This window comes from Lissotriton helveticus, chromosome 3_2 (assembly GCF_964261635.1).
Source record: "Lissotriton helveticus chromosome 3_2, aLisHel1.1, whole genome shotgun sequence".
NCBI lineage: Eukaryota > Metazoa > Chordata > Amphibia > Caudata > Salamandridae > Lissotriton > Lissotriton helveticus.
The window spans coordinates 458,046,535-458,118,623 of NC_136062.1; positions in this window are offsets into that span (position 1 = coordinate 458,046,535).

Here is a 72,089-nt window from a genome sequence, read left to right on the forward strand (position 1 = left end):
TGTCGTAGAGAAAAACTCGAACTCCGTCCTGGGAACATCTGATTGTCGCTCTGAAGTGTTTCAATAAATCAAGTCCCATAATGGCGTCGGGGCTATTCGAGGAAAGCAAAAACGTGGTGTCAGTGGTGTTATTTTCTACATCAAAGAGGATCGGGGCAGACAAAGGGTTAGTGGAGGGCGTTCCATCGAAACCTGTCGATGTTATAAGTGAGCCAGACAAGGGTGCCCCCGGAATCAGTCGTTTAGATAACGCACTACGTGTTGCGCCAGTGTCTACCAGAAATGGAGACTTGGTACCCAGGACCTTAGCAGTGACGTAAGGGCCTTGCTGGTCAACATAGAGCTCGACTGGATCCCTCCCTTGCCCTTGGCAGTCCTATGCAAAGTTGTGGGCGTCATCGTAGTCAGATTGCTGGTATTGGTTCTGTCGGGGTCGATCAAATGTATTGGGTCTGCCTGATCTGTCGTTAGTCGTGTCGTTTGGAAGCCCTCGCTGTTGTCCCTTATTTCTTGGTCCATTTACTATGTCTTTGGGGTCTTTGTTTCTGATTATTTCCAGAAGAACTGGGCACTGGGATTTCCAATGGCCAGTTCCTTTGCAAAAGGCGCACTGGTCCTGTCTAAGGTCTGTACGTCCGGGATGGGGAGTCGAAGTGCGGTCCTGGGGAAATGTAGCCCTAGGGGCGTTCGTCTGGTAGTTTCCCCGGTATTGGTCTCGCCCTATAGTCACCCCTTGCAGTTGGGCCATCATCACCCTCTCTTTCAAGTCCTTCTTCTTTTTCTCTGTTGCCCTATCGTTTTCATTTTTCTGATGTTCATAATATTGGGCCATCTGGAGGATAGCCGTAGGTTTGGAGGCTGCCCAACTACTCTCGCTAGCTTGCAGTTTCTGGGAGACCTCCGACAACAGACCCTTGACATAATTCTGGACAAACAGATGGTGTCCGGTTGCAGTGGTCATGTCCTGGCCGCTGTAATCGGAGAACACCGTTTCAAACCGGGAGAAGTATTCCGATACATCCTCCTGGGGTTTCTGGCGACAGGCCGTTACTATCGACCAATCCACTTTCTTTTCTGGAATCAGGGTTTTTAATTTCAGTACAATTTTATCTGGAAGGTCTAGAATGGGTTTTAAAGGCTTTTGCCCAGGTCCTCGTTGTTTATCGAAGGTATCGAGTTGTGACCAGGTATGTCCGAACAGCTCAAGGTGGTCGACTTTCCGGATTTGCTTCCACACATCAGCTGTTAGACATAACCCGAAAAACAAGTCGATGTCAGCCAAGGTCATGATTGTTGAACCTAGGGCTGTACCTAATTCAGTATAGAAGGCAGTGGGGTTTTTACGCAGGTCAGGCAGAGATTTCCGGAATGTCAGAATCTCTTGCCGGTCCCATGGCTGGTAGACCCAGTTGTACACTACCCTTCCCTTTGCATCTTGGTTGTTTGCATCATCGTGAGTCCCTGTTCCTCGGGGAGGAACCCAGTAAGGGGCAGCCTCTCGTATCGGCATCATGGTGTTAGATTGCTCAGTTTGTGGTCCGGTCGCCACGGATGTCGGGGATTTAGTTCCTGATTCTCGTTCAGTGAGGTGGCGGAAAACCTCAAGCGTACGCGTGAGGAGGTCCGTCACATCATTCTCGCCCTCATCCCCGATATCGACCTTCCGGTACAGAGTCGTTAGGCTCTCGGGACCTTGGTCTCGATATCGGTCCTCATATGCGTTCAAGACATGGTAACACAGTCGTGCAGTAAAGTGTCGTCTGTGACTCCCTGTATATGATTTAAACATATCCGTGATGTACTCTTCACCTTCCTTCCTTTCTACCAGTGTCCTTGCTATCTTGTCGATCCCTGTTAGCTCATCTTTGCTTAGTCTGTTCGTTCTCGCGGAACCGGTCCTTCGGGTCTCAGGGTCACCTAACGTTGTCGTTTGTGGAGTATTTGGTGCAAGAGGTTCGGCCGGTACAGAGGCCATGGGGGCCGAAGCTGTGGCACTACCTTCGTTTGTACCAGGGGGTGGTGAGTGTTGTGCTAAGGGTTGGGAGGGGGCATATGGAGGGGGCATGTAGATGATCGGAGGACCTAACAGCAGATCATCGTTGGCTCGTTGTTTCGAGGGTAGATCAGGGTAAAGCGTGGAGGGCGTTCTAACCGGACACTGGCTTGAGGTTTCCCTTTCTAACTTCTGTTTGGCTTTCTCCCTTTCCTTTATCTCTTCTTCTAATTTCTGAGCAGCTAGGTGGGCTGCTTTTCGCAGCTCTTTTTCCAACCTACTCTCAATTTTCCTTCTACGTTGTTCGGTTTCTTTGCGCCACATGCCGAAACTATCGAGCATAGTGGGTGTTGTCTTGTTTTTACCAAGGGCTGTTTCTAGCGCATTTATTTTGTCATTATCAAAGGATCCTATCAGTGGCCACTGACTTTCTTGATCCTTTTTCGTATATTTATGCCATAGTTTGTTATAGGCTATAGCGATCAATCCATGCTTCATGAACATGTCCTTATTAGGGGTGCCTTCCAGTGGAGCCGGATGGTTCATCTCTAATAGGCGGTCCGGGCTAAACAGGCTACTAATCAGTGGGGAGAAGACAGACATGACGGCTCGCAATGAGGGACAAAAAGTCAGCACTGCCTATCTTATCACTGTGTGCAAAGACTAGACAGAATATTGCTATTCTACGTTGTTTGCAGGCAGTGAATACCTCATGGACCAATATCAAATAGTCAATGTTCGGTAATAAATAATTCAGTGGGGAGAATAAGTAGGCCCGCAAAGGTCTGCGTTACCTTACCCTTTCGCTATCTGTAAAAAGAGGAGGGGGGAGCCTTTCCTGTTTGCAGACAGAGAATCTCCAGAAAAACAGTCCGCGAACAATAGTTCAGTTTCAAATAATTAATCAGTGGGGGAGAAAGACAGGCGCGGCGGTTGCATTACCTATCCTCCACTGCTTGCAAAGAGAGAGCCTGTTGTTTTCTCCGTTTGCAGACAGCGGATCTCCAAATAAATTAACGATGAGTAATACTAGTATTTTCTAAACAATTCAAATAATCATTTTGCCATTCGTCGTGTTTACACGACCTTACCCGGACCGCATGGACAGTTTCTTGTCTTCCGAATCCAGCGCCCGATCGTCCTCTTTTCCTCGTAATCTTCGCGGCACTCCTGATGGTTCCCAGTCAGGACCGTAGATCACTCGAGAGAGGTCTGTTCGGAACCAGTGAAGTTCGGATGATCGGCTGTCAGACGAGGGTCTATCGGACAGGTGCACTTCCCGATCGTTGCAGTCGTTCACTCTGTCGTCAGGACCTCTCCCACTGGATCCATGAGTCGCTGATGGGCCCCACGTTTGGGACGCCAATTGTAAAACGGTCAGGGACAACTGGTGAACAAGATCCTTAAGTATTGCCCGGCGATGTCGCCACTTGAACCCACAGAATATTAACCAATGAAGAGGCAGGCGCTGGAGACGGGAAGGCAGGAAACAAGGTTTATTCTCTCCGGAGGAGAACACGTCAGTTAGACAGCAGGTATCGTCATGAGGTGCTCTAACTGCATCTCTGAGGCCTGGCCTCTTATATACAGGTTTATAACTTTATTACATATAACACATTCTTGGAAATGCTTTGATGTACGGAAAGACTTTCTCGGAATCCCCGCTCCAAGCCCGTTCCCACACACATTTACAGTTGAAGTCCCCACCCCGGTCACAACAGGTGCTGATTATCGCGCAGCAGGATATTCCGCCGATTCGCGGAATGTGGGGGTTCGATCGGATCTCATAGGGTGGTGGCTTTGATCAACTCGGGGGGGTCCTTTGACGAGGGAAGCTTTCTGCTGTACGGGGAGGGGCAACAAGCAGTATCGGCAGAGCTAGGTGTTAGCCTGGGAACGAGGAAGACAAGCGGACACAGGAAAGGGGGTCTTTGTATCAAAGGATCTGGGACTATGAAAGGAACGAAGGGAGGGGTCGTGCTGGGAACAGGATGGGGCTTTGAGGCAGAGCTGTGCTGGAGAGGGGTTTATGACCCAAGGCATGTGAGAGCGGGGGGTTGTTAGCGCGCGGGCTGTGCGAGGGCGAAGGGCTAAGCTGGGGGCCAGCGGCGTGCAGAGGGTGGTTCTGATCGAGGCACCTAAGATGGCGGATGCGTACGACAAAAAGTGTGGCATCCGAAAAAGGCAAGATGGCGCAGATAATGTTTACCAAAATCGTACTAGTTTTCCACAGTCCGTGCTGCGAAGCGTTTTCATCTCACAATCGAAAGACAATAAGATGACAGTGAATGTTTCTTATACGATTTTAAGGACGTATCACGAAGACAAACCCACACAATACCAATCATTGACCATATTTGGCAGGAAGGCCTTAAATTAATGGAACATCCTAATTCTGTACCTGCAGTTTTGCCCAGATTGGACAAGAAGTACAAGGCTCCTCCGTCTTCCCCTGCCTGTTTGATTTCACAACCAAAGGCCGATTCTTTTATAACTCAAGCAGCACAGAAAAGATCCCGCAATCCTGCTACACCACTCACGTCTCCTCCTGATCAGGAAGGCCGCAAATTGGACTCTATAGGTAAAAAATGTACAACCATGGCGGCTACCACTGTGAGAGCGGCTAATACCTTAGCTAGTTTGGGCCGTTACGACCGCCAGATGTGGTCCGAGATTGCCGCACTGCTTCCTCAAATACCCGAGGCCGTCCGTGCAGAAGCGCAGGTCATTATTCAGGAGGGAGAGATAATTTCATCTGAAATTATTGATTGCGCGCTCGACATCTCCTCCACGGGTTTCCGTCAATTTGCTGGGGCTGCAGTCTTGAGGCGTCAAGGCTGGTTGAACTCTACCACCTTCCATCCAGAGGCACAAGCAAAGGTCCTTGACTTGCCGTACGACGGGGAATCTTTGTTTGGCAAACACGTAGATGATGACCTGGAGTCGATAAAGAAGGACACCGACACGGCAAAGTGCTTAGCTACCCTCCAGTACAAGAAACGGCCCTTTCGGGGGGCGCGAGGTAGAGGCGGAAGTTCCTCTACTTTTCGAGGATCAGGTCAATATCGTTCTTACAACACCTACAAAGATAACCGACAGAGGGGTTCCTACCAATCCCAAAATCGTCAGTCCACCACGAGACCATACCAACGGAAAACAACTTATAGAGGTGGCTCAAACAATAAAAAACAGTGACAGTCTCAGTTCCTTTCTCCTGCCGCCTGTGAATCTTGGAGGTCGCATCTCAAAATACTTTTGCAAATGGTCCGAAATCACCTCCGACCGAGGCATGGTGGCCTGCTGGGCCCAGCTGACCACAATGTCTGGGACTACTTCTAAATAAAGCAGCTTTAAAAAAAAAAATCAAGGGCGGGTAGTGGTCTTTGGGATCAGTACCTGCACTTAAAAAGTATTATTAGAGACAGTCACAAATCTGAAGGGGTCCCCTGGGGACACCTGCCAAATTACGACTGAATTACCACCCTTGCAAGTGTTTTGCAACCGCAAACCACGTTTTGATTCCTGATTGCAACTCGCAATTCCTAAATAGTGAGTCGCAAATAAATTGCCACTCGCTATTAAGGAATTGTACATTGCCCTGATTCATTTTGTATGCGCATACGCGTGGCAAACCTGTTTACGCATGCAATTTAAGGTTGTACATCTGACCCCCCAACTCCAGCCAATCAGAGCGTAGACCATAAAATCTCCTTCACTGCAGGGCCACCATAACTCAGATTTCTTACTGCACGTCCTGTGTTAAGGAGCCTCCCTGAGATCTGCTCAGTCACAGTATTTCTACTGTTGCCCTTTTGAACTTCAGATAGCTGTTCATCACTGCACTTCATATTTCCTCTGAGGTACTAGTCAAGAGTGTGAGTACCTATTTTTCTTCATAACGTCAGAGTCTAAAAAAGGGTTGTTTAGGCTCTGTAAGGATTGTGGAAAGTCCAGATTTTATTCTGAGGAACCCCACAAAGAGTGTCTCTACTGTCTATACCCAGAGCACAAGCCTAGAGAATGCAAGTTCTGATGTACTTTTTTTTCAAAAGCCCTTAAGGACTATGAGGGTAGGCTGGTTCTCGGACTGCAAATGAAAAAATCAGCAAAGGACTCTGACTCTGAGGTGAAAACCCATATCTCCTCCAAGAAGAGAATAGAAGAGGGATCTTCTTCATTGCTTTAAGACAATATAAAGTCCAGGTCTCAAAGGACGGAGAGGGTTGAGGAGAAAAGAGTTAAAAAAAGACCAGCCCGGTCCCTCCTCATCGTCCCACCAGAAGTCGTGTTCTGCCCCTCCTTCGAAGCCTCTCTCTCCTTCCAGGGATTCTTCAGGTGACAGAAAACGCTCAATTAACTAAACACTCACTCAAACTGCTGCTCACTTACCCATACAGCCACCTACACACCCAGTCACTCACTCATACAGCCATTCAGACACCCAAACAGAGACTAACACAGCCACTCACCCATATAGCCACTGACATGCTCACTCACAAAACATAGTCACTCACACACCTACTCACACACCTACACAGCTATTCACATACCTACTTGTACACCCACAATACCACTCTCACACCCATACTACCACTCAGATACCCACTCTCACACCCAAACAACTACTGACACAACCACTCACACACCTAGTTAGAAATCCAAACATTCGCTCATACAGGCTCATGCATTGTCTTCAATGAAGGATGCCGCTGATGCCCTTGGTGTTGATATTTATGAGAGTTTACATTCTCCTTTCAAATCTAAATCAGTCTTTCTGCACATTTTGCCTAGAGATTCTATGAACATTTGTACTGAATTGGTTATTTCTGATTTTAAAAAACTATCAGTCAAATACAGCGAAACATTCTTATCTGATAATGATGCTCAAGTAGTCAGATATTTCAAAGTCATACATGAAGTGAAAGTCAGAAAAGACGTAGTTATCCGCCGATTGGACAAAGGAGAAAATATTGCCGTGTGGCCTCTACATTTGTATACAACAGAAGCAAAATGTCAACTAAGAGATCCTAATTGCTATTATAAAGTAACTCAAACCAATATGAAGGAAGTGAAGGATCAATAGGTCAATGAGCTATCCAGGTGGAGGGGGGACAGGCCTAATTTCACAAGACAAATATTTGTTTTTGAGGGTAGATTAAACGGTGACGCCTATCCTATATTTTCAGCTCTCCATCCATCATCTTTTTGTGTTTGGTTTGTCAACCTAAGTTGGTAGAGTATCACCAGACGTGGCTCCCTTGCTCACTTTACCAATGTATTCAAGCTAGCCTAGTTGATGAGGGGTGTGACCCTGAAACCGGTCCTGGGATGCTTGTTTCCGGTCGAGGGTATATCTAGTTTGGCAGTTTGGGCTGGACTGTTCCCATGAGTAACAGGGTCAAGACTGATTTGCATTTGGCTTGGTTTGAAATGGGTTTCAAAGTGAGCCAAAGAACAAAGATGGATTAAGCCAGATCTGTGACTGGGGGTGAGTGTCTCAACAGTTTCAGCACTCTGTCTATCATCTCCTTGTGTTTACTCAACTTTTAACCAACATATTTATCATATCCCACTTGGGACAGTGACATAGTGAACGCCAATCGACAGCAAGGTGATAGATAATCAAAAACTGGACTGAACATGAATATTATAGGAAATTTGAATGTCTAGTAAATTATTGTTTTTACAGTTGTATATATTGTCAACATTTTGGCATTGTATTTAATCGCTTTATTTCATTTTTTCACTGATGGAACGTAAAAAGAAAAAGAAATAATGAATTGAGATATGTGTGTATACTATGTCTATGCCGCTGTGTACACAACATGCATCTGTGTTTATGTACGACCCACAAAATGGCATCCAAGTTGTGTGAACAAGGCAGTGGAGATTGCCGAAATGCGTTATAGCCTTTATAACAATAAATTGCTTAACAAGAGACTTCAGCAGTTTCCGTGCCTGTCTGCAGGCTGAAGCAGGAGTAGGAGACATATTTAGTTACATATATCTTTATTGATATTTATGTCTGTATAGATATGTGTATATATATATATATATATATATATATATATATATATATATATATATATATATATATATATAAATATGTATCTATCTATCAATCTCTTTCTCTGTATCTCTCTCTCTCTCTCTCTATATATATATATATATATATATATATATATATATTTATATATAAATATTCAAGAAAGAAGTGACTCAAACAGATATATTCGCCAAAGAACAAAAATATATTTCCACTACAACGTTTCAGCTTCCGCCTTCCTCAGGTAGTTTCAAGATGGTAAGCTCAGTGGCTGCACAGATGACACAGCTGAGTTTTCAAAAAGCATCATGAGTGAAGATTCCATTTGCAATGTGGAATCAATGGAAAACTTCTGGATGTACCGTTTAAAATCATTGCATCCAGATGGACTGAACATTACTGACAATACATCCTGATTACTGCATATCTCAAGAACTCTCAGGACTGCATTGATTCCACATCCTCATAATTGTACAAGGAGGTACCACACTAAACTGCAAATTTATCTGCATAAATGCATATAGGGTCAATATTATAAACTCATTGTAAGATGCAGGAAAATGAGAAAATAGAAACCCAAATCCTGCTTCTAATATCGAGCACATTAGAAAATCAACATATTTGAGAACTCAGGATTCTAATAGGAAAAGAACCACAACACAGAAGGTCATCTAAAAAAAAGACAAAATAATATGAACATGCCAAAATGTCTATGTCCAAATTTTGAGAAGTGTCAAAATGAGATACATACTAACAAGTGAAATAGATAGAATCATGTAATTATGAAAGGAAGGTGAAATATCAAGGCAAAATTCAGGAATAAATAAGCATAGAACACTCCACCCAAAAAGTTCTCTTCCAAAAGTTGCTAAATTCATAAATTTATAAATGTATAAAAATACATGTAAATCCTCTGTTGTGTTTAAACCGTTAGGGAATATGCTATTTAGTTCTAGAATCATAGGTGATTCAAGTCATCTAAGCATTTTGTCTCTATCCCCTCCTCTGCGTGGCTTGGGAACTGAGGCGATGACATAGTAGCTAAGGCACTGTAAGTTGTTGTTATGTATGCCTTTAAAGTGCCTAGCCACCGGATATGTGCCATCGTTATTAACAATCGCCCGGAGGTGCTGGAGAATCCTAACATGCACCTGTAGCCTAGTACTGCCAACATATCTAAGGCCACAGGTGCATGTCAGGACATAGACCGCAAATTCGGTTTTACAGGTAAATGAGCCCTTGATGTTAATCATATTTGGGCTAAACGGTGTGGAATATTGGGTGGTGTTAATCCCAAATTTACATGCCCTACAGCTGGAGCAACGTTTAAATCCCGGCTGGGATTTTAACCATTCTTCTTTTCTTTCAAGCTCAGGAAAATCACGACTTATTTGAGTTCTTAAGGAAGGTCCCTTCCGATAAGTAATAGTGGAGCCATCTGGCAGTCTCGGTGACAGGACTAGATCAGTTTTTAAAATAGGCAATCTTTGTTTCATTATGGACCTGATCGTTTTTTCCTGTTTACTGAAGCTGGTGATAAATCTAGGAGCTTGGTCATCCATATCTGAAACAGCTTCTGAAGGAGTGCTCTCAACGGACAGAAGCAAAGATTCACGAGTTCTAGCATTGGTCTTTGAGACTGCTTGTTTTAGTATGGATTCCTTTTAGTCCCTACATCTAAACCTGTCCAGAGCCTCCTTTGTACAGATTGCCAAATCTGCGTCTGTACTACAAATCCGTTTGAGCCTAAGAAGCTCTCCAAAAGGAATATTGTCAATGATATGTCTAGGGTGAGCACTGCTGGTATGTAAAATGTTGTTGCCAGCAGTGCTCTTTCTATGCAGTTTAGTGCTTAATAGCCCATTATGCACAAATATTTTGACATCAAGAAATTCTGCTTCAGAATCGCTAATGGTGGATGTAAACTTGAGATTCTCCTGGTTAGCATTAATAGACATAAGGAAGGTATTGGCACTGTCAAAATCACCCCTCCAAAGATAAAAACATCGTCTATATAACGCATCCAATGTACCACATGTTTGTCAAAGGTGGCCCCATGTGTGCGTTTGAGGACCTGCTCCTCCCACCAGCCTACGTGAAGACACACATAGCTGGGGGAGAAGCAGGCCCCCATCGCAACACCACGTTTCTGGAGATAAACATCATTGCCAAATAGAAAAAAGTTGTTATTAGGACACCATGTTGTTAATTCAATTATCATTTTGGTATGGTTATAGCAATTGATAGACCTTTTGTTAAGAAAGTGTTCCAATGCCTTTAGACCTGTTGTGTGCACAATGCTCGTATAGAGCGATTCAATGTCTAAAGTAATAAATAAAAGATCATCAGTCCATGGAACACCCTTAATTTTTCTGATAAAGTCTCCGGTGTCTTTAATATATGTTGGCAAATCTTTGACTATGTCTTGCAGAAAGTAATCAATGTATTCAGTGACATGTTCTGCAACTCCAGCAATCGCCGAGATGATGGGTCTGCCGGGAACTGGGACAAACTTTTTGGGGACTTTTGGGAGGAGATAAAGTTTGGGCAACACAGGAAAGTCCACATACAAAAATTCAAACTCCTGTTTGGAAATCATCCCCTCTCTTTTCCACTTGTGCAATATCCTCTTTAGAGAGTCTTTGGCCTCATTGTATTGTTTTATAGTTGTTTTGGTGTAGCATGAGGAATCATTAAGTTGTTTCATTGCCTCTTCAATATAAGCATCCTGAGGCCAAACTACCACATTACCTTCTTTATCCGCAGTGGTAACTATGATTTTATGGTCCTTGCTCAATTTGGCGATCAAAGATGAATATTCTTGTTTGTGCCTGCTTTTATATCTTTTCCTGTGTTTGATCCTATGATTTAATTGTTTCAAATCTTCCACCACTACATCTTGAAAGACATCAATGGAGTCTTTAGGCATGCTGGGAATGAACCTCGATTTGGGTTTAAAGGGACTGATGTTCGCGCCCACTTGTTCGATGGATGCCATTCTCAGTTCCTCTTGAGTTGAAGCTGAGTTGACATCCACTGGATCATCCAACGCAAGTTGGTGTAATGTTAAGAACGTTTTGGTGTCTCTGGCCGGTATTGTTACATTTTTAGAAGCATCTGTTATGTCTTTAGACAACTCATTTTCTTTAAGACCATCTTTGATACTGAAGAACTTTCTCAGTTTCAGTATCCTTATATAACAGTAAATGTCAACTCGGGTTCTGGTATAGTTGAAATCCGAGACCGGGCAGTAGGTAAGACCGAGGCTTAGCAGTTGTTTTTCGGCCTCAGTTAGAGTGGTCGTCGACAGATTGATGATGTCATTATTGTTTATCGTTTTTTGAGCCAATATTGCTTTTTTGTTTTTTTGGGCGATTTTTCGCTTTTTTCGGCGCTCACCTCTCCTTTTGTTACGTCTTGACTTTTTTTCTGCTGCCGAGTCCGTGGTCTGAGTGTCTGTAGTCGGTCCGACACTAAAAAATCCACCTCTTCTCCCAAGTCGATAATTCTGGAACTTAGGTTCATTGCTGCAGAGCTACCATCATCCGACGATAGGCCACTCGTCAATGATTCGTTATCACTATTTTCTGTGTTAGAATCCAAGGCAGCTGAAGTCGAAGCCCCCAATTGGTTGACTGGTTTTGCCTGTTGCATCTGTTGAGTTTGTTGTGCAATTTGGCACTCTCAAATTTGCGAGCGAAAGTATAGATCCACCCCTGCGTATAATCCTCCTTGTCGCGGATGAATTTGTATATTTTCCGCACTTTTATTTTTTCTTCTTGTTTTGCCAGTCTTTCTTCGATCTCTTTGCGTGTTGTAGTGATAATATCATTGGGTTCAAATTGGGCCAACAGTTCATTAATTTCATCGATTTCCTTCATAAGTATATCCCTATCGATGGCCGCATATTTCACTAAGAGCTGAACCAATTTCGCTGAAGCTTCCAAATTAAGGTGACCCCATTCCCTCAACATATATATATATATATAAAGGCTGGTAACCGGTTGATGCTGGAGTGTGTCTCGAGTGAGCTACCATATGTTGGAAATATATACATATATATATATATAAATATATATATATATATATATGTGTATATAAACACCAAACGCTGTCTCCTGCACCTCCGTCAAGCACAAAGACAACGCAAATTCAATGCTTCTGGCTCACGATTTTATTTTGGAACTGCTAAATCTGACGCGTTTCGGGCGTCCGCCCTTGTTCACAGATTAGTCAATTAAAAGCTTGCCATTTTCTTAAATACATTTTACCACACCTCATGTGATCATAGACATAGAAGGCATACTGAAAACAACCTTGTTTGCACTTTCTTCTTATTTTAAAGAAAACTTTACACAAACATTTCAAATGTCCGCCGACAAATGACAATCAGTAGGATTTTAAGCCACATTAATCAATAAAATGAACGGTTTCAAATATTACTGCATAAATGCAAGTTCTTTTAAGAAAATCTCCAAGGCTCATAAATTCTGTATCCACATGCTAATACAAATCAACAATATACAGTTTTAAAATTATACACTCCTGCAGGCAAATAACACCATTTCATATTTGAGTAAAGAGCCTATAAAAATAATGAACCTATATTTTCTTCTCATAAATATTTGTGCAAAATACGCAATAAATATGTGCAAAATAAATATTTTCTTTGCCTTATTGTTGAGTATGTGCAAATCGCGCAATAGAGTGCAGTGCAAATTTATTACATCTTGTGCAAAATATCGCAAACATTTGTAAACTGTCATACTCTCACAAGTGCAAATAATGCTTTTCAAGAAAATATCTTTTTCTAAATAAGTTCATTAAACAGCCCATAATTACTGTTATGTCGAAATGGTTCATCTGCCCTGCTGACTATCTGCATAAATGCAGTATTACGAAATAATGAAATCAAACTGTATTGCACACGGTGTTAAATAGAGCCGAAAACAAATGTCAAAAAGTAGGAAAAAACTCAAAAAATTGGATACACCAAATGATAGATGTGGCTAATCTAAACCATTCCTACTCAGTGTTATCTATGTCCAAATATTGAGCTAAAACGAATTCCTCAAAGAAAACTTATTAATGTGGTTATACAAAATTCATTACAAAAAAAAAAAGTGAGAAAGTTCAAATTTGATGTCTAAACTCGGCAGGAATGTGCGGTACCAAGCACAATAGCAATCATCTATCTGGTACCAACATTCCATGACGTCATATAAATACAGACAAGACATTCTAAACAGTTGCATCATAATAATGATCAACTAATAAATGAAGAATATGTTAAATAAAGCACAAAGGTTGTGCTAAAGGAAACAAGTATAGTGTTGGTACAAAGCAGATTTGTACCAACATTCCAACACATCATATAAATTCACGCAAGACATTCTATACAATTGCGTCATAATAAAGATCAGCCAATAAATGAAGAATATGTAAAATAAAGCACAAAGTTCATGCTAAAGGAAACAAGCATAGAAAATGTAACATTTACAATGTACAACACCCACGTCACGTGGGCTTAATTAATAAAAGAGCGGGGCTGGGGCAGTGTTCTTTTGATGGACCATGCGAAGCAGAGATACCAGTAATACTGTGTGGGAAGTCCAATTATTGACACGCATAAGCCAGCGCCGGTGTAGCAGCACCACCTGCGTCTATCCGCTAGTGTGAGCCACCGAGGAGTACCTCCCCCTGGTCCCTACACAACAGCACGCTCTTCATTCATCATTAATCCAGCGCGCTAGAGCCATGATGAGTCATAACCCACTTTGCAGGCAGTTTGAAGCGCGTTCTCAGTCATCTCAGTCATCTCAGTCAGTCGGAGAGAGTCATGTGGCTACCTGAATCATAATTCTAACCCCTCCCCAAGCCTGCATAAGCTGTAAGGGTAACCTTATAGCTTACTCTTATTGTTAACCTACATTTTACTAAAACTCCATCACTGTACTCCTCAGTGTAAGTCGAGCCATAACATATACTAAGCTTAAACCTCATCTTAATCCTTTCCTATCTGCTGAACTACCGGCACCATAAACACTTCAATAAACCTCTTTATAGCATCATTATCAATCGTGGTATTTTCAGTGCAGTGCCTGAGATAGAGTGGCCACAACAGCTTGAACAGATCTGTTACCCAGAAAGTTGAAGCTGACAGTTGCACATTAGTTATCCAAAAGCATGCTGGTCCTAAATGTCACTTATGTTCCTTAAAGTAAGCAGGCAGTTGTAAGTCAGTATCAAAGTCACATGCACTGTAAGAGGTTTGGACGTATAATTATTGCAGAATAAAAATATAACTTGGAATACATACCTATCGTTTTTTTCTTATTCCTTTCATCCTACAGTGGTGAAAAAGAGCAATCTTAGCAGTGCATGTTTCGTTTCAATATATAAAGTAGCAATTTGGAAAGACACTTTATGCAAGATGCTTTCACTAACAAAGGAATATTCACGTAAGCCAAAACTGCTCAGGGGCAATTTGTCAAATAGTGAATCTGCTGACCAAAAAAGTACCATTTACGCATGCCATCGGATTCAAATGAAAAAAGTGCACATGACATGCCGATGTTTGTGGAAGCCCGAACACCAATAATTTACTGAACCCAAAAATTCTGCTCACCTCAAAACTACCTATGGCAATTCAGCTCCAGCACCCTTGATCTTGTGTTAAGAGTCACCACCTTCCACAGTATCAGCCCCAACCACTTAGCAGAGTATATAAAAAATAGCGACTAGGACCACTCAAGAACTGACTTCTACATCGATGAAAAATTTAAAGTTTTATTTGAAAATGTAGAATAGGCAGTACAGAATAAATGAGTGCTCCCCAGGTAGGCAGATACTCAAGTAGAAATTCAGAAATCAGTTCAATATTTGTCAGATCCATAAATAACACTGATACCACTTCTAATTAGGAAAGGAAGTCTGCAGAGTTGTGACAAAAATGATACTCTTGCCCACACCGACAGAATTCAGTGATGAAAAATTAAAATTGGCCCCATCCACATAAAGTAGGGGTTTTATACACCTTTTTTGCATAGAAAATGAGGACAAACTGCAGATTCAGGATAGCATGAATATCAACAGTACATTTAAACCAAATCAGAAAATGATATGTCACATTGAAATCTATAACACTAGCCTAATTTTTAAGAATCTTCCATTACCTTCCACAGCAACAGAAATCCGGAGATGCAAATACAATATGAAACATTCTCTAACAAAGACCAGTGCTCTAATTTGCTAACAAGATGGGGCATATTATCAAGGACGGCGTAAGAATTCTCGCCGGTTTAGCAGCAGAAAACTGCAGCTAAAGCAGCGATAATGGGCTTCATAATATGCCCTGGAGAATTCCAATAGAAGCCCATGTTCACACCAGAACATGAACATCTATTGGAATTCACAAGGGCATATTATCAAGCCCACTACCGCTGCTTCCGCTGCAGTTTTCTGCCGCTAAACTGGCAATCATTTTAACGCCGTCCTTGATAATATGCCCCAAAATTACATCTGAACTTCCAGTGGAGTGTCCTTCAAAACGTTACATCAAGCACACCTTGGGAAGTTTCATTCACCGTACATGCTGTATAAAAGAAACAATCAGTTACAACACGTTGCTCTGTGTTCTGCAGACTCTGTCAGGAAAGAAACTCAGAGGGGGACGTTGTCTGGGAGGGGGAATGAACAGGAGCAGAATGAGCAAAACACTAGAAACGACATCTATTTTAATAAAATGGTGTCTCAAAATAATGCCTTCACGAAAAATGTGGCATAACTAAATCAAATTATTAATCACACTTCTGTATATCACTCATTTGTTTCAAGTGCAACATCAGTAGTTAATCAGATACAACCATATTAATTATAAAATTAATATTTTAGTACCCAAAATTGCATATGTGAAATAACTTTTACATGTGGTACGCACATATCCATAAGTTGCATATAGATGAAAGTAAATCAGACGTACTGTGGGGAAAGACCAAGGCCTGTTGATATGAATGTAGGTGTGCACGAATAATACATTTGAAAAACAGTTAACTACGCCCATATTGACTAACCACAAAGCTACCAGCGGTGGACCATAAGTTCTGCACCTCAATCCCTGTTACATTTAATTTATTGTCCTGTGCAACACTTTTTAATATATTAAGCCCTGATTAAGTTCCTATTGTGACAGGAATGAAACATGTTGGCTGATTGCTGATTTTAACTCATATGCAGCAAAATTTCACTAATAAAAGAAGATGATGGACTCAAATTTGCTATATTGATTTCCTTTCTGGTGCAGCTAAGCCCATTCTGTTCAGATTTTATCAATGAATTGTTTCATACTACATAGCTGTTAGTTTTAATGCATATCAATGTCTGTGCACACATTTTTAGATTTTGTTTTTGATTGTTTTGGGACGGAAATCACCTATTGCATGACCCAGAGTCCCTTCATTCCCTGTACCTGTTTGCCAATTCATCACCTCAGAACACACTGGAATGATGTGCGTTTGTGGAAGGCCTGTTCCCTGGATTGAAACACTGAGCATGACTCTCTGGTCTAGAGGGCCATGCTAGGTACATCCCTCCCTTGTTTAGACAAACTAATGTTCTCTTGTTGGTATGATACATACTGGCAGTGGTTGGGAACAGCTGCTTTTAGATATAAGAACAGTCCCTTTTCCAGTTACCGTCATGGGAAGAGTGGCCAACAGTTCCTCCTCTGTCCTGTCAGTTCTTTTCTTCCAAGTTCTTTGCTCCATCCATGAGAGGCATGGATGTCACACTTATGTTTGATCAGTGGTTGAGTGGAACAGTGTGCATAGATTTTGTTTGACTGCAGGCACAAAGGGATCCATTTGGATTTTGAGTCACTAAATGTAGGGTTGAGAGAGCTTGCTAGACAGGGATGTGAATTGTAGGTATGCACTCCTGTGAGGCTTTTGAAGTGTTCCATACTCCTGTGAAAATGAGGAAGACAAAAACAGATCTGATTTTAAAAAACTGTCTCCACACTTTTCCTGCTATAGTCTTCCTCAGTATTGAGTACAGACAGTCTATGTATATTAACTTGGTGAAGGAATTTCAGCTCCTTTTGTGCAATTTTGTCACAAGCCCCTTTCAATAAATAGCCAGCTCCACCTTCTTACCTGCCAAAAATACAAAACAAAGGCTAGTGGTTGAGTAGTTAAAGTTAACTGAAAAACACTCACCTAAATCCAACCTTCAACAGACAGAGCCTCTTGTAGCCATATTTTAGACTGCTAGACCAGTTTCATAGTTTTCCATTGATTTTGGTATATACTTATGTATGTCATATTTGTGTAGTATAAACCTACACAAAAGGCAGCATAAGGGTGAATTTTAAAGATACAGTTAATGAATGATGTAGTGTTTGTGTCTTCAGGATCAGTGTTCTGTCTGCCCTGATTGATACAAGGATGCTGTTCCAAATCCCAAGTTTATTTTTATTTTTACATTTCATTGCCTTCAGTCTGATGGTGTCCTTGTTGTGGGGCTACTAAGAGCCATTGGAGAGAGTGAGCTTGTCACTGGATAGGTAGGATTGCTGATTGTGATGCCTTTGTAAAGATGCAGCTGGTAGTGACAGTAGCTGGTTGCCACATAATTCTGTCTTGAAGGGATGTTGTCTTGGTATCTGGCCCGTTCTCAGGTCAGGGAGAGATGTGGAAGTCAGACAATAATCCTAGAAATCTTTGGGAGGAGCACTGAGAGAAAGAAGTATCCATACAGTGAGGAGCAACCAAGATGGCTATGTAGAAGGAGCTGTGCAGGAAATTCTAAACAACACCAACATAGCAATTAGATCAACTTCGAGCCTGAGTGACATACCTGGAGCTGTTCTGACTGCTGTCCCATGCGCTGTTAACCGAGTCTGCTGGAGGTACAATACCTACCTTGAAGAGCAAGCCCTGAGTAGAAAACGTGTTTATCCTAGCTCCTGCAGCATGGAAGACACCTAAGTAGCCATGGCAGAGCTGCAGGCGTGTCTGTGAGTACAGCGGATTTAGGCTATCCTATCCGATGATGGGTGATACCCCAAAATAGTCCCAGGATGTTTGTTGTCCGGTCCAGGGAGGACCTGGGCTGGCAGTTCAGGCTGGGATATTCCCATGGGGAGCTGAGTCACAACTAATTTGCATATGGATGGGTCGAAGTGGGATGTAAAGACGAGCAAAACAAGCATTTGCAATGAAATAGGTCTCACATTTATGCAATACCTTTTGCATTGTAAATGGTAGGCATCACAGACAACTTGGGGGGAAAAGGCACAGACAATGGTAGGGGAGGGTGGATGGGGGTAGAAAGGAGTGGACAAAGTGAGGGAGGGCAGGCTGGGGGACATGCATGGACAACGGGAGGGAGGGCAGGGTGGGGGGAAGAGGAGAAGGCATGGACATCGAGAGGGAGGGTGGAGAGGAGAAAAGAAGGTACGACAATTGGAGGGGGGGCGAATAAAGAAGGCACCAAAGCAAGTTGTGCCTGCATTAGGAGAACCTCATTAAAGAAAATAGTGCTCAAAGTCTAAATAACACGTACGTGTAACAACCGTAGTAAAGGGGGCAGCCGCCATGGGAAGTGACAAATGAAGGGGAGGCGGTACCAAGGAAGGACTAACAAGCCTATTGACAAATCAGTAGCCAGAACTTAGGACGGACAATGACACAAGCCAATGGCAAATGTGGGCGGAGAGTGGGCAGGGCTTCTATTCCCTACTCCTCTACAATAAGTCTCACAGAGCAGCTCATGTGCGCTGGCTCTAGGCTCGACCTAAAAATGATGGCTTTAAATCTGATCTGTGACTTGGGTACATGTTTGCCAAGGTTCAGAATTCCGTCCATCACCGTTGCATAACTTCCGCACTGCTTTTATAACTGAGTGTTTACCACTGCTACCTCAGGATCTTGGTGAGCAAGCACCTAGTGGTAACCATAGACCCCCCTCCTGTAACACTTTGCACCTGATCCCAACTGGCAAAACTGACTTGTTGAGGTAGGCTGTTTGATCCTTTAGGTGGCAGGTTATCGGACCTTAATTACCTGAAATATTCCCCGACACAGTGCTTTATAGAGTGGAAAGATATTTTTTTAGAGCAAGACACATGCTTGGATCATTTCTTGACCTGCTGTTTTCCAATACGTATGGGCAGCATGGTATTAAAGTTCTTTCATTTACTGTGCCACCTGACCACATACCTGAATATTAGCTATCATGATAAAATTCTAAAATCAGTCTTGACTTAGTTTCCATGTCCTAATTAGATCCTTTGACGCGTCTGGGTGAATAGAACAAGTTATTTACCTTCGGTAATGCTTTTTCTGGTGGATACAGTATCTGCCTGTGGATTCCTCACCTTGTGAATATCACCTGCACCAGCAGCATTCGGAAACTTTTGTAGCTCTCCACGCCGACGAGGACGCAGGCAACGTCACAGAGGCACGGCTTCGCTCGCAACCTCGCTGAGGTCAGTGGATCCATAAGAGAGCCTTGTCGGCGTGATGACGTCAGTTCCGCCCTTTTTTCCGTGCCCCTGAGGCACACGGACAGACTGACATAAATAGGTACACTATACACAGTACACAGTATTCAAACCAACACACACAGTGTGAAATCAATCCAAAAATCAAGAAGAAATAAACATTTCTATTAAAAGATATAACCATAGAACCATAAAACAATCATTATGCAGGCATAGAAGAGTGGACAACGGGGAGGCGGGTGGGTCAGTGAGGAATCCACAGGCAGATACTGTATACACCAGAAAAAGCGTTACCAAAGGTAAGTAACTTGTTCTTCTGATGGATACATCTGGCAGTGGATTCCTCACCTTGTGAATAGAATTCCACAGCAGTCCCCTCTTCTATACCAAGAAATCCTGTAGGACAGAGTGCGCAAAGCGGCCATCCCTCCTCACTTCGGAATCCAAGCAGTAGTGCTTCGCGAAAGTGTGGAGGGAGGCCCAAGTTGCCACTCTACAAATGTCCTCCACAGGAACACCTCTAGATAAGGCAGATGTAGAAGACTTTGCCCTGGTAAAATGAGCTCTTAAACCCTCTTGGGGTTCCTTACCAGCCAAAGAGTAACAAATGTTGATGCACAAGACAATCCATCTGAAAAGTGTGCGCTTGTGCAACGCTCTGCCTTTTTTGCAGCCAGCAAAGCCCACGAAGTGCTGGTCATCCACACAATAGTCTTTAGTTCTATCAAGGTAGAAGCTCACCACCCTCTTTGGGTCCAAGCGGTGAAGCTGCTCCTTCTCCTTGGAAGGTGAGGGGGAGGATAGAAGGAAGGAAGGGTAATGGATTGTCCCAGATGGAAGGGAGTTACCACCTTAGGCAGAAAAGCAGCCCCGGTCCTAAGTACCATTCTTTCAGCATGAATGGTCAAGAATGGGGGTTTTGAATTCAGAGCTTGAAGCTCACTTACCCTCCTTACCGAGGTAATAGCAACTAGAAAAACAGTTTTAAAAGACAAGAGTCTGAAGGGACACTTGTGCAAGGGCTCAAAAGAAGAACCCATCAAGATTTAAGTCCCATTGAGGCACAATAAAAGGAGTGGGCGGGAATTTGTTGGTAAGGCCCTTAATGAATCGTAACACAATGGGTGATTTAAACAAGGACGGCTGATCTGGCAAGTAAAGGAATGCCAATAAAGCCGAGAAATAGCCCTTCACAGTAGCCACTGCAAAACCCTGCTGGGCTAAAGAAAGAGCAAACTGAAGGATGTTGGATAAACCGGCCCTTAAGGGGTCAATAGATTTCTCTCCACACCATGAGACCAATTTGGACCACCTATAGGAATAAATAGACTTGGTAGAGTGCCGCCTGGCCGAAAGAATCACATTCATCAAGTCAGGCGGGAGAGAGAAAGAATTCAGATTGCCCCGGCATGAAGGTGTAAGCTCTGGAGGTGGGGGTGTAGAACCTGCCCCTGCGACTGCGAGAGGAGATCTGCCCTGAGAGGGAGACGGAGCAGAGGTCACAAGGAGAGGTGGAGAAGACCTGTGTACCACACCCTTCGTGGCCATTCTGGGACGATCAATATGACTTGGGCCCGGTCTTGGCGAATCTTCCTCAGAACCTGAGGAATCAAGGGTATGGGAGGAAACTCGTAAAGGAGTTGTGAGCCCCAACTCAACTGAAACGCGTCCCCCAGCGCTCCCTGCATTGGAAACTGGAGACCGCAGAATGACGAGCAGTGAGTGTTCTCGTGAGTGTGTTCCCCACGTCCGGAAGACGTGACGAACCACCTCCTTATGAAGCCTCCACTCGTTATCGTCTGAAAACTGCTGACTGAGACTGTCTGCACGTACGTTCAGAACTACGGCTAGATGATTTGCCCTGAGACAAATCTGATGGTCCCGAACCCAGGACCAGAGGCGCAGAGCCTCTCTGCAGAGACAATGCGATCCCACTCCTCCCTGTTTGTTGACATACTACATCGCGGTAGTGTTGTTCGTTAGGACCTGAACTGACTGACCGCGAAGGGAAGGGTGGAAAGCCTTGAGCGCCAAACGTATTGCCCGTAACTCTAGAAGGTTGTTGTGAAGCAACCTTTCCTCCGGAGACCAAAGACCCTTGATCTCCAGGTCCCCCAGATGAGCAACCCACCCTAATGTGGATGCATCCATTATCATTGTGGCCACCGATGGAGGCAGATGTAAGGGCTTCCCTTGAGACAGATTGCCTTCCACGCTCCACAAAGATAGATCCTCACAGACTCCCTGAGACCTCCATTGTGCTGATACCACTGCCTGCGGAGGCAGCACTGGAGCGCCCTCATATGCCAGCGTGCATGATTGAACAACAGAGTTGAGCCGTGGCAAGCAGCGGGGGATGGGTCAGGTGGACAAAGCAACCAACAGCAATACAGGAAGCCCTGGGGAGATTAAGTGATTTAATCTTAAACACAAAATGTGTAACTGTGCCCGAGGCTTTGGAGGCACTGTGCCATCGTCTTGGGGAATTATGTGGCGTATGGGCCAGAGCTGCCTACAATGAATCTGGGAAACCAAGTTTGAGTTTTTGCATCTGCTTCACATCCTTGATACTGGGCAAAAAACGTAATCACCCCGTGCATACAAAAATAAATGTTTCCTCTTGAAAAGTAACTCGGGTCAATGTAACCCATTCCAATACTTTTGGGTTGTGTTGACCATATATAAAACTGCACGAAAAAGTAATTGGTGCTAATGTAAAGCCTTCCAATACCTTCGGGTGGTGTTGGTGCTATATAAAACTGCATTAAAAAATTTGAAAAACAGTGTCTGGTGAGGAGGGGATCTGTGCAGCGGAGTTTAGTGGAGCAAGCAGCGATGGGTGGGAGGTGGGCGGGCAACCAACAGCAAATGTGAGCTGCCATGGGGAAATTAAGTGATTTGGCCTTCATCACAAAATGTGGGGCTGAGGCTAGGGAGACTGTGTGGCGTCCTATTGGGAGAGGTCGTGGTATAATGGCCACAACTTCCGAATATGGAGCTGGGAAACTGAGTTTGAGTTTCTACATTGGCTTTCATCCTTGATTTTGGGCCACTCAATAAATCTCCCTGTGCCTACAAGATGAATGTGTCATTGTGTAAAGGAACTGGTGCTGTAGGAAATTGATCCACTACCTTTGGTGATAGATAAAGCTGCACAAAAAACCTGAAATAATTACTGTCTGGGACTGATTTACGGTAGTGAACATATGGAAATACCTAGCATCAGCAACCACATCAAAAGGACTAATTTTGCCATGGACACTGAGGGGCAGGCAGACCTTGATGATTTTAAGACTCAGCCTGGCTCCTTTGAAGAAAATTCAAGTTAAGCAGCAATGCCACTCGGAAACACTTCACCAGTAGCTATACAGTAAAAGGACATTAAAAGGCAAAACACCAACACTCAATATAGCAAAACAGATAAAAGTGGGCATTTAAAGCAGTGGCAGGTTTGGAGGATTTGTGGATTGGGCAAGCACCGGGAGGTGCCCAGGAGGACGCAGAGATGGGAGGGAAGAGATGGGGCAAACGAAAAGCAGCAACAAAGGAACAAACAATGACAGGGAGGGGGTGATCAGTTGACGGGGCACAACGACGAGAGGGAGGAGACATAGCTGGTGAAAGCACAATCACTTTGTAGAATGCTGAAAAAGAAAGAAAAACCTAGGTCCTATATTGGCCATAAAAACAGGAGCAGTGGATGTTTACTTGGTCCATGCTCTGAAGGGAGGGCTAAAAACAAGAAGAGGCATGGCTATGCATGCCAGGGAAAATAGTGACAATGAATATAAGAAGACGATGGAGCGAGCAAACGGGATGCATGTGTGCAGGCTGTGAAGGTCACAGATTAAACACAACATGTCTCTTCGACACAAGGCATGCCCTTTCTAGCCGAGACCTAATAAACAAAAGAGATGCAATAAGAACACTTAGTAAACAAAGTATTAAAACAATTGCAACACTGCAACCTTAATTCTGAAGTTCCCCACATGGAAATGCTGTAATCAGTCTCTGTTCTGCAAACACTTCTAGGCAGGCTGTCTGAGCACTAAAAGAGTTTCTATAGTGCCTCTTACCTGCATATGGTCAAAGATTGCTCTTTAGATAATGTGAAGATTACTTCGTACCACGCATGTCTAGCATAGGTTTGTTGTTACAAGGATACCCTTCTAACACAAATCATATAGTTAGACAATTCTGATGTGTGCTGTAAGGGTCAGGTGAAATGCTTGGAGAAAGTAGAACATTTCTCCGGATTTGTGCGTGACTCAAAAAGGCATTGTTCTTTGATGCAAAGCCAAGTCTGACAAGTCTGACAATCATTTTAGATCTGGATTTGTATAAAAAACAGGAGTGTTAGAGTTGGAATACTCAAGTGATATCCATAGAATGCCAACATTACCGCAAAGAAGAGCAAATCAACACAAAGTGCCATTTATGCTACTTTAAAGGTGAGTTTCGGGCTTTCAAAATTTAGAACAGGAATGGAAATACTGTATCAGGACCCAGCACTGATTTGATTCACTGAAAGACTTTGTTTGGTGCGAAAAATTAAAAAATCTGCTCAATTGTGTTTTAATATGGTTTAGAGTTTCCAGTGGTAATTTAAACAGCCTTCTCTATGGAAAAACCTTTTTGTCAACAATCAACAGAAAAGCATTTGAGGTGAACATATGTTTGTGTTGTATGTGGGAGTTCCCTGAATCAGTTGCAAGGTTCCCGTCTATTTTCACAATGTGAATTGCAGCAAGCATATTGTCCAGAAATTAAATCTACAATCACTTTTGTTTTCCATGGCTCTCAGTGCGTCATGATCAGGGATACCTAATTCTAAATCTTATTATTCAGTGCTGTGATGTAGCAACAGTAGGAAACAAACAGCCTTATTCATCAACGGGCCGTTTTGCGAGCCCCTAATAGCGATTCATAGCGAATCGCTATTAAGGACTCGCAAAACGGTATTCATGTAGGAATTGCTAAATAAATAGCGATTCCTACACATTCCTTATTTGCGAGTAGCAAATTGCTAATCGCAAATAAGGAATAACTCCCCATTCATTCCTATGGGCCAAAAGGCCCATAGGAATGAATGGGGAGTAATTCCTTATTTGCGATTAGCAATTAGCTAATCGCAAATAAGATAGCGATTTAAAGGGTGCCAGGGGTGTCCAAAGGACACCCTGTAGCACCCCTTAAATGCAAATTGAAACAGGTGTTGCGCACACACATGTCCAAAGGACATGTGTGTGTGCAACATGCAACTTAGAAAAATACTTTTAATAAATAAATAGCGGCCCAAAATTGCATTTCCGCAATTTTCAAATGCTTCATGAATTGCATTTAAGGAATCTCAAATAGAGATTCCTTAAATGTAATTCCTCGCAATTTAGCGAATTAGCAATTACCGATTTGTGCATTTGGGATGATGAATCCCAAATGCAAAAATTGCGCTCGCAAAGGGCCAGATTCTCAGAATCTGGCCCTTTGCGAGCGCAATTCGGCTTGATGAATCAGGCTGAAAAGCTGATTTTGAATTTTGCTACATCATAAAGGAATTCCAAATTGCTCTGACAGGGTTCTCCAAGACCCTGTCAGTGCACCATTCGTTCTCTGCTCTAGTAGAGAGCACAGAGCATTGCTTTGGGAGGAGAGTGGAGTGCCAGAGATGCCACATGTGGTGGGCGTAGATGTTATTAGGACAGATATCCTATTTTCATTTGGGATGGGTAAGAGAGGTCTTGTTCTGTATGGCTTCCTGATTACTCCTATGCTCGTGCATAGGGGTAGGTGATTTGAGGGCAATACATAACATTCATTTATAGATGGGTATAAAGTGAATAATGAGTATTTTTCTAACTTTAGGATTCTGACTAACATCAAAGACTTCGATCTTTTTGTGTATATGATGGCACCCTGAACCCTTTTGTGAACGCCAACCATGTAATTCACGGTTATCCATCTATAATTCTACATATAATTTATGTGATTCTGTTATCCCTGTATAAATGGCAAACACTGATTTCATTATAATCAATGACTTGTGACACACCCAGTCACCTATTATAAAGAAAAGGCATCAGAATTGGAATATTTTAGGTTATTTCTGATGTCACAAAGACTCCTGCCAGAGCCGAGGTGCAAGGCAGGTCGGGTCACAGACCATGATTAATGCAGCTTTTTAAAGCAAGGAAAACAGAATGTTTCTTTTCTTCGTCTGCTCTATTTTAACAGTTTACCCTGACAAGCAGGGATAACGTGTTTATTTATGCTTCTTTTTTAACTCCTCAATCAGATGGATGCTAGAATTTTTCTGCATGTTTCTACACATTCTAAGCTAGTGAGATTTCTTTTTTTTATATATATATTTCTTTTTATTAGAAAAACAAACAAACAAGGCATTAACATAAAATACAGAGTGCATAGCTTGTACCGGGATGGAAAATCCCCTTAATTTACCACAATACAGAGAATACAATAATGGGGGAGGGGAGGAGAGGAGGAGAACAAAGGAGAATCAACCGAAGGTCAGGGGGAAAGTGGAACGTCCATGATGACAGTTTCTGGAGGGACACATATGTCACCCCAATATCGGTTCCAAGCACCCCAAATTCTATGCCATCTTCGGGGGCGACCCCGGGCCAGATACACCGTTTTCTCCCTAAACATGCACCAGTCCATGTTTTTAATCCACACATCAAGAGTAGGAGGCCTCTGTGACCCCCATAACTGTGCTATATTGCGTTTGGCGATCATGGCCCCCAAGGTCACCCACTGGGTCTGAGCTACATTGTGATCAGTCGGTTCCCAAACATTCAATAAGCAGCGCCTAGCCTCGGGCCGGAGCGCAACACCTGTAACCTCCTCCATCACTTTATGTATTCGCATCCAATAATCAGCAACTTCCCGACACTCCCAAATGATATGAAGAAATGTACTCAACAATCACAACCCCGTTTACACGAACCCTCCTCAGAAAATCCCATCTTAACCAGCCGGGGACCCGTGACAAACCCTATGCAGAATTTTTAGTTGAACCAATCCGAGTCTTGCTGGAATCGCGACCTCCTTAGGAGAGGAGATCGCAGATTGCCAGTCTTCAACATCTAGTTCAAGGCCGTCACGGGTCCAGAGATCACGCAAGTGGAGCAGAAGGTCCATCCTATCATTGATCAATTTCTTATAAATCAGGGAGATAGTACTATCAGGCATATGGCCATCCAACACCAGATCCTCCAGTGGGGTATACTCCGGTATTACTTCCCCCTCCTGGAAGACCAACATCAGGGCGTGGCGGACCTGTGCATAGCGGAAGTATTCACTCAAGTCAAACTCCACCTATAAGGTCGAAAACGGCTTCACTCGTCCCTTGGCCCATAGGTCTCCCACCTTCGAAATGCCGATGAGATCCCACTATCGAATCCTTTAGTATTCCACAATTTGCCTAGTCTATCAGAGCCAAAAAGCGGGGTCGCTAATGTCAAGCGATCCTTCCATCCCAACGAGCTGGTAACGTCTTTCCAAATGCGAACGGCTGACTTCGTAGGCCCCGTCAAAGAGCCAACCACCGATTTAGTATATAACGCCCCATAATAGTCACCCCCAGGCAGTAGCCACCGATCCATAGCAAAACCAGGGTTCAATTTCGGGCCATACATACCATGATTAATTGCCCCTAATTGTGATGCCCAATAGTATCGTTTGATATCAGGAAGAGCAATACCTCCATCATACCATGGGAGTGTAAGTTTGGCAAGCGCTAAGCGAGGCCTACCATCCCATAGCAACTTCCTCTGAGGACCCTCTACCGCCCGGAAATAACTAGCCGGAACCCCATCAAGCGTATTCTGGAGGGCGTACAAAAAACGGGGGAGGGACATCATTTTAAAGAGAGCCGCTCGTCCAAGTGGCGAGAGCGGAAGCCTACGCCAACCCGTGACGTCCCGTCTCAAACCGTCTAAAGGAGGAACGAGATTTTCTTTATATCGAATGGAGGGGTCCAGACACACAAATATACCCAAATACTTAAACCCTTCTTGTGTAACTTTGATGGGACAATTGTGCGGGATGAGAGGGGTGTCACCACTGAGTACATAGAGATATGACTTCGTCCAATTGATAACCAGGCCCGAGTTTCTGCCAAAAGAGGTCAATACGTCGCACAATACTATCAATGATTTTCTGGGTGAAGTCAGATATAATAAAATATCGTCCGCATACAACGAAATACGGTCTTCGTATTCCGGGGACCACTGAATACCCTTCAAGGAGGGTTCCCAACGGATCCACGCTGCCAAAGGCTCAAGGGCTAATGCAAACAGGAGAGGTGACAAAGGACAACCTTGACGTGTACCACGTCCCAAACAAAACGGATCAGAAACACGACCGTTAACAACTATCTGTGCGAGGGGGTCCCTGTAGAGAAGCCGCACCCACCCAATAAATTCCGGTCCGAAACCAAATTTAGCTAACGCCGCCCACAAATACGACATTCCACCGTATCGAAATCCATAGTGGCGTCTAAGGACGCAAAAACAGCAGATTCACGCAGCGTTGCAGCTCTCGCAAGAACACCATGTAGACGCCTAACATTTAGTGCTGTATTGCGATGCGGAATAAAACCGGATTGATCTGGATGGATTAGATCACTTATAACAGTAACCAATCTATTGGCCAGCAACTTTGCAAGGATTTTAGGTTTGGCATTTAAAAGCGAGATCGGCCGATAAGATCCACATTTGTTTCACGGCTTCCCTTCCTTATGTATCACAACAATTGTCGCCAGTCGCTGATCCCGGGGGAGAAGACCATGCTCTCGAGATTCCGAAAACATATCCCGTAAATAGGGAGCAATTTTATCAGGCCGAAGCTTATATAGCTCTATCAGCAAACCATTTGGACCCATGGCCTTACCCGAGTGCAGGGAACGCATCGCCAATGCCACCTTGTCCGCAGTTATTTCACTATCCATAAGCTCCCGGTCTGTGTCAGATAAGCAAGGCAAGGCGATATCTCGCAACAATAAGTGAGAATCTTCCTCCGGCCTACTCAAGACCGGAGAGTAGACTGTCTGAAAATGCTCAGCAAAGCTTGCCACTATCTCAGCCGGTTCGGTGATCCAAGATCCATCTGCTAACTCAAGCTCAGGCACCACGCGACTCGCCCTATCTCTTTTATCCAGCCATGCTATCAGCTTACCCGCCTTATCGCCGACATCATACAAACGTCCCTGTTGTTCCCGACCAAGAGCCTTTACAGCATCCGTAGCTAGGGTCTTATATTCCAGCTGTTTCAACTGCGAAATATGCATCTTGGCGCGGGTCACTTCCTGTTCTAAATCTGACTCTAAATCCACTATTTCAGTTTCCACCCGTACCATATCTGCATCTCTCTATTTCTTAACTCCAGCAATCAAAGACAGGGCCTGCCCTCGTACCACAGTTTTGAAGGCCTCCCACAGCGACACCGCAGAAGAAACCGAACCTTCATTCTCCTGAAAATAGAGATCTATGGACCGAACCAGTTCCCTAGGGGTTTTAGGATTTCGGAGATACCAAGGGTTAATCGGGGCTACCCGTCCCTCGCACCTGACGCCAAGTCGACCCGGAGCCATATAGGGGAGTGATCCGAGATACCTCAAGCCATATGTTTGACCTCCGCAACAGAGGAAGCCTGGGCCGCAGGAACCAACACGTAATCTATCCTAGAGAGGCTGCCATGTGCACGAGAGTGAAACGTGTACTGCCGTTGGGTAGGATGTAGCAATCTCCAACAATCCACCAGTCCTAAAGTGTCGAGTAAACCAGGCAGCCAGCCATGCGCTCCTCTAAGGTCCCTAGGCGGATGCCTATCAAGCATACCAGACATAACAGCATTGAAATCCCCACCCAGGATCAATGAGCCCTCAGGAAGATCGAGTAAGACCCACCCCAGATCAGCAAAAGTGGTAGATTGTAGACCTGGAGGAATATAGACAGAAATCAGGGAGAGTGTCCGACCCTCCCAACGTCCAGATACGGCAACATATCTCCCCCTATCATCAAGGACCGTATCATCAATCTCGAGCGGGAGAGAGTACCTGATCAGGATTCCCACCCCCCGGGAACCAGAGGAAAACCCTGCATGGGCGACTAGACGATAACCCCTCCTGTTCATGGCATGGCACATGTTCCCAATCAAGTGGGTCTCTTGGAGTAAGACCACATCAGGGGAATAACATTTTAATAATTGCAATACAACTCCACGTTTTATCCTATCCCCCAACCCATTAACATTCCAACTCACCAATCTCAACCCTCTACCCCCCATCACGAAAAAGGAAAAAGATCCAACCCCAGCCAAAGTCCAGCACTTCAATGAAAGAGTCTTGTGATATGGTGCCTTGTGAAAAGAAAAGCTTAAAACCCAACAAATCCCCCCCCCCTGAAACAGCCCCACGGAACAACCCCCACCCTGCACCCCTGCATAAGACTAGAAAGCCACCCCAACTTGCAGTGTGCCTGTCACCCCCACATCTAAACTAAACTACAAAAAGTCGGACTGAGGAGGAAAAAGACCCATCGGAAACCACATAACTCCCCCCTGCTATCTACAAATGAACATACAGCAATATTAATACCCCACAGTGTTAATCCCCGAATCGTCCCCAGAAACCAGATAGATGATGTTCATTCCTGTTCAGGCAAACCTCCCTCCGCTCCACCAGGCCGTTGCTCCAGGTCTGTCCGTGCAGGTCGAGCGTCCAGCCAATCAGCCACCATCTCGGGTTTATCGAAGAAATAGGCCCGCTCTTCGTATTCAATCCACAATTTTGCGGGGAAAAGCATTGCATACTTGAGGCCCATATCACGGAGTCTCCTTTTTACCCTAAGAAAACTAAGTCTTTGTTTCTGGACCGCTTGGGTAAAGTCGGGGTAGAAACCGATGGTGGAATTTTCAAATTTCAAGGGTCCACCCGTTCGTGAGGCCTGAAGGATAGCATCTCTGTCTCAAAAGTTAAATATTTGCGCTATCATAGGCCGCGGCGGGGCACCCACCTTCGGTTTACCGCTCGGGACTCTGTGTGCTCGTTCAACTGTGAAAAAGTTACTCATTCCCTTGGGCGCCAGATGGTTGCTAATAAGGTTTTCCACGAAGAGGTCAGCTGCAGGATCCTCCGCCTTTTCCGGAATTCCAACGATACGGATGTTGTTCCGCCGAGCTCTCCCCTCGAAATCCTCCAGGCGCCGGGTAACCAGATCATTAGAGGCCCTTAAATTGCGGACTTCGGTCTGCAAGTCCACTACATCGCTAGTCGAACTCGAAGTTTTTATATCCAAGGACTTGACCTTTTTGTTGGTTTTAGTCAAGTCAGTACGGATCAAGATGACATCTATCGCCAACGTGTCTAGCTTGTGAACGAGAGTCTCCATTTGCTTCCCGAGGGAAGACTTGATGCCTTCTATGGCAGCCATAATGTCCTGCAAAGTGGGATCGGCAGTCAGAGGCATCACATCCCTCGTCTCTTCCAATGATCTACTTGGTCCGCTGGGCGACCCCTTGACCTGGGCATATCGATCCATAACATTGGTTTGAGTGTATCCACCCCGCCTGGTAGATTTAGGCTTCAGTTTGTCTCCCTCCGGCTTCCCTGCCATTACGGGAGATATTCAGGTTGAGTCCGAGAAGGACTGAAGGAGGGGGGGAACCAACGAAAAGACCCGACAAAGGGCACTAGACGACACCCAATAGCCAGGGATGCCAATCGGGAGAGAGAGACGGTCAGCCTTCCGACCAAAGATTAGCACTTCCAGCAATAAAAGTCTCATCTGATTGTCAGATCAGGCATGTGTCTACGGTGTAATCTGGCTCCGGTGGTGAAATCGAAAGTGAAAGTAATACCAGCTCCGGATATCAACCACCACCTCTGGCCGTTGTTGTTCAATTACATCCCGGGCACACAGCCAAATCCAGTGCCAGGCTTCCTCGAGTCCAAGGCTGCAAACTACCCAACACCACAGCTCCGGACTCCCGGGTCCGATCGGGAAGGAGGTTGCAGTTTTAGTTTCTCCTGTGGGTCATCTATACGGAGACGTCAATAAAAATCAGGATAAACGACAGGATATATGCGGGAGGTTACGAGGGTCTCGAGAGCCCTATGCTCACGCGGCCATCTTGGTTGCACGCGAAACTCCTCCCCCGAGATTTCTTTTTAAATAAATGACACGTTTTTTTTTAACTAGAGATTTTATGTTTACTCTTCATGCTTGCAAACATGCTAGCTCTTTCAGATGAAAGAGCTATGCATCAAGGATTTAAATAGTTTGTGGGAAAGGTGATGAAATAGCCATGTAAAAGTCTGCAGACTTGGCTCTTCAACTCTTAGTTCTTTTGCCGGTTCTCTCAGCTCTCCTATCGGGCCGGCGCCGGGAAACCCCTTGGGGTAGCTGTGCGCCTTACAAATTTAAAATACAAATGTAACATATGGGATAAAATACCCCCTGGTGTACGTAATAAGGATATTGCAAGTCACCTTGGAGTTCCATAACATTATAAAGGAACTCAGCCTTTGGCCTCGTTCCTCTTTATGGTTATGGAATTCATCAGTGACTTGCAATATCCTGATAATGTGTGGCACGGCATACTTTATCTCTTATATTTTCTCTGGCGTTTTGTGGTGCCCTACTGATCGAAAGGTTCCTGTCTTTAAATACAGGATGTCCAGAACACGTTACATGAACTAGATTTTACAATAGCTGCTATATTGATGTAAAGTATTTCATTTAAAATGTTTAAATAAAATATCAGCTGTAAAGCATACCTTGCAAACATAATGGGATTTCTCTTTCCGCATCGGTCTAATGAAAGAATCAAAGGTTCATGACAATACTTTAACAAAAACACTTTGTCACTCACCGAGTTTGAATTATCCTTAGCACCTGTATGAACAAAAAATCCAACATTATTAACATTGCTTTCATATTCGTGCAGTGTTGCTAGAATTTCTAATTCCCTAATTAATTTTCCTCTGTTCTGGTTTCTAATGCCTCATGCCTTCTTTTGCTTTGGGACTCATAAATGTCCTTGTCAAAAGGCCTAAACTTTCTTACCTCCTTTTGCTTACATGACTGCTACTATGACCTTGTCATGTACATCTGTATGTTTCTGACAATTTTACAATAGATTTCCCTTTGTTTTACTATTTCTTAAAGCCTGAAAAGGCATTTGTTCAATTGAAAAGTATTTGGGCCTTTGTTTTCTTTCCACTATCTTTCTCTTATTCACTTTTCTAACACGTACAAATCATTTTGATCAAATAGTTCAAGGGTATGACTCACCTATTGATACACACGCACATGCCCTCTCCGCCACTGTCTCATGCTAGGATTGCTGATCTGGTGAGGGCTTGGCTACTACCAATTTACCTAACAAAGTGTCTGAGGTTTACAGTTACAAACCCTCATATTCACAACATTAGAAGTTTTACTATGTACTGTTAATTTGCCCTAAATGCACAATTTAAGGTGACAAAATATTTTTGAATACTGATGATTTGTCTGGTGAATATAGTCATAACTGATGAATTAATAATGTTTAGAAGTGTGTTTAATAGTGTAGTTTAGTTATGCCATGTTTTCCAAGGGCATTATTTTTATTAAAATGGATGATACTCCAGCTTATTAACCGTTCCAATCAATGTCCTTCTGAGCATCTTCTCTCTACACAGTTTTCTTGGAACATAGGACACTGTGATGTTATTGGTTATTTTCCTTAGAGAACTTATATTATGAATCGATTTTTCTATGTGTTCCCAAATTATCATTCTGAAGGATTCTTCTGCTGGAAGTTCAGATGCAGGCTTGCTAGCACACTAATTTACAAGTGTTTGGGCCAGATGCACGACTCACCAATTTGCGACTTGCAAATTGCGTCACATTTGCGACTCACAATATGCGACTCGCAAATTGGGATATACAACAGTGTCTCAGGCACTGTTTGCGATTCCTAATGGAGTCACTGTTTGCGATTCCTAATGGGGTCACAATGCCTGCCTCATTAATATTAATGAGGCAGGCACAATTTGCAACCCAATTGGGAATGGCCAGCAGTCACAGGGATGGTGGCCTGCTGGGGTCAGCAGACCACCATGTCTGTTATTGTTTTTAAATAAAGGATTTTTTTTAAATGCCGACTGTTTTCCTTAACCCCTTCCATGCTGGTGACGAACCCCAGCCGTCACGCTCCACGGTGCTCGTGTGCTGATGACGGCTGGGGTTCGTCACGGCCCCGCCCTGTTCGTGCGGTTGCCGCACACTGGGGGAATCGCGGCCGCACGGAAGGGGTTAAAGGAAAATGGGATGGATTTAAAAAGAAAGAAAATTGAACCTTTCCAGTTTCATTTTTTAAGGGCATGCAGTGGTCCTGGGACCACTTTCTGCCCTTAAAAAATAGTTTTTAAACTATTCAGAAAGGGGAAGAGGACCCTTTCCCGAATGGTTTACCACCTACTAGAAGTAAATTGCCATCGCAAAACATTCGAAAAATGGGAGTCGCTATTAGGATGGGACTTACCTTCCTACTAGCGAGTCGCAAACCTCATTTGGCGAATCCGTAAATTTTCAGATTCACAAAATTAGGTTTCTACATGGCCATGCCCTAAATTGCTGCCACAAAAGGGCTGATTTAGGTTTGTACATCTGGCCCTTTGTCGGAAAAGGTTTCATATTGTATTGTATATCTCAGAATTATGTTGTTGATGTGGAAGCTAATGGAAGATTTTGTCTGCCTTAGAAATGGATTTGTTTTATAATATTTTTGTGAATTTCGCAATTCTGATTTGTCTAACATATGTTATCACAATTCAAGCCTTGGTGAATTTGCATTTTTTTCGTATTATCCATGTGTAAATTGTGTATAAAAACCCTTGGTTTGGAGGTGAGTCAGAGTCATTCACTTCTCCCTTTAGTGATCCTGTTGGTGCACCTTGTCAATGTGACAGTTAGAACTTAGAGACCTTTTGTTTTTCCCACAGGATGCCATTACAGATTCTGGGGCATATTTATCAAAGAGTTTGGTCGCCCTTGTGCCATACAACGGGGCACAAGAGCGACGCAACTACTAAGATGGAATTTTCATGCTACACAATACCACCTTGCATGGCCCTGAGTGGCTGGATAAATCTAGGGTAACACAACACAGCACAAATCCCGCATATCCACCCATGGACTTTGGTGCATTACCAGATTTTCCATTGCTGGCAGACCTGGGAATGTGTCAATATGCTACGCCTCCTCAGATGAGGTGTAAAGGGGAGAAATATCTTAATGTCACCTCTTAATTTTCCTCTTTCTATGATTGATGCATTTTGCAGCATATATAGAAAGAGGAAAATTCCTCAGCTTAATTTTGTGCAAAAAGGTTTACTTTCTGCTAGAAACAATCCTGTCTGCAATGCGGGCACCCTTGCATTGTGGTGCTAGTGGGCCTGCATTGGTGCAAGGCTCACATTGTGCACCGGCACAGGAAAAGGACAGGAATGCACTGTATCATGTTAATTACAGCAAATTCCTGCCCTCTCCCTTTCACGCAGCTCAGCAAGGTGGCTTACTGTGCTGCGTAAAATAATGATAAAATGCTCCGTCTTTTTTTTTTTATTGGAACGCAGCCTCATTTGTAGTTTCTGACTTTGTATTCTGTATCCTAGGCTTCATGGATACTGCATTCTCATTTTTCTGTGTAGTGTATTTAAAAAATGTATAATAAATTGTTAAACTAGTCATTGGACTAGAACATAGTTATTGTGAGGAGTGGACACAGTCATTTATTAATTACTCTATTTGATGGACATGATTTTGAAAAGGGTGGTGACTCTTTTCGCTAGATCGAAGATGCCAGAACTGAGCCACTGTATTTAATATTTGGGGTGATCTAAATATTGGGGTTCAGGTAAAAATTGCGGTTCATCTCCCATAATGCTAAAGCATTGGAGGAGTTTTTAAAGTTTTACCAACTCTTAAAATAGGATTAGAATTGGATACTGAATCACCCTTTTTAAGTGCATGTTGAGGGAATATCGTCCAAATAGTGAATCTGTATCATACATATCAGTAGTTTGCAAAAAAATATTGGATGCAAACCATTGATAAGTTAACAATTTCCTAAGTTGAGGTGGTAATTGATTGCCAAAGGGTGAGAAACCCCTTTTGGGCCACTTCCCCTTTATAAAATATGCTGGAAACATCAAGGGGAACAGGCAGTTGTAGAGGGACCACTACCTACTCTCACTGAAGTTTTTCAAAAGTGAAAACCTTTGTATGGAAGCCTGACTGAGTTTTGCTTTTATATTCCAACTCAGTAATGCTGGTCTGCTGCCTCTTGCAGACCATCATACTTGTTTTTCCAGTCAATCGGCGCAAGTTTGAATTTGTGGCCTGACTGACTAATATTCATTATGCTTGTTGTTTTGGAACCCACTCTTAATCCTTATTTTGTGAATCGACCCACTAGTACAAAGGTCACTTGCAAAAGCAGATACTGGCTGCAAAAAGTCTACTTTCAAATTGCGACCATATTTTGTGGTAGGATATTTGTACATTTGAACCCTGGTTACCATTTCCCCAGTTTCCAATAGCAACCTTTGAAATATCAGTTATTCTGTCTCTTTAGATACAAGGCTTTCCCGCAAATTATGGCCTTACACATTTTCTGAAGTGGATTAAGCACATAGTTGTACATACCTCCTCGTGTGTATTCATATTTGTAATTGTTCCTACATTACCATTTCCATCCTTAGTGAGTACTCTTATCTACCTCTACTGAGACACTTTCTGCCTGGGCACAGTGGGCAGTCATCATCCTAAGAAATCCAAACTGTGTGTTGTTTATGGAACGTCTGTTGATTAAAGTTGGCTGCAAGCTTGGAGACTTGGCTGACTCTGAGGCACAGCCTATTGCTCAAGGGGGGCTCTTTGGAGAACCATTTATCAAAGAGGTAAGGAAATTTGTTAACAACTTCACCTCCATGGACAAAGCTCAGACCTCCAAAAAGAGAGGTTTCCCCTCCCGGTTTTCCATTGGGCTGGCAATGGCATGGGCCGCTTGATCTGCCATCCTAACTCTTAATACCCACCCAGAGGACAAGGCTCCCTCAAAGGCAGGACCAGGCCAAATTAGCCAATTACTACTCCACCCGAGGGCAGCGTGGCAGGGGTTTCAGGGGTACAAGTGCCCCCAACAGTTCCAGTGAGAATTCTCTCTTCTTTCCTCTCAAGAGTAGGAAGCGGATGGCACATTTTTTCCTGGCTTGGACTTTCATCACTAGCGAAGCCTGGGTTCTGCAGACTGTGTGGGGGTTTCAAATTGAATTTGACAGTTCCCCCTGGCTCGCCATGTCCCCGCGGCTGCTCCACTTTAAGGGGGGCCGAAGTGGCGCTGGTGGGCAGTGAAGTGGAATCCCTCCTAGCAAAACAGTAATCTACTGGTCCGTACCGCATCGGCAGGGTTTTATGAGCAAAAGCCAATGGAGGCCAGGGGCTGGTTATCAACCTCGCAAGTTCAACGAGTGGCTGGTCTACCGCCGCTTCAAGATGGAGAGGATTCACCTCCTGCTGGATGTTCTTTGCCCCTGGGATTGGATGGTGCGCTTGGACCTCTCTCGATCCTAGTTTTCCCTCCTCACTACAGTTCCCGTGATTAGGCCAGACATACAAATTCACCACCCTGCCTTTGGGACTCGCATCTGCCCATGGGGTTTCATGAAGGTTCTCAGGCCATTCGTAGAGCACTTACGGGAGGGGGACTCTCGCTTATCATCTATCTCAACTATATCCTGACCATGGCACACTGCCCTCACAAGCTGTCACAGCTGTTACGGACCATGTTGGATCTTCTACAGAGCCTGGGTTTTGTGGTCAACGAAACCAAGTCCCTCCGAACTCCTTCTCAGAAGGTGATTTTTCTGGGTTTCTTCATAGACTCTGAGGAGGCTACTCTCAGCCTCCCATCTCGGACTTTGACCATGCAGTGGGTTTCACTGTTCCACCTGGCCTGCTGGTCGGCCTTCTATCATCTTCAATTCAGGTTATTTTTCCCGGGCCTCTCCATTGTCGTGCTTTACAATGGCGAATATTCCACATTTGTATATATATTCCACATTTGTAAAGCGCAAACAATCACCCGGAAGGGTCTCTAGGCGCTGGGGGCCGTCGGAAAGATTAATTAAGCTATTGCCCAGAGTCACATGGTGCTGGGCTAACCTTCCGCCGGAGCCGGGGATCGAACCATGATCCCCAGATTTCAGCGTCAGTGGCCCTGGCCGCGGCGCCACACCTCTCCCCCTAGGATGCGTACCTGCGTAAGAGCCTTTCTTGCTCTCAGGCAGTAGCCCTCTCGGAGGAAGCGTGAGCCAAGATTGGTTGGTGATTGACCAACATGGAGTCCTGAAACGGACGGGCAATCTTCGGGTCTGTTTCAGACATAGTCATAGAGTCAGGCATCAGCTGATCAAGGTGGGGCACCAGATGTGGTGAATATTTCACGGCAAGGTCGATGTCTCCTCACGAACAACAGTTGCAAATAAACTGTCTTGAGCTGTTGGCAAGCACTTAAATTCTGGACCAAAAACGCAGCCCCGGCTTGTGTACATGTGAAGATGGACAACGTATCAGCAGTTCGATACATTAACCACCCTGGTGGTACTCCGTCGAAGGCCCTCTCCGACTTGGCCATACATTTCTGGCAATACGGCCTGTATCATCAGATTGTGTTCACAGCAGCATACTTGCCAGCCTAAGCCAACCAAGTAGCAAATTTACTGTCCTATAATTTCTGGGATTCAAACCTTTGGAAACTCAACTCGACGTTTTTTTCTTCCCTTCAAGAGAAATGGGGACCTTTGACGGTTGATCTCTTGGCGTCCAGGCTGGACCATTAGTTGACCAGGTTTTGCAGCTGGAAGCCGGATCCCATCACGGTAGCCACAGACATGTTCCTTCAAAATTGGTTGCTGGAGGGGGGAGTGCGTTTCCCCCGTTCTCGATGATTATAAGAGCCTTGGTCATGTCAGGCATCAGAGAACGGAGGTGGTGATTCTCACTTCACTGTGGAAATCTCAAGGCTGGTTTCCGGTTCTTCTAAGGATCATTCCAGGTGATTTTACAAACCTTATCCCTCAGTACCAGAGATACTGCTCAATACCGATCAGCAACCTCATCCATTGGTCCTGGGGGTGTGCTGTCACTCATGGCGTGGAGAATTACAGGGGATGATTGTCACTCCCAGGCCTTTCAGGCCTGGTTGAGGGATTCCTATCCAGAGCTTGGGCCGATAGCATGGTCCAACGATACAGATCCTCTTGGCAGAATAGGGTTTGGCCAACAGGTCGGGCAATTCCTTTCGCTCCACTATTTTGGCAGAATACCTTTCAGTGTGTGGTTCTCTCGATCGGGAAACACCCTTTTGTGTGCTAACTGTTTGAGGGCTTATGCCCACCTCTTCCTCCCGGCACTGTGGGACACCAGCTTGGTTCTGAAACTTTTATTGTCCTGGCAACCAAACCGCTTCTTGTCCAGGAAGGAACTCTTGGCTAAGATGGCCATGTTGCTTTGCCCGATTTCCTGTCAAAGAGTCTCTGATATGTGAGTACTGGATATAATGAGATGCACCTTTTCATATTCTGGTTTTACTTATGTGGGACCAGGATAGTTTTCTACCCTGCCTTTCCCGACTCCCCCATGTTGTGCATCATGGGGTGCCTCAAGGCATATGAGGAGATGTCCGCGGAGTTTCGTCTTCCAGGGGAGCAGCAACTTCTCATATGGGGGTGTGCTCGCCCACTATCGCTCGATGGTGCCCACTACCGCTCGATGGGTCAGATAAGTAATGCACGGAGCTGGTACTAACCTACGCAGGTCTGGGCGCCATTCGGCTTGCAGTGCAAAAGCTTCCAATTCCTGCACACTAGGGGCCTGATTGGAGGATATGCTCAATGCTGCGGATTGGTCTTCTCACTGGTCTTCAGATAATACCGCTGAATCAGACCGGTTTCCGCAAAATGAGTAGTACGTCTACAAATATCCTTACAATTTCACTAATAATTGATGCAGCAAAAGCCTCCAAGTTACATTTACACCTGTATTGATTTCAGTGCTGCCTTTGACAATTTCCAGAGAGGCAGACTATGGGGGAAACTGGCGTGATTGGACATTCCACAGACCATCTAAAACATACTGATACACGGAAACCTGGGTGCAGGTGAAACTAGGCGGTGGCACCCACCTTTCCTCGCAATACCAACTACAAAATGACTGAAACAGGGTTGTGTGCTTGCACCAACCCTGTTCAATTTATTCCTGACTGACCTTCCAAATGTGCTTGACGCCTGTAACTCCCACGCTCCAAGGGTGGGAGGGAGAACTTTAACCAATCTCATGTATGCAGACGATGTAGTTCTGTTCAGTCATACTTATATCAGTCTCAAACACCTATTAACTGAAATGCAGAAATACACAACAGAAAATAACTTAAAAATAAACCTGAGCAAGACAACGACAATGTCAATAAATAGCAAAAAGAACACAAAGAACAGGTTTCTTGGCGGCACTAAAATTGACCATGCTTGTGAGTATTTATTTATTTTATTTATTTATTAGTATTTTGTAAAGCGCCTGGTTACACTAGCAAGTGTGTCCCCGCGTTGTAAATGCTAATAGAAGATGTTCGTTGCTGACGCTTCTTACAATTTTAGTTGTTGGGGAAGAGTATTGTTTTCAGGTCTTTCCTAAATTTAGTTTCTGAAGGTTCGGTACGCAGTTCTACTGGCAGTTGGTTCCATTTCTTAGCCGTTTGGACTCTGAAGGATTTTCCGCCCATTTTAGCTGTCTGGACCCTCGGGACATGCACCTGTCCCGTCCCACTTGATCTCAGTTGTCGGGTGGGTTCATACCATTTCAGAAGACCGCGGAGGTAATTGGGGCCTTTGTCATGCAGAATGCGGTGACCTATGCATAAGGCCTTAAAAGTCACCCGTTCCCTGATCGGAAGCCAGTGGAGGGTTTTCAGAGCTTTTTTAGATGAAGCTCTCCTGGGTAGTTGTAGGATCAGACGTGCCGCTGCGTTTTGTATTCGTTGGAGTCTGGAAAGACTTTTTTCGTTGGCTCCGAGATACAGAACGTTCCCGTAGTCCAGTCTAGATGTTATTAGGCTGTGGACTATGGTCTGGCGCACCGATACAGGCATCATGTCAAGCGTTTTCCTGAGGACTCGTAGTATCCCGAAGCAGGTTCCTGCTACCTGTTTGGTCTGGTGGTCGAGCGTGAGGTTTGTGTCTAGCCAGATCCCTAGGTTCTTTACTAAATGGCTAGGTGTGGGCAGACCACCCAGCTCTTCCGGCCACCACGCTGATGTCCATACTGATGGAGCTTTGCCTAGGATCAGTACCTCCGTTTTGTTGCCATTTAAGCGAAGGCAGTTGTCTGCCATCCAGAGTGCTACCTTCTGCATACAAGCTGCAAAGTTAGAGGCACTTTGCTTCTCAGGTTGTGTTAGGGTTACAGTCAATTGCGTGTCGTCCGCATACGACACTATCTCAACCCCAAACGTCTCTGTAATTCCTCCTACAGGGGCTACATATAGATTGAAGAGAGTGGGGCTGAGACTGGAGCCCTGTGGCACTCCTTGGTTGAGTTCTATTTCTTTAGACTTGAACTGTCCCTGGGCGACCTGGAAGGTTCGGTCGTTAGGAAGGATTTCATCCAGTCCCAAGCTTTCCCTCTCACTCCTCCATTTTTCAGACACTGTAGCAGTGTGTGGTGGGCTACAGTGTCGAAAGCGGCACTGAGGTCAAGGAGAATTAGTGCCGCCGTCTGGCCCTTGTCCGCATATCCTCGTAGGGCTTCTGTTGAGGACAGCAGGGCTGACTCGGTAGAGTGATGGGCTCGAAAACCCGACTGAGAGGGGTGGAGGAGTCCACTAGCTTCAACAAATGCTGATAACTGAATATTCACAGCTTTCTCAGCAATTTTAGCGAAGTAGGGAAGAAGGGAGATGGGTCTGAGGTTGTCCAATCTGTCAATGCTGATGTTGGGTTTTTTCCTCAGAGGCAGGACAGTCGCTTTTTTCCATACGATGGGGACTTGTCCTGTTCTAAAGGAGAGCGCCAGAAGGTGGTTAATGCGGGGCTCCAGGATGGAGATGCTGTCATGGAGTCTTCTAGGGGTTGCAGGATCGCTGGGTGATCCAGATTTGATGCTGTTAGCTATATTGCATAGTGTTTCTTTGGGCGGAACTATAAATGCTGAGAGGCATTTATCCTCCTGTATGTGAAGGTGGTTGTCTACCTGTTCCCCGCCTGCTCTGGCCCTGTCTGGGAAACTAGCGTAGATTTTGTCCACTTTGTTAGCAAAGAATTCGGCTACTTGGTCGCACGTTTTGACTGATCCAGTCGTGGGGGTGACTAGTGAAGTGAGATCGGAGAGTTCCCTGTAAACTAGAAACATTTCCTTCATAGAGTTGTCAGCGTCTTTGATTCTGGTACAGAGGTAGGATTTCTTGGTTTTTCGAATGAGTGCGTGGTATATTTTGAGCCTGTTCTAGTACTCAATTCTGTCTGCCTCGTGGTAGTGTAGCCTCCATTTTCTCTCGTGATTTTTGCATTTTGCTTTTAGATCTCGGAGTTCACCATTGAACCAAGGCGCAGATTTGGTCCGTCTGACCGGAGCCTTATAAGTCCATGGTGCTGTAAGGTCCAGCGCCTTTACGATCAGCTTGTTAAGATTTAAGCAGGCGGATTCTATATCTTTATCTCCAGGGGGAGCTTCTAGAGTTATGATTTTGTTGAAGGCCTCTGTGGAGAATGTATCCCATTTCCTGCGTTTGTTAGCGTAGGTGGGTTCCTTGTGTAGTCCATCATCTGGTACCGACACCCTGAAAGTTATAAGGAGGTGGTCGAACCATATACCTGGAATGGGAGGGTCTATGGTTAAGGCATCCCAGTTAGCAAAGATGGGGTCAAGGAGATGTCCCTGGCAGTGAGTAGGTAGTTCTGATTTGAGTAGCATCTGGATGCCAGCTAGCGCCTGTTTGATTTCCTGGGCCTCGCTGTTCTTGGGGTCGTCAAAATGATAATTTAAATCTCCTAACAGGAGTAATCTATCATGTTCTAGAGCAGAGAGCGTGAGGGTTTCCAGCAGTTGGGTGGGGAAGGTGGTTGCAGGGCCTGGGGGGCGGTATATAAGGTAAACCCTAATCAAGTATCCCTGGTGGACTGAGATGGAGAAGAGGCCAGTTTCGCTTTTGTCAAGGTCCCTTCCCTCTAACGTGCAGGTCAGGTCCTGTTTATGAATTATAGCGATTCCTCCCCCTTTTCCCTTAGGTCTGTCTAATCTTTTGATATCGTATCCTGGTGGGAGGGCCATCAGAATGTCTGGAGCCGAAGTGGCCTTAAGCCACGTTTCCGTGAGAAAGAGGGCATCTGTTCGACCATCCGTTAAGTAGTCGTGCACCTCCATCTTGTGTTTTCCTAGGGAGCGGCAATTTAGTAGGGCCATGTTCAGTATCTTCCCTTTGTGTCTTGGTCCCAAGTCTCTTTTAACGGAGAAAGCACAGTGTGCACATTTTTTCTCTTAATTATTTACATTTATACTATGTCGGCAGGGATAGTCTATAGGGGGACATAGCTTTCGCAGGTCTAAGGCGCTATAGCTTTTTTGGGGGTTGAAACCAGCAGGGTGTCATGCCCCTGCTCCCGGGCGATCACGGACGGGCACAGACGGGCTTGCCTTTGGCGCGCCTTCGGCGCGCTTACGGCGCGCCCGCTGCGCCCGTCCGCTGCGCCTCCTGTGAGAGTCAGACATTTATTGGAGGAGTGCCTCGGGGTGGGCGTGGCCAGGCAGCAGCAGCGCTCCCCTCCCACCTCCCTCACGATGGCGGCTGTATAAGTATAAGAGTATAAGTACCTAGGAGTTATATTCGACAAGGAAGAGTCGTTTTGGTGCCAAAACGAGGAAAGAAAAAGGAAAGGTCTGTTGACTGCCCTGACGATGAAAATCTCGCAAACCAATTGATTGGACCGACTCTGACTCCGCTATTGAAGGGAGTTCAAGACAAACTTCTCCCTTCGATTACTTATGTAATTGAGGTAATGCGGGGAAGAGACGCTATGGAGTTGGACAGTACGCTGGTCTAAGCTTACAGAACTATGTTCTGCCTTCCGTCCTATACATCACCTGCTCAAATAAGGCTGTAGTTTGGCCTTCAACAACAAGTCTTAGCAAGGTATGGTATATATATCATCTGTTGGCAAAAGATAAGAAGTGCCACTACAAATACGCTTAACTATTTGTTGTGGCACGATATACAACACAGGGAGTTCTCCCCGGCAAGAAACCATCTTCAGTTAGCCTTGGATTCTACCAAACTCTCTGGACTTTAGGATGCGCTACTCGGCTACCTCAATTTAAAAAAAATGAGTCTAGAAAAACATAAAACTATTCTCCTTATTGAAGGACAAGGCAAGCTTCTCGAAAAAATCTCATGCCTGGATGACCCTCAGTTCCTATAAATCACTCGCCCCACAACCATACTTTAATCAGGGCTATCCCAGGGTCATAAAAATGAATTTCCTAAGGTACAGACTGGGGATCCTTCTATGACCCAGCATCTACCACCATGGCTGAGGATAAAAGGGCAAGATACTTGCAGGCTGTGCAACATCAAGAATAGTCATATTATTCCTTTAATTTGCCTATGCGAAGAACTGCACCAAGCCCGGAAACAATTCCTAAAAGAACATTTTAAACAGAAAGGTATATGCACTAGAAGGCAAGCGGTGCTGGCCTGCTTAAACCCAGTAAATACTCAACTAAACTTCAGACTGGTAAAATTCCCGACGGGTAAAAGGCTTTAGCAGAACCTCATCAAGGATGCCTAGCAGCAGCAGAGGGATAATTTTTGTAATAAGCAGAGATAATTTGATCGGACAAATGGGCAAGCAGGGCTGGAACACAGATAATCTGAGAAAACAAATGTGAGCATCCAGCGATCTATTGATTTTTCTTAACTAGCAAAACCTAACTGTGCTATTGTAACAGAAAGTTTCAATTCTATATGGGACTCTGAGACAAGGATTATCCCTCCTGAATGGAATAGGCCACCTTTGCCTAGTAAGTAATAAATCTTCATACTTCAATGCTGTGTTGGCTATGGTTCTGGTAACTGTTGCAATCGTTCTCACTGCTTATTTCATTGCATTGCTATGTTCACAGGGTAAACCTAAACGAGGTGCTGTGATTAACCTGTGTCCTTTGAGTGTACGAATAAATGCAAATAAACAAGAGTGGCTCTCACACTTCGAAAGAAGCATAGTGGACACAGATGACAGACTATGGTCCTATTCTCGTTCCCTTGATCGGCAGAAAACTGGGACTGTTTCCTGTCAGATTGTTTTCTTTTGGACATTCCCAAGGTTTCATGCAAATGGTAGTTTGTTGGCGTTTTGCTAAATGGCTGCTAATCACGGAAGTGGAGAGAGTAGAGCATAATTCTCACTTCCGAGTCCCTAATAGAATTGAAACTTTCCGTTACGATAGCTAGGAAATGTTTCATTATACTCAATACTTTGACCGTCAGACCCCCGAGTTCTTTCCATAAGATCTTATGAATATATATTCAATGCTGTCTATTGGAACTCTCCTATCTTGTGCATTTGATGGCTTTACATTTAATGTTGGGGTTGCAACCTGCCAATCAACATCTGACAAGCTTTTGGTTACCTACAGCTTACAACATCTTCTAAGTGTACCTTTAACTTGGTCAAAAGGAATGCCCCTCCATTTCCATCACTTTAGCGCTAAAGCAAATATTTCTGCTCTTCTATATTGACCAGCACAACCCTTTATTTCCTCTCTTTCTTCTTCCAAGTTCAGCATTTCTACTGCTAACGAATGGCAAAGTCAAACTGGCATGGTCTGAGCAAGCACTAGCATGCTCTAGTAAGATGCACCAAGTAGGTCCTGATTAACAAAGGTTGGTTTATAACTGTGATTTACTCATGTAGTACTCCTTGCTTGCGCCTGAATTTCAGGGGTAAGTCAGGAATACTACAATTGTACTTACACCTTGTTCCTGGAATTCAGAAATTAGGCATGAGTAAGTCACAACAAAAATTGACCCGCATTCTTTCTTTGTGTAGTTCTATTCTTCAATCAATAACACTTTACTCCTTAATAATATTTGTATGGTGGTACTGCTTGTATTTCATAATCTACAGAAGTCATCTATCACATCTTTAAATATCAAACAGATCTCAGTTACAAGTTTCATAATTCGATGTAGAGACCTACTTGATCCTTCATATAGCCTCCTTGATGACTGATATGCACCTGAGCATACATTTTATCCAGGGTTTGATGCAATTCACCAACCTTTCCTGTGTTTCCACAGAAAAGGGTAGTTAAGGTATGCCAACCATGTAAATAACATTAGAAAATGGCCCTTAATTTTTTTTATGAAATATTCCTACCATGCTGTTTCCTCCAACTACTTTTATTGGCTTGTTAGGTGGTATTCACTTTAATTATTATTTGAGACTATAAACGCTGTTTGCAACTTGATTAATCTTGTTATGTTATGTTATGTTACTTCTAAAGCACAGCATTCATCCTAAGCAGGATATCACAGCGCTGAGATTGATGGTGTCTGCGGTGGGCCAGTACATGAGTCTAGAGGAATTAGTCGGATTTGGGGAAAAGTATGGTTTTCAGTTTTTTTCTGAACGTGAGGTGGCAGTCTGTGAGCCTGAGATCAGTGGGCAAGTCATTCCAAGTGGTAGCGGCCAGATGGGAAAAGGCACGCCCACCCATTCTGGCTCTCTTTACTCGAATGGTGGAAGCTTTTGCTGTAGATTGTGAGCGAAGATTCCGATTAGGTGCATAGAAATTTATCCTGTTTTTAGGTTTTGCCTCGGCAATGCGTACGAAGTACGCATGCGCTAGCAAAACCTCTTGAGTTCTATATCGATCGATGACCCGCCTCTGTCTCTCATTGGCTAGCTCCATAAATAGAGGCTAGCCATTGGGAGACAGAGGCTGTCAATCGCGCTTTCTCGGGGAAAACGCGATTCGGGGGCGTTTCTCGGGCTTTTTTTAAGCCCCGCCCCTTTGTCCCGGGCCGCGCTGCGATTGGCTGCCGGCCCGGGACACCCCCCTGACGTCATTCCCGGGCCGCGCTGTCATTGGCTGCCGGCCCGGGACCTGACTTGTTACTTGATGCGCCCACCTTCCCTCTCTAAACTACTCAGTATGTCTCCTGCTCGGTCCACTGAACTATAACGTAATAGACGAAATATTGTGTAAAAGTAAGCCATTCAACTGTTTAACATAACTGCCATTTTAACAGGAATGGTATCCTTCCTGAAACCTGAAAGATATCAAAACGTGAAAATACCTGAATTACATACACTTAGAAAACGAAATCCCCTAAAAGTGCTGAGCAGTCTGTTAAACTATAGGGTTTCAATGATGCAGTTTATCTACATGCGCGTTCTTTCGCCCCTGCCAGACTGGTGAAGAGACCCCATATAGAGCTGCCAACGCCCGGCGAAGACGCGAGCTGTGCAAGTGAGAGGTGAGCGGGGGGAACTGCCATTGTGAGGCAGGGGGGGAAACGAAAACACAAGTGGGTAACGCTGGTACGGCACCGGAGACCTGCGTGCGGATCACGGCAACAATCGAGTCTCTCTGGGATATGTGTGGATTGCTTCCACCGTGGCACGGCGGGAGTGTGAATTTTAGTATGGGGGAATTTAGACATTAAAATTGTCGGGGTCGAGGTCTGTGAGGGGCACAGGGTTTACTCTCATACCTCACCCAGGTAGTCGGTTAAAGCAAGCTTTTGGAATATTAGTATGCTTCCGGCCGAGCGGTTTCTGCACCGGCAATCTCATCGGCGGAAGGATATTTTCTATGAACTGGGCAGCATAAGAACCTTTTATGGGTGTTACTTCCCCCACCTCATCCTCCCTCCACTACTACTAATCAATCGTACCTAGAGAGCCCCTTTTATACCCATCTTTTATGGGTATTTTCTTCATTGCATTTTTCCCCATCTCCAAGCGCCGCCCTTCGGCGGTAGATGGAAACAGCAAGCTGTTAAGAAAATTTGGCCTAAGTAGAATGAGGCGGGGGCGTGTTATCACCCTTGCTGTGTGTTTATCACCTACTCCGACGCCCCCTTTGCGATCAGAGGGGCACCGGTCTGTGTTTACCAGAAATTGAATGATGGGCCTGTCTCCGCCGGGGAATGGTCCTTGTCCACTTCCGGGCCGGATATTCTCTCATAACTAATCATGGTGTGTATGAATGAGTTGGTAACCGTTCCATTCTTCCCCGTTACCACCTTGCACCCCATTTGAAATCCGATTATGTTGCTGCGTCGATGCCCTGCTTAAAAAAGAAATTCTTATGTAGGACATACCCGGAAATAGTTTCATTTCAGGCTGTGGCTCCTGTCCGGAAACGGTGGGAGGGTTGGAGACAACCACATAAAAGCACAGAACTGATTTGAATAACACTCTTAATCACCGCGTTTAAATTGAAATGTGCAAGCTAAGTTGACCGGGACCCTAGTGTTAACGTAATCTAGTCATGTCACTATAGGCAGGTGGAGGAGCTGCTTCTCACTTTCCAAATGGTGATCCGTTACCTGAGCGAGGAGACTTTTTGAGAGTATTGCATCCATCGTACGTGATCCAATAGAATTTTACAATAATTACCTAGACGCTTAAACAATGTAATTGTCGCCTTTGGCTACATCAGATAGCGAATGTAATAGTATTAGTGCATAATTTAGCAACTTTTAGTGACATGACTCCAATTAAGTAGGGTATCAATGAATGAAAGCTGTACTTTTGTGGAAGGTATTTTATACTGGGTTGGGCACGCCCACAAAGATGTAACCAGGAGTTTTAAACCCTAACGTGTTTTTTTTTTAATGCTCCGGGCTTCTAGATCACTGCAACAATAGCACCGTGTATAACAAATAAGCCTTCGTTGGTATTGTATTTATATTGTGCTTACTTCCGCTAATGTTTTGAAGCGTTTTACACTGGGCAGCACACTGCTCTGTAACCCAACGTTAGTGGTTAGTTAGTCCAGTGTTTTTGGATATTGTTGGTTATTAGGGTTAGTCTTGTGCATTCAGTTAAACAATTCCATGCATTCCAAGTTTCTTTGTGATATTGTAATTACATTTATATAGAGCTTACTACCCATGGCGAGGCACGAGCAAGCACCAGCATCCGGGCACTGTGGGTGGCGCCTCAGTGTTGTAGTGATAAGTATTTACAATACGTGTTTGGTGAAGGTATGTGGACGTTTGGTTCAAGGCCTGCGAGGATGGCTGGCTGAGTTGAACGTTCTTTGCTGCAACTTAACCCCTTCGACGCTCATGACGAGCCCAGCTCGTCATGGAGTTTCCATTGACTTCAATGGAAATTCGATTCGATTCGAAATATCTTTATTTCGGTAAAACTTTACCATAAAAGACGTTTGTCATACACATTAAAAACTAGTTCATTTAAAATGATTTGTACAGCAAAATATAAAATTTATAAAAGGATTTCTTAGCAAAGTCCCAATATTCTGAAAATCAAGTCAGAGCCTTGAGGCATTTACTTCTAATAGACCAAAGAGCGCCCAAGTACTTGGCCATAGCAAACACAATATGGTCCGAGAGATCAGTTTTTAAGACTCTGAAGGCGACCAGCCACTTCGCAAGTCCCAGATTCCTGCATAGGGGAGCGATCCAGTACCTTCGGATCTCTCGGTAGGCAGGACAGACAAAAAGGATGTGGAGTTCAGTTTCATCCATAGTACTGCAAGCTGGACTAGTACTGCTTGCATCATCACTCCATTTGGATGTAAGAGTTCTAATGGGGAGAGACCCATGTCTCCACTGCAGGTATAGTTTCCTCAATATGGAGGGGTAAATTTTATCCAAAGTTGGTTCCATATTATAGTTGGCCTTGTAGGACAAAAAGGAAACTGTCAGAGACCCGTGTTTTTGATGATTGAGTAACAAGGACAGTTTGCTGTCATGGTAAGACTTGACTAGTTCCTTTTTAGAGAGGAAATGGCACGTATTCAAAGGATCAGACCACATTGTTGAAAGGCGCAAGGCCTCCAATTCAAGTTTGATGGAATTAAGCCATTTGATTTTCCCAGCGCCTGGGATAGCAAGGACCTCCTGAAGTCCTTCTCGGTAACTGGCCAGTTCCGGAGTTGTCCATAGTCTACGCCAGAAGGCCAGTGGGCGTAGGGCCAAATCCTCATCGAGCGGACATAGGCCTAGGTCCATCCTGAGGGGGACGAGGGGAGTGCTCGTGGTAGCCCAACAAGATTACGGATGAATTTATTTTCCACCTTCAAGAGCATTGATGTATTAGTGTGACCCCAAAGTTCAGATCCATAAATAACGGCCCCCTTAGCCTGAGATTTGTATATCTGTATTGGAGGGCCAATGGGCCTTATTGAGGATTTGTTGTTTGCCAAAAGTTTCATAATGCCCCCCGAGTGTTGGGTCAATTTGAGTGCTGCCTTCTCCAAGTGTGTGTTCCAAGTAAGTTTATCATTTAGCACAATGCCCAGATATTCAAAGGTTTTCACTCTTTCGAGCCTTATGTGTGCAATGCTTGGGCTAAAATGAAATTTCTGTGGGGGGTTGAGGACCATGAATTTCGTTTTAATAGCGTTGATTTCTAATCCATGGGCCTCGCAGAAGTCCACAAAGCCGTTGAGGATGCGCTGAATGCCCGTTGCCGACTTAGATAGTAACAGTGTGTCGTCGGCAAACATAATGGCTGGCACCCTTTCAGCGGCTAGTTTTGGGGCATCAGAGTTGGATACCCCCGCTAAATGGGAGATTACCCCGTTGACATAGAGGCAGAACAGGGTTGGTGCAAGCACACAACCCTGCCTTACCCCCCTGCCAACGGGGAACCTCTCGGACATTGCACCCATCCTACCACATGTGACCTGGGCAAAGTTGGTGCTATGAAGGCGAATTATCATTTTCAGCAGGCCTTCCGGAACCCCCAATTTAGCAAGGGCCTCCCACAGCTTGTTCCTGGGGACCAGGTCGAACGCTGCCCTCAGGTCCATGAATACAGTGTAGAGGCTGCCACCCTCCAACTGCACCGTTTTCCAATGTATGAGGACAAGGCGAAAGACCTGGTCAATGGTGGAGACCTTTTCCCTAAAGCCTGCTTGGAAGGGGCTCAGGATGTTAAAATCCCTGATCCACTCGTGTAAGCGGTTTAGCAGTAGCTTAGAAAAGAGTTTTTGGGATACATCGATCAAGCTTATAGGCCTGTAATTGGCCGGGAGGAGAGGGGACCCCTTTTTAAAGATTGGTACTATTTCAGCCCCCGGCCAGGTCGAAGGAATTGGCATGCCTTTCAGAATGGAATTGAATAGCACCCCGAGATAGGGAGCCCAGATTTTGGGTTCATGTTTATAGAGGTCGCCTGGAAGCCTGTCCAGGCCCGGCGCCTTGCCTACAGGCAGGGACGTGATTGCCATAGTAATTTCCTCTATACTAAAACCATCCATGGCAATTACACTAGTGATAGTAGAGTGGTGCACTTCTGCAGGTTCGTTCGTCACCTGGTCACTGCTATGTGGTTTATATACTTTTTTGAAATGATCCTCCCATACAGATGGCGCTATATTGCCCTCAACTGCTGCAAGTGGTTCAGCCGAGCCGTGCCTAACGATCTGCCATAAGGTTCGTGAGTCTCGGCTTGCAAGGGCAGCTGTTATTTTAGACCAGTTCCCCTCGTCCCAGTCTATTTTTGCAGCATGGAGGGCTGATTTATAAGCTAGACGTCTCTCCCTGATTACGTTTGAATTGTCTCGTGCTTTGAGTGATTTCAATAATGTGGATTTTGCTTCCCTACAGGAGGCATTGAACCAGGTGGCTCTTCTCTGCTTGGGCTTGTGAGGCCTGGCCACTGGGTTCAGCACCTCTGCAACATTAATGCATAGTTCAGAGTGAATATTACCGAGTTCAGAGAATTGTGCCGGCTTGCATGGAGGGGGAGTGGATACCCCTAAACTACCTGTAAGATTGATTTCAGATTCACTGACTGAGTGGTGCATACAACGCTCTACTTTTTCCAGGGCGGGGACGACTAGTGCATAGAGTCTCTCAATGTTACTATGGTTCTCGAGCAATTTGGCCCATTTAATTTTGCGCCTATTGCTGGATAACACAAGATCAGCCTGTGATGCAGGATTGTTGTCGACCTTGTCTGTTTGCCGGCCATCGATCTCAAATTTTAGTGAGAGCAAGTTGTGGTCACTGTCAAGTCTGGGGATAACTCGAAAGTCTTTGACTTTCCTCCAGTCCCTAGTTGAAACCATTATGTAGTCAATCCGTGACTCATAGCCCAGCCTATTAAAGGTGTTTTTAGGTGGGATGTCGCCTTTAGTCCGGCCATTGCAAGCCCTCAGCGAGTGACTAAGCGTGAGGGACATTATTTGAGTTGCGAGTGGGGAACATACCCTGGTCACTGGATCTGTCAGGGTGGGTATGTTCCACAACTCGTCCTCCTCACTAGATATGCCCGCCAGGTAGTCAGGAAGTGGTTCATATTGGTGATTAAAATCTCCACCTACAATTAGAGGGGAGCAGAAATTATGTGTGTCAAGGAACTGAGCTAGGTCCTCCACTGGTCCCGAGGTCGCTGCAACCCCCACTGGTCTTGAATATATGTTAATCAAAGTGACCTTCCCTCCGCATGGCCAGTCAAGGGAGACACACTGGAAGTCACAAGAGTTGGTTTCCAGATGTGTGGCCCTACATCCCAAGTGGGACCCGACCCAGATCGAGAGCCCTCCTGAAGGTCGGCCCTTTCCTCCCCATTTTGCTTCAGTATCAAAGATAGCAAAACCCTGCACGAGAGTATTTTTCTCTTGCCCATGTCTCTTGTAGGAGACATACATCATAGCCCTCAATGAGATCCCCCCAATCAGGCGTATCTACTTTATTGGATAGCCCCGCCACATTCCAGGAGAGAATGGAAATTACACCCGGAGCCTCTAGTGTATTATTGGTGTCTGATATCTGCGAACTAACAAGTGCTGAGAATTTGCCATATTGGTTAGGTGGAAGGACAACCACTGGGGCACTATTTAGTTTGGAGCTGTGTAATATTGGGGGGCAATCCTTAATCCTCCTGTGGGGATCAGTGTTTAATGGCTTTGGTGTGCAGGTGTCGTGCCAACCTGGCCCTGCTCTAAATTTGTGAGCCTTTGGATGATTTGATGTTGGTAGAAGAGTTTTGCCACCCGTGTGTGCGTTTGATACAATGTGGATTGATAGATCAGCCATTGAATTAGAATGAGAGCTCTTTGGGGTGGGTGGTGAAGGTGCGATGGTTGGCAGATGTGGAAGTCAATCCACTTACTCTAAACACCCGTATCTGTTAGAGATCAGTGCCCCGTTCCAGCCACCAAATGCATCTGGCCAAAAGTTACTTTGCCCTCCCCATGTGTGATTCCTCTCCGGAACCCTTCTCCAATTCCCCCCCTCAGATGAATGGAGACGGGGTGGATAGAAAAAAGTGAGGGGTCTGGCTATTATTGTTGAAGTTATGCTATGGTTGGTCCAGGAATAAATGGCGTGTGCAGTGTTTGGATCCTCGAAGGATACAATCACACAGTCGCCACTAGTGGACTTTTGTGTGGTGCCTACCCAGGGTACCCTCCGGACCATAAGGATTTTACTCCTTAGGTGGTTGGGTATTGGTTTGTTGAAGTCGAACCAGTGGATCACCTTGTTCTTTAAGGAGGCAAAGTTTTCCTGCTGGTTGTGTGTCAATTCACTTACCCCAGTGAGCACTACAACATAGGAACTGACCTCAGGGGGGAGTTCTACATATCCCCTTGAGCGTATGTAGCTAGTACTACTAGCTCTCTGTGATGTTGAATGGTTAACATTCTGGCCATTTTGCCTCGAATTGGGCTGATCTATCGAGGGTGGTGCCCTTTGGCCGGATATGACTGATAGGGGTGGCGGAAGAGTTTCAGCTGCCGGTTGGGTAGTGGTCGTCATTGCCCTATTCGGAGGATTATAAGTATTTGCCTTGGTTCGAGGTTTAGGAATTGGTTTGGCCTTGGGGGTAACAATAGGACTGGCAGAAAAAGTAACAGCAGGGGGGGGAGGGAGAGTATCATTAGTTATTCCCAGGGACTTAGCCTTCGTAGGCACCTGCGGGTTCACAGCAACTTGGGTCACAGGGATAGGTGGTATTATGGAAGGCGGAGTTCCGTGTGGACATGTTGGTTTAGCATTCTGCATGGTGATAGTGGTTAGATTTAAAATGCTTTTTTCTATTTCCAGAAGCTGTGTTTCTATATATGTAAATCTCACTTCTAGAGGGGAAAGAAGTTTTTTGAGGGTTTCCCAGACAACAGTCAGAAACTCAACGGCCTTTCCTTTAATAGTACAGAGCGGAGTTCCAGCAGTGTCACTTTCTATGGTGAGATCATTATTTTCTTGGGTGACTACTGTATGTGGGGGAGTGTTTACTAGGCGCGGTTCCAGGGGAAAGGTCTTGATTTTTGGCAGCGAAGCAGGGGGAGGTGCCTTAGTTAGTAGCTGGGCCTTAGCTATTTTGGCCTTTTTTCTTGCATATGTCGAGGTGTAGTTACGCTTCCTCTTGTTGTATGGGCCATTTTGTGGTATTGAAAAATTGCCACCTTTTGGTAGCGTAGCGTAGTTGATCGTAGCTTTAGGGGGTGAGCCCAGCTCGGTTTCCTTCTTTTGCTCGGCAGTTACACCCGGGTGGAATTGTGGGGAAAGAGTGGGTTTTGGGGGAGATCCCCCCTGTAGCATGGGTATACTGTCCACTTGCGGATGATGAATATCGGCATTTGTGACGATCAGAGTGGGAGCAGTACCAAGCGAGCGCTCTGGTGTTTTGGCCCATGCAATAGTCCCAAGGGAGGATTTTTAGCAGCGGTTAGCTCAACTGACAATCTTCTAGCAGCTTCAAGTTCTAAAGAGACCCTGTGTTGCATCTTAGTTATTTCATGATCAATTGCAGTATGGGTCCTAGTAATGAAATCATCCATGCTACCATTTTTCAATTTGGATTTGGCCGCTCTGTCTCTAAACTCGCGGGTTGCCATGGTAGGCACAAGATAAAATGCCTGGGAGGAGAACGTAAAAAGGTGGGTGGTAAAATCAAATGGGGTGGCCCAGTCCAGTCTCTACCTGCCTCTAACGGCCTAAAATGGCCCGCTCTTTGCCCGGTCTTCGCCCCGTTGCGCGGGACCTGGAGCTCTTATAAATGGCAGGGGGGCGTGGCACTGGGAGGGGGCGCGGCGCGGGCGGGAAGAGGAACCAGCTGGCGGTGTTCTGCAGGAATGCTGGTCCTCGCAGTCCCGCTCGCCGCGCCTCTCACCTCCTCTGCGGCCAACCTCCAAGGAAGCAGTCACTCCACCCAAGGGTCCAGGGTCCAGGCAAAACAGAACTGGTGAGCTACTCCTGTAGCGTGCTGCTGACTATCTGGCAAGTGTCTCTCTCGAGCGGCGACCGCGAAGCGGGAGCCGCGAGAGGTGAAGAGCGTTCAGGCGGGGGGCGTGGCACTGGGAGGGGGCGCGGCGCGGGCGGGAAGAGGAACCAGCTGGCGGTGTTCTGCAGGAATGCTGGTCCTCGCAGTCCCGCTCGCCGTGCCTCTCACCTCCTCTGCGGCCAACCTCCAAGGAAGCAGTCACTCCACCCAAGGGTCCAGGGTCCAGGCAAAACAGAACTGGTGAGCTACTCCTGTAGCGTGCTGCTGACTATCTGGCAAGTGTCTCTCTCGAGCGGCGACCGCGAAGCGGGAGCCGCGAGAGGTGAAGAGCGTTCAGGCGGGGGGCGTGGCACTGGGAGGGGGCGCGGCGCGGGCGGGAAGAGGAACCAGCTGGCGGTGTTCTGCAGGAATGCTGGTCCTCGCAGTCCCGCTCGCCGTGCCTCTCACCTCCTCTGCGGCCAACCTCCAAGGAAGCAGTCACTCCACCCAAGGGTCCAGGGTCCAGGCAAAACAGAACTGGTGAGCTGGTGAGCTACTCCTGTAGCGTGCTGCTGACTATCTGGCAAGTGTCTCTCTCGAGCGGCGACGGCAATGGAAATTACATTCAAAGCCATAAAACACCTTAGCATCCAAGTGGTTAATGATTGCTAGTCATGACCATTACCTTGGTAAATTGAGTGCCTTAAACTGGGCAAATGTAACGTTTGGAACCTTTAGTGCTTAATAAGCATTGGCAATGCCACTAGGTCTCGCTTTAAATAAATTATGTATGGTACTGTGAAGCATTACAAGTAAATAGCATGGGAATGGATATCTATTTATGTGGAAGCAAGGAACTGTAGAATGCTACTGGTGTAGGTTAAACGGTCAGGTGACAGTTGCACCGTCAATCAACAAGAAAGGGACTGTAGGGCTTTTTAGAGAGGTCCAGCATGCATGCCCTGTGTGTGTGGGTGGCTCTCTGTGTGCGTGCATGTGGGTGCAAATGCAATAGGTCTCGCATTTGCGAGAGATTAAGCTATTGGCATTGTAAATGACAATGCCATTTATTTATCGGTTTTCAAAACCAACACATAAATAAAAAATTTGTCATTTACAATGCCAATACCTCTAACTTTTACAAATGCGAAACCGTTGCATTGTAAATGCTTGTTTAGGATGTTGGAGCCGGTGTTATGCAATGCCCTATGTGTAATGCACAACATTTTGAAAGAGGCTCTCTGCCTCATTGGGAGCCAATGTAGGGCTCTCAGACAGCTCTTGGCCGAGTCGTACTTTTTTCTATTGCAGATTGCCTTAGCTGCCGCATTCTAAACTAGCTGTAGTTTTGTGAATAAGTAGTCTGCCATGCCTACAAATAGGGAATTCCTGTAGTCCAGCCTGCTTATCAGTAGTGACTGGACTAGTATTTTTCTGCATTCAACCGGGATCCATGGGAAGACGCTTTTTAGCATTTTTAGTAGTGCGAAACCTTTGCCGCATATTGTTGTAACATAGTTTTTCATGGACAGGGTGTTATCAATGAGGATTCCTAAGTTCCTTGCAGTCGGTGTTGGCTTGGGTGGTGTGCCTAGAGCGGCAGGCCACCAGGTGTTGTCCCAGAGATGTTGAGATCCGCCGAACAAGAGAATTTCCGATTTGTCAGCATTTAGCTTCAAACAATGACTATACATCCAGCTGGATAATTCGGTGAGGCAGTTAAGCAGCCTGCTTTTCGGGTCCTCCTCACCGTTTAATGCTACCATTGATTGTGTATCATCTGCGTATGAGCAGATGTTGATGCCCCACTTTTTACCGATGGTTGCCAAGGATGATATATGTACATTGAATAATGTCGGACTTAGAGAGGCCCCCTGTGGGACCCCATATTTAATTTTCCAGGGGGTGGATGGGAAGTTGCCTAAACGTACAGATTGTGATCTGTCAGACAGGAAGGATTCAAGCCATCCTAAAGCTTTTGCCTGTATCCCTTTCGCGGCCAGAGTTTCTAGTAGGAGGTTGTGGGGCACGGTATCAAACGCCGCTGAAAGATCTAACAGTATCAGGGCAACCGTTTTGCCCTGATCAACCTGTATTCTGATGTCATCCAGCACTGCCAAAAGTGTTGTCTCGGTGCTATTGTTGGCCCTAAAGCCTGTCTGGGAGACATCCAACAGATTGTTGGTCTCCAAGAAGCTTGACAGCTGTTTATATACCAGTTTTTCTAGGACTTTTGATAGATATGGTAGCTGTGAGATAGGTCGATAGTTGGCAGGGTTGTTAATGTCTGCACCGGCTTTTTTCACTAGTGGGGTGACCACTGCACTCTCCCAGGTAGTTGGGAATTCTACTAGGTTGAGTGAAAGGTTGAGTGCTTGTGTCACTGCCGGGCAGATTACAGGGGTTAGTTGTGAAAAAATATGATGTGGGCATGGGTCCAGCGGGGAGCCTGATTTAATCTCCAACATACCCTTGCTCACTTCCTCCTCTGAAAAAGGGCCAAAAGTGGAGCAACTTATCAGCGGAGTGGGGTGTATGTGACGCTTAGTTTGTTCCAGGCCATCAATGGAGAAGGAGGTGTACATTTTTTCTATTTTCTCATAGAAGAAGTCACTTATTTTGCCACATCCTTCTTGTGAGGGGGTCAGGTTTAACATAAGGCTTGTAGGACTGCAGAGTTCCTTAACTATTTTAAAAAGCTCTTTGGATGAGTTTTTGTTATCTGATATCCGACGCGTAAAATTATATTTTTTGGCTTTCCTGATGGCTGCGTTATAGGTCTTGAGTTCCCTTTTATATGTGAGTCTATCATCAGGAGTTTTAGTTAGTCGCCATTTGTGTTCCAGTGTTGTGCATTTTCTCTTTAGGGTCTTTAGATCCGGGCCATACCATTTTTCTGACAGCGTTCTTCTGAGTTTATGGTTAGCACATGGCGTTGAACAGTGTTCCAGTGCATTCATGATGTTGCTTTGCAGCTGGTGTATTTCATAATCAGTGGAGGATCCGGCGATATTTTTTAGGTCAAAATGCTGTTGGAATTTCTCTACAGAGAACTTCTTCCAGCTCCTAGTTGTCGCCGGAGCCTGGACTAGCGATCTCATGTTTTTTATGGGTAAATTTATGGTGAATTCAATCTTATAATGGTCAGTCCATGTCAGTGATTTTATGTCTTTGATGGTGGTGGTTCCTATGTTAGTGAAAATAAGGTCCAGCATATGTCCTGCTCTGTGTGTAGGTAGTTCAATTTTCTGTGTCAGTTGCAGTATTTTCATATCGTCTGCTAGGTGTTTGGCTAATGGGTAATTGTTATTATCGTAATGTACATTGAAGTCACCTAGGATTATAACATTTTTATTTTTGAGACAGACAGGACGAACTTGTGAGAGGAGCTAGGTGCTGAATTATGCCATTCTTCCCGGGGGATTGTAGATGATTGCGCCGCCGAGTAATGCATTAGTGTTGATATTAACTGAAAATGCCAGGGCTTCGTGTTTGCCAACTTGTGGGGTTGCTTCTTGACAACAGGTATAGGTTTCTTTAAATAGTATGGCCACCACCCCTCCCCTCTTGTTAGATCTATTCAGAATTAAAATCTTATACCCCGAAGGGAGTGCCGTTTCAATATCCGGGGTACTGTGATTATCAAGCCAAGTCTCGGTAAGGAAGGCTAGATCTGGTTTGGTTTCGTTTAAGGTGTCCCATATTTCGATAGCGTGTTTGGGAAGAGATCTCGCATTGAGATAGATACAGTTGATATCGAGATTTGAGGGATTTCTCTGCATGGAGCGATACACGGGATTGCTGTCCCATCTACATTTCCAACAACAAAAGGGGCCCATGGTGTTTAAAGGTCCCACTTTGGCACATAGAGCATAACCATGTGGAGATTTTGTATTGAGTTTCTTAAGGTCACCACTGGAATATGTAACTCTTGGTGTGTTAGATTAATCGATGGCTCGTAGGGCAGGGGTCATGGCCCCTGGTCCCGGCAAGTCGCGGACGGGCGCAGGCGCACCCGCTGCGCTCGTCCGCTGCGCGTCCTTGGTGAGGGAATCTTGTCCATTCTCTAGAAGATAATGGAAGCTGTTAACATGTTCACCAACCCCCACCATCAATGTATTATGTGTAAGAGAGTTCTATAACCTCAACTTTATATTTTAAAGAGACTTTCTATTTCTGACCTAGGTCTTTATTATTGCTAACTTCTCTCATGAGCTTCTTTGGTTCCCTAGGTCCTGCACACTTTTTCTTGGTTGTATATTGGTGTCCTGTGTGCAAAAATATTGTTTTTAAAATAACAGCATACAGTTGACATAGATTAGTATAGAATCACTTATTAAAGGAAGAGTTGACTTGCAAGATGAAGGTATATTGAAGTATGCATCATTGAGGTCTAAAATTAAGTAGTAGTAGTAAAAAACTTTATTTCTGCCATTCAGACCATAAAAGTGCATAGAGGACAATACCCACAATTTTACATAGGATTTACAAATATTTACACTTCCATACTATATACACTCTTTAAAAATACAAACTTACAAGTTCTGTTTTCTAAAAAGGAGCAAAACAATCATTGCACTCCACTCTAAAATAAACATGGGGTTTCGTAAAATGATTCCTGCCCTAATGTTACTTTAAAGTCCTCTCCTAGTATGCCACATGGTATTTAAAAACCAAGATACTGCAAATACAATTGGAGGATCAGTATCATTTTTGAAAACACTAAAAGCCTCTGTACAACGTGTAAACCCTCATTTTTACATATTTGGATTATCCAACGTTTGCGGAATGACATATAGGCCGGGCAAAAGAACAATACAGGCAGATCAGTTTCAGCCATTGTTTTACAACTGGGACACATACTTGAGTTCTTGAAAACCCATGAACTGGTGTACTCAGCCAAAGGTAAATTCCCCATTTCTGAATTGCAAATACAATTTCCTAGCCATGGGTGGCTGGATTGCATCTAAAAAGGGTTCCTTCATGTACACCTCTTTCACTTGTAAGAACTCCATTGTCAGCCTGCACTCTTTAGCGCTCTACTGTAGAGACAGCAGATAGAATTGCCTATAATGTTCTACGAGATCCGCCCTAGATGTTGTGGGGCAGGATATCTCTGGACACAACCATAGCTCCGACCTCCCAATCCTATTCAAAAGACTCCTAATATGGGCCAGCCATGGTATTCTACTGGGATTAAGTCTAGGGAGGAGCTCCTTCAGCTCCTCTTTATACGGGTTTAGCTCGGGGGTTGTCCATAACCTCCGCCAAAATGTCAAGGGCCTGAGGGCAATCTCTTGGTCGATTGGCCTCATACCCAAGTCCATGCAGAGAGGAACTAGTGGAGTGCTGCGTGGTAGACCTATGAGCTGTCTCATGAAGTTGTTTTCTAGCTTCACGAGTTCCATAGAAAAACTATGTCCCCAAAGCTCCGCCCCATATAATGTTGCCCCTCTTGCTTGGGCTTTATACATCTCCACTACAGGGGCTGCTGGCTTGTAAACGGATGTTCTCAACATTTTCATTATCCCCCCGGTGTCTGGGTAAGCCTAAGCCGTGCTTTAGTCATCTGGGGCCCCAGCCAAATTGTTCAGACAATGTGATGCCTAAGTAATCAAAAGTCCTAACTTTGTCGAGGAGGGTAACATTAAGAGAGGGGTTTGGATGCGAGGTTTTTGGAGGATTGAATACCATAAATTTGGTCTTAGATAGATTAATCTCCAAACCTCTCATATTACAAAACTGTGCAAACCCATCCAAGATGCGTTGGACACCTAGGGGGGACTTGGACAATAACAAAGTATCCTCCGCAAACATCAACGTGGGTATCCTCCCGGTAGCAAGCTTTGGGGCATCGGTTTCTTTTATATTGTTTAAAAATTCAATGAGCCCGTTGATGTATAGACAAAATAATGTGGGGGCTAGTACGCATCCCTGTCTGACAGGGAAGCGCGAGGAGAGTTCCCCATGTTTTCTGCATTGTACCTGTGCATAGTTGTTTGTATATAACCTCATCAGCACATTAAGTAGGTATGGAGGGATGCCAAGCTCCCCAAGCACCGCCCACAACTTCTTCCTAGGCACAAGGTCGAAGGCCAACTTCAGATCAATGAATATGAGATAGAGGCTGCCACCCTCCATCTTCACCGTTTTCCAGAAAAGTAGCTGGAGTCTGAATATCTGGTCCACGGTTGACATACTTGATATGAAGCCAGCCTAGTAGGGGCTCAAGATTCCCTCCTCCTCTATCCAACCCTGAATGCAGACCAATAGAACCCTGCCCATCAGCTTTTGGGTGTTATCAATTAAGCTGATGGGTCTATAGTTGATAGGTAAAAGAGGGCAGCCCTTTTTGAATATGGGTACTACCTCCACACTTTTCCAGGTATCTGTGGGGTTCATCCCCTTCAAAATAGCATTAAATAGGGCACACAGATAATGGGTCCAAACAATGGGCTCCTCCCGAAACAGATCCTCCTGGAGTTTGTCTAAACCCGTGGCTTTGTTGGGGAGTAAGCTAGTTATCGCACCTTGAACCTCTATCAATGAAATGTCCCTGCCTCCCTCCTGGCAGTCCTCCATGATGTTACTTGAGATATCTGGGCTTAGGGTACCTTCCGCCTCGCAGTCATACAGAGACCCAAAGTGTGATTTCCATGCTTCGGGCGCAATGTTTGGCTCTATAGCTGCACGTCCCTCCTCCTCCCCAGAGCTAACCAGCCTCCAGAACGATTTGAGGTAGTTATCCTTCAGAGCAGTCCCGATGGCCACCCACCTTTCTAGCTCCCATTCTTTCTTTTCCTGCTGCAAGATCTTCCTGTGTTTTATTCTAGCTAGTTTAATTTTGGCCTATCTTTTGCTTTCACCGCTTGCACACGCTCTTGTTTTGCATTGCAGCATTTGCTAATATACCAGGAGCAATTGGGTAGATCTAATTCCCTCTTGGCTGATGCCAGGTAAAATACATCTACCAACTTTGCTACTAACTCCTCATGGATTACTATAACTTTATCTCTGTCCTCTATGAGTGCCTCTACCTGTCCCAACTCCCTCATTCTGGCTATCATAGGTATTGCAAGCTGATAAAGTTCTGCCAGTTTAGGGGGAGATTGCTGGACACGGTTCCATCTGACTTTCCTTCGATTGTTGGTGGTTTCTAGGGCACCAGTGCTAGTTATCGGGTGTGGACAGGTGGTAGAAAAGCCCAGATTCCCCAACTTCAATGTTACAATCAGAGTATTATGATCACTGTCCTGCCTCTGTTGTACATAGAAGTCTTGAACTTTCTCCCAGGTTCTCGTATCAACCATGGTATAATCAATTAGCGAGAGCTGACAATCGCGATTGAATTTGAGTTTACCAGGACGGTCAGACTTTTGTCATCGTGATACAGCCCTCAATGAATGGGACAGAGTAAATGAGTGGATTTGCATGGCTAGAGGGGACCAGACTTTGATTTGGGAGATTTGTGGGTCGTGAATTGACCATTAAAGGTCTTATTCTGAGGCAATCTCCTGAAAGGTGTCAGTTAGAGGTTCAAATTGACAATAGAAGTCGCCTCCTATAATCATTAGAATTTCTGGATCCAGGGTTGTAATATAGTGGCCAAGATGGTCTATGGTAGCAGATTCTAATCTGTTAATCACCGGCCTAGAACAGACATTGAGCTGATGGGTCTATAGTTAATAGGTAAAAGAGGGCAGCCCTTTTTGAATAAGGGTACTATCTCCACACCTTTCCAGGTATCTGGGGGGTTCATCCCCTTCAAAATAGTATTGAATAGGGCACACAGATAAGGGGTCCAAACAATGGTCTCCTCCCGAAACAGATCCTCCTGGAGTTTGTTTAGGGCAATTTTCTTCTTGTCGAGGAATGTCAGCAGAACACATTGAATATCGTTAGTAGGAGTTACCAACTGCTCTGCCTTGCACTCGAGATGCGTGCCCACCCAGATCGTGAGTCCACCAAAAGGGTGCCCCCTCCCCCTTTTTGTAGCCAAGCTATTAAATGGCGCAAAGCCTACCCTCTGGTGTTCTTCACAGGCCCAAGTCTCTTGGAATAGGCAAATATCTTGGTTGTCCACAAGAGACCCCCAGTCAGGACATGTTAATTTGTTTCTCATTCCTGCTAAGTTCCAAGACAGGATTCCTTGGTCATTACTCCTCAATCCTACCCCTATTGGTGTCTCTCGGGAGAAGGAGTGGGGGTAGGGAGGTGCATCCTGGTAGATCCCGGCTCGTTTTGCAAGTACTGCACAAATTTCTCCTGTATCAGTATAGCTCAACTGGGTTTTGGGAAGAATGGGAGCAGCCTTCTCACTCAGTTGACCACCCTCCAATTGTGGGCTATGCCTGTGGTCAAGCACCCCACCACTAGCTCCATTCGCACCTCTATCAGAACAGTCTTGTTCAATGAATTTGTTTGAATGCTGTTTCTCACAAGTATTACCAGTATTACCAGTAAGGTCAACCTCTGCCATATTTCATATCTATTGCTTATTGCAATATTTTACAGAGGGCGCCTGCTAGGGTTACTCCACCTTCCTTCCATGTGGGGACCAGGGCCCCCAGGGTAGATTAGCGGAAATGCGTTGTCTCTATGGTTGGAGTTTGGTTGGGGGAAGAAATAATCCAACGAGCAAAGACTAATTCCTGTGGGTGTATGATGCCCTATGTCGGCGTGGATAACAATCTGCTTGCAGTATTGGGGTTGTTAAAGTTAATCACGACGCAGTCCCCAACCTCGGTTTTTCGAGCATCGCCCAGCCAACCTACCCTATGGACCATGATTATCTTCCCTGCGCGGGCATACTCAAAATGCTTAAACCTGGAGAGCCAGAATAAACACTTGTTCCTACGGTCAAGCTGAGGTTTTTTAGAGTTGTGAGCAATTGGAGGGATGCCTGTCATTATGACGAATAAGGGGCACATGCTGGCGGAAGATTAATGCTAAGGAGGGGGGACACCAAATTCTCACTGTTGGAAACCTGAGTCAGTAGTGCAGCTTGATTACTAATTGCCTCCTTGTTTGTAGCACTAGCCTTGCCCCCTCCACTTGCTTCTGTTGTACTCCTCCTATGACTGAGCTCTTGGGTAGCTGTTGTGGTTTTGGTGCTCGTTTCCCATTGTGGGCCACTAGTTGGTGGAATATCGGTAGCATGGGCCTCCCCACCTTGTGTGTGTGTTAAACCATGGGTAGCCTGTAGGTTTCCATTATCAGTCCCCCCCCCCTGCTTTCCTGATCACAGGGCTGGTTTGCACAGTGGCTCCTGAGCCCTCCCAGACTCTTTCCAGTCTCTCTAAACGGGCTACTAGAGGTGCTATTTCCTCATTAATAGTAGCTCTTAATTTAAATTATTCACCCACGATGGTTGTTCTGCTACTGGGTTATTAATTAGGGATTTGCCCTTTACCTGCTCCGATTCTTCAGGTCTCGGTGCAATTTTTTTTAATTTTTTGGCCCCGTACCAAATGCTGCTTTACGTCTACCTTTGTTTGAGTTAGCAAATGAACTATCCTTAAGTGGTTGCTTCCTGATACGAACAGGTCGCGTCGAAAACAATATGGTATGTGTTTCCTTTTCTTGGGCCCCAATTGTCGATATAGGAGGATGACCAGAAGGGGGGAGTGACTAGGAACTGTGCTGTGATATGTCAATTATAGTTGGTGATGGGATCGCCTCAGACTCTTGCGGAGAAATGTCTGGTGTAAGGGATAACCTTCTTACTGTCCGTTCTATTTCAGTAGACAGCACCCCAATGGCCCTCTGGATCATTTTGTCTATCGCAGTAGTTGGGGGTTCACATGGTGGTTTGTTTCTACTGGTAACTACCCTTTTTCCCATTTTCCCCGCAATGTCCATACGACTCTCCTACAAAATATGCTTCGTGCCACTACTACCCAGATGTAATAAGCACCCTTGGAATCAAAGAACAAATGCTCAATTAGTACAGTGAGATTTCTCAATTCCTCCCCCAATTCATTTGCCAGAAGTACTTCCCTCCAAGATAGTGCTCAGACAGTGCCGCCACAATGTTTCGAGTAGGGAAAGGAACATACAAATGTTCTTAGCTTTGTGACAGTCAACAAGTTGATGTGGGCAAATTAGTCAAAAAGAGTCTTACCCCTTGTAATCACCGCAAAAATAGAGGAAAATGCATCTGCTCAGGGGGTTGGCCCTGCCCTGCCTCTTCCTGTTGCTGATAGGTGCGGTACGGGCCCGTCCTTGGCCTGGGCGCGAGTTGGGCGCGGCCCGTGCGCGTCCCGCGCTGGGGGGGCCTGTGAAGTTCTTAACACGCCTCCGGGCGCTGGTGATGACGATGTCAGCAGGCGTCTACTCACGCCTACTGGGATTTGTAGTGCCCTGAAGCTGTTCCCCTTAGGTCGGGATGGTAGGGCAATCAGGCCGTTCCCCTCACGTCAGGATCAAAGCACTCACAGTTCGTTTCCCTGCACCAGGCCCACTGGCAGGTAAGAGCGTTAATAGAAAGTCCACTGGAGCCAATAGGAGGATGACTGAATGGAACATCTCCATTTTGAAGGGAATGTGTTTGATAAAGTTGTTCAAACCATTCAGATTCAGGAGTGGGTACAAATCTGTGGTTTAGGAACATAGGAAAAAGATACAGTGGAATCCCAGATTTAAATCCTCTGATTTTGAGGAACTGACAGAGAAGACATTCCTCTAAATGAGCTAAGTGTAGTGTGCTCTGAGGAAGAAGTGTGACTTAAATTCAGCCTCATCAAAGGATGTCAGAGTCAATAAATGTGCCATTTTTGTGCTTTGTGTAATTTTGCAGTATTGTATCAGAGGAAGCTAAGCCTCATGAAATTACTGGATTTTAACCTACCCAGGCCAAAGGGCATCATAGTTATGCTTTGTCATGCTATTGTTTGAGCTGGGTATGAGCATGATTACCCAGATAGCGCAGCTTCTGGGCACAGGTTAAAACACAAATGGGATGTTGATTCTCTTGTCTCCTTTGATGGATTATATGTAAGAAAAGGCTGTGGAATATTTTCTCTTCCACAGACATCTAGACAAACTCACTGACATCCTGACCAATCTCCCTTAGACCCAGAAAAAGAATATGGCTCATCAGAGTTTTCTGGCTACCTTCCAGCTTCCATTATTTCAACCATATATGATGGACTCACCTGCAGCCATAGCAGAAAAGCACAAGAGACCAAAATGTATTATTTATGAGAAATTAGGATAAAAGATACATCGAGCCAGGCAGAGGTACTGAATTCTCACCCTTCTAAGAGGAATAAAAGAGATCTTGACATTATTTACACATACTTTCTTATAACGACACCTTATAACTACTGGCACAGGAGCTGGCCAGATGTGGTATCCCATAGACAAGAGTTGGTCCGCTTTCGTATTCATACAAAATTAGAGGAACAGTTCAGGCCAAGGAGTACCACACTATCTTACTATAGCAGAAACAAATGTTATCAGCAATTCATGCTCCAGCGTGGAAGTGAAAAAAGTTGACTCACTAAAGCAAGCCCTGTCAAACACGTTTCTGTAAAAAGATAGTAGAAAAAACATATCTGCCTGAAGAAGGGTAACCATTTAAGCCATTGACAGAAACAACATTGGTGGGTTCATTAGGGGAGGTGAGTTATGGAGGGAGTTGAGCATTTAAAGAGAACTTAGGCACTTCTGGGAGTCAAAGAAAAAAGTGAACTAATCAGATGTTTTTAGTAGGATCTGTCTCTGGAGACTCCCTAATGTAAGGACAGTGACAAGAAAACTGGAGGAGGAAGTAAATGCCATAGGTCGTGGCTTACCTTTCCTTACTCTGTAGGTGCGTAGGCAGCATACTTTGAGTGCACTTATGCTAGCTCCAAAGACTGAAAAGCCTGGAACTGGACAATATTGGTGGAGCTTGACCAAAGGTTTCACGTCTCTGGAGGATGCACAATATAACTATGCTGAACACAGATTACATTGTCCATGATTCCTCATCTTGCATCTCATTTGGGAACATTGGCAACCATATTTGATGTTGAGCCATATCTGATGTTGAGTAGGCTCCACAGCATCCTTTCTAAGGATTTGAAATGCTTATGTGATTGATTAATTTTGCTTTATTTCGACAGAAATGTCATAAAAGCAATAAATAGAAATACATTATTTGCCTTTAAAAAAGAATACAAATATGCAGCATCTTCAGTTTGCGTGAACAAATAATACAATTAAGTAAATGGATGAGTCCTTGGTACACGAATGCATATATCGTATTCAAAATATTAAAAAACAGGAGAGCGATAGCAAATGCACAGTTTAGTTTGTCGAAAACATTCCTACAATTGAAACAGAGTACAAACAGTCAATACTTAGTGTTGTTGGAGAAGCGTTAGTATACTAAAAGAGTTAATAAATTATTCCCAACATAACAGCAACGGTTTGACAAATAAAGAGCTTGTGCATGAGAATGCAAACTAATCTAGTATTGTGTTGTCGGGTTATAGCTGTCCTAATTTTGATTAAGACTATACCAGTCTTGAAAGAGCTTTCCACCTTATGAGCCATACTTGTTCCAAGAACTTTGCTACACAGCATGCATAGAACTGCCTAGAGTCGGACCTGACCTAAGGACACACAATGATGTGTGGTAGTCCTGCCCATGTCCATGTCCAACAGTGAAGGGGTGAGGGGGAAATATTTCAGAGCCATAACCAGGCCTCTTAAAATATATGTTCTGATCTGCAGAGCTCATCAAGTTAGTTGAAGCCCCAAACTTATGCTCCGTAAAGAGCAGTGCTAACTGTTTTAGCGTCAATCACTTGGAGGGCTGGAGCAACGGGCCTAGTGTGTGAAAGGCTGTGTTCTTTTTCTATTGCTCGGGCCTCTTGCTTGTGCCCCAGCAGCATCTTTTCTAGGTGGGATCTCCAAGACATTTTATCGGTAAGTCTTACACCTAGGTAATAAAAGGTGTACACCTTTTCAAGGAGTACCCCACCCAGGAGAGGGCTATTCCTGTATGACCTATGGCAGTTGAAGGCCATAAATTTGTTTTGATAACCAGTCCTAGGGTGTCGCAGAAAATTTGAAATCTGTTGATAAGGCTTTGTAACCCAGCTGGGGTCTTTGATATCAACAGGGTGTCGTCCGCAAAAAACATGGTTGGTATCTTGTTGCCCGTCAGGGTGGGTGAGTCTGTGTGTTCCTCTAAAAGGAAGTTGACTACCCCGTTCACATATAGGGAGAACAAAGTTGGGGCCAGAACACAGCTCTGTCAGACTCCTCTGTTGACAGGGATGCAGTCTGTTAGTTGTCCCTGCGCCCCCCACCTAAACTGGGTAAAGTTCCCCTTATGAAGCCGGATCAGTAGTTTAAGAATGAGGGGAGGGATACCCATTTCGCTGAGCGTCATCCACAACCTGTATCTGGGGACCGGGTCAAAGGCAGCCTTCACATCGATGACTGCGAGGTAAAAACTGCCCTTGCCTAGCACCACTACCTTCCAATAAATGAGGAGTCTAAACACCTGATCCAATGTCCCGGTCTATGATCTGAATCTGGCCCGATACTGGGAGATATGATAGCTTCGTCCTCAGACCATGACTGTATCCTATGCAGATGCATCGGGCTGAAGACCTTCTGTATAGCATCAATAAAACTGGTTGGTCTGTAGTTGGAAGGGTCATCCCTGGCACCCTTTTTGTGAATGACCACTTTGGCGGCCTTTAATGATGCCGGGACTGGTGCTACATTGGCTATTGCATTTGCTAATATAGAAATATAGCGTGCCCAATAGCAGGGATCGGCCAAGAATAGGTCATCAGGCAAGCCATAGGAACCAGCTACTTTGGAGGGGACAATTTTGTTTATTGCAGCTTCTGCCTCTTGTAAGGTAAAACGCTCCTCTTCTGCCATTAGCCCATCTAATTCCCCTTCTACACTGGCCTCTGTTGTTGAGTAGAGCCCTTTAAAATCGTCGTGCCAAGTCTGGCCAGTGATATAATTTGGTGGTGGACGTGCACCTGTCTTGCTTCCCCAGAGAATCAGCTTCCAAAACCTATTGGTATCTTTGGATGAACATGCCTCTTTGAGTTGTTCCCAACGTGATTTATGCCATTTTGTTTTTGCTTTCCGCTGGGCTACTTTGTAGGAATTTCGGGCAGATTTTATGCGCAGCTGGTTTTTCTCTTTGATCGCGTTGGCCAGGATTGATCTTTTTTCTCTGCAATCTTTGGTGTACCATGATTCTCTTCCAAGGGATACTCATTAATAGTCATAAGCACTGAATTATGTCCGCCCATGAGCGGGAACCCGGAACATATAATAAATTATATATATATATGTGTAAATATATAGCACTATTACATAGTACTAAACAAATTATACACATATATATGTATAAACCAATAATATGCAGCCCAACATAACCCATAGTCTAATAAAGCCATAATTACATATTTTCTGCAGTATGAAAATAAACCATATAAATAATGCAATAAAAAGGCATGAGCCTCAAAAGCATTCTATAATCAGCAAAAAACCTTTTATTTTTATCAAAGAAATTGTAATAAAAGGCAATTAGCCTATGAAGGCTGCAAACAGAAAAACTATCCCTGTACAGAAAATCAGACTTACACCCCGCCTTTAAGGCCTCCGAGAATTTGAACACTTTGCCTTTAAGGCCTCCAGGGGAACTCTGTTCCCATCATGCACCACAGGTGACAGTTAGGTCAGTTCTTTTTTCCGGCTTGTTCTGTGAGGAACCTGGAACTTGAGCTCGGCTGAATTTGACTATTTTTCAGTCAGAATTTAGTTTTTTCCTGTCTTTTTTGACAATATTGACTATTGGTGGTGTTTCTCTACCTTTTCTGACTAAATCTTTAGAAAAATTGTAGTCAGTTATGCCACCTTTATTCTATAAGCGCCCTTCCTGTGGGAAGAAGATGTCCAAAACAGATCCTCATTCTGTTTGTGTGGTTTGTCTACCTTCCACACATGATGTGGAAAATTTTTACCATTGCCTCAAGCTTTCTAGCAGAACTTTGAAAGAAAGAGAGAAGGTTCGGCTTTTGGGGCTTATGGAGAGAGAAGGACGTCGTGAAAAGGGGGCAAAGAGTGTTTTGTCATCTGGAAGGTCCCCTTCTCATTCAAAACGTCGAAGACCTGCTTCTCCTGAAGGTAAAAGCAAGAAAAAGCGGCATCAGGAGGTGTCGACGTCGAAGAAAGAAAGTGCGACGTCGACATGAAGATCACCGTCGACGGCGAGACCAGAGAAAACTGCATCGACGTCGAAGACATCGCTGGTGAGGCATAAGTAGGCGTCGAAGCGGAGATCGAGGTCGCCGTCGAGAAGCTTATCGACGTCGAGACATCTGGTGTCGGTTGCTGTGAGGACGACGTCGAGAGCAAGGCGTTCGATGTCGAGGGAGAGATTGGGGTCGACGTCGAGAGGAAGAGTGAGATCGACATCGAGAGAAAAGTTCAGATCGACGTCGAGAGATGAAGGTATGAGGCCGAGACCTGAAAAGAGAAGACAATCCAGATCGCTGTCGAGACATGGGTCGACGTCGAGGCATGCCTCAGGCTCGAGGCTTGATATGGTACAGTCGGCGTCGAGGAAACGTCCGACATCGAGGAAGTCGAGGTCTCCACTGCTTGTCTAACGGTCGACGTCGAGGCATTCTAGATCAGCCTCTCGGACCTCTCATAGGTCTTTGTCGAGGTCTGAATCAGCGTCGAGGGTGTTGGATGGCCCTCCAAGGTCTGCTCCACACGGCCTGCAGTCAAGGGCATCGGTGGACAGATCTCCAGTGATCAGAGCCTCTCCACACCAAGATTCCTCAGTAGTGGCGCATTCTGACTCGATGTCAAGAAAGTCAGCGTCAGGAGAAAGACAGTTGGCCCCTAGAGAAGTGCAGGCACCAGCTTCTATGGCTCCACATTCAAGTAGGAGTGCTTCCTCCTATGCTTCTACCTCCTCACTGAGAATGCAGATTGTGCAGTTTTCCCCGGATTGCTCTACGGTGCGTAAGACACCACCTGCAGGTATGTCTCCAAGATGGCTAGAGAGCATCCATCACTGGAAGATGCAACCAAGGCCTAATCAAAGACCACTTAGTATGGAGGCTACGAGACCACCGGCTGGTGGTTCTCCAAGGAGATCCAGATCTCCAGTGTGAAGGCTTTCGCACTCGAGGGAACGCAGTAGGCATCGATCTACTACCCCTGAGAGAAGTCATAGATCTCCTGCTTTATCATCTCCATTAAGATCTTCTCACAGAGACTATTCGCCCACGATTTCATCAACGCCACCCTCTAGGGGTTCGCCTGTAGATGATTTGGGAACCTTCAATGAGGTATTGTGTCGTGGAGCGAGTAAATTCAACATTACTATGACAGTGCCTCAGGTGAAGTATTCTGTCATATTTGAGAGTTTACATCAAAAGTCCTCTGCTAGGCCTCTTCTTCCACTGGTGCCTGGTTTGTTGGAACCCGCGATGAAGACATTCTTGACGCCAGCGTCGGTGGGATCTGGGCCCTCAAGAATTGCGAAAAAATATAAGGCACCTGATCAAGACCCCCTGTTCCTGCGCACAGATCCGCCACCAGATTCTCTCATTGTGGCTGCAGCCAGGAAGGCCCATTCGGCTACATCTGTCTCATCTGCCCCACCGGAGAAAGACAGCAAAAATATGGATTCCTTGGGCCAAAGGATGTGTAACACAGCTGGTTCTGTCATGAGAGTGGCCAGTGCTGTGGTGTTGCTGGGTCGCTATGATCATCTCTTATGGGACTCTATGGCGAGGTTTGCAGAAAAACTTCCAAAGGAAGGTCAGAAAGATTTCCTGGAGATTGTTGAAGAAGGTGGATTGGTGACAATCCAAAGTATAAGTGCCGCTGTGGATTCAGCTGATCTGGCAGCGCACGGTTATCCCACTGGCTTATGCTACTGAAGATCGGCTTGGCTGCGTCTCAGGGGTCTTAAGCCGGATGCCCAAAGAAATATAAGTAATCTACCCTTCAACGGCTCGACATTATTTGGATC